We start from the raw sequence: 72,089 nt of genomic DNA, 5'->3' as shown, positions 1-72,089 counted from the left end.
TCTATCACCAGTCCCATCCACAACTGTGTGTTGTTTTTGCTTTGGCTCCATCCCTTCATTATTTCTGGAGGTATTTCTCCACTGATCTTCGGTAACAAATTGGGCAACTACCCACCTGGGGAGTTCATCTTTCAGTGTCTTATCTTTTTGCCTTTTCACACTGTTTATGGGGTTCTCAAGGCAAGAATACTGAAGCGGTTTGCCATTCCCCTCTCCAGTTGACGACATTCTAACCCTAACCCTAACCCACACATCTTAGTTCACTTATCCCTCAAATGTCAATGTTCACTCTTGCTTTCTTCTTCTTGACCACTTCTAATTCACCTGGATTCATAGACCTAACATTCCACGTTCCTATGCAATATTGCTCTTTACAGCATCAGACTTTACTTATACCACCATACACACCCACAACTATTTCCATTTTGACTTAGCCTTTTCATTCCTTCTGGATTTATTTCTTCACTCTTCTCCGGTAGCATATTGGGCATCTACCAACCAGGGGAATTCATCTTTCAGTGTCATATCTTTTTGTCTTTTCATACTGGACAACTGAATGTTAAATGCTATCTGAATTGCCAGGCAGTTAATATTCAGGACGATTCAGGTTTTTGTAGTTGTTCAGTTGCTAAGTCTTGTCTGACTCTTTGTGACCCCATGGACTGCAGCACTCCAGGCCTCGCTGTCCTTGACTATCTCTGGGAGTTTGCTCAAACTCATGTCTGTTGAGTGGGTAAAGCCATCCAACCATCTCATCCTCTGCTGCCCACTTCTCCTCCTGTCCTCAAACTTTCCCAGCATCAAGGTCTTTTCCAATGAGTCAACTCTTTGCATCAGGTGGCCAAAAGATTGGAGCTTCAGTCCTTCCAATGAATATTCAGGGTTGATTTCACAAGAACTTTCTCTTTAACACATACAAATATTTAGTACAAATCAATTAAATTAAAAAACTCAACAAAAAACAATCAGGCAAAGGTCTAAATGCATGTTTCTCTAAAGAGGTCATACAGACGGTGATAAAAGCACATGAAAAGATGCTCAGCATCACTAGTTTTTGAGAAAGGCAAATCAAGTGTACCATGAGGTATCACTTCACATTGGTCAGAATGGCCACATCAAAAACCTACAACAATAAATTCTGCAAAGGGTGTGGAAATAAAGAAACCCTCCTACACTGTTGGTGGGAATGTAAATTGGTACACCCATTAGGTAGAACATTATGGAGGTTCTTTTAAAAACTAAGCACAGAAGTACCCAGTGACCCAGAAATCCAATACCTAGGAGTAGATCCAGAATAAAAAGCAAAATTTTAAAAGACACTGACGCTCCAAAAATCATGGCAGCACTAGGTACAACAGCCAAGACAGGGGAGCAACTTAAGTGTACAAGGACAGACGCATGGATACAGAAAATGAGGTACATATACACAATGCAATATGGCTCAGACATAAAGGATGAAATTATGCCATTTCCAGTTACAGGGAAGAAACTAGAGGTGATCAAAATAAGTGAAATAACTGAGAAAGGGAAAGATAATAGAGAGAATCACTTCTGTGGAATCTAAACATGGATACAAATGAACGTCATTACAAAATGCAAACAGATTCACAGACTCAGAAACTTACCCTTATCAAAATGGAAAGGTGGCAAGGGGTGGGGGGGAGTAATTAGCTGGTCAGATCAATATTTACATGTCAAAACTGGTGTGGTTTTTGTTGTTTAGTTGCTCAGTCATGTCCGACTCTTTGCAACCCCATGGAGTGTAGCCTGGCAGGACAAAGGATGTCCATGGGATTCTCCAGGCAAGAATAGTGGAGTGGCTTGCCATTTCCTTCTTCAGGGAATCTTCCCAACCCAGGGATCGAGCCCAGGTCTCCTGAAAGTCTCCTGCATTGCAGGTGGATTCTTTTACCACCGAGTGAGCAGGGAAGCCATAAAACAGGTGCTGAAGGGCTCTAAATAGTCACAAGTTTGACAGGGCTTTAAATGACATCTGCCCTCAAGAAATGTCCTGGGGTATTTCATCAGAAAAGAATTCCAAACAGGGCCAAGTTTCAAGAGGCCAGTTTCAAGAGATAAATTGTACTCACAAAGTATAAAATAATAAAAGCACATGGATAGATAGTCCACACCAATAATTATTAAATCAATGCCAATCAAAACTACAATAAGGTATCACCTCACGCTGGTCACAGTGGCCATCATTAAAATGATGTACAAAGCATAAAGAATAAATAAATAAATAAAATAAAACATCTGCAAAGGATATACGGAAAATGAAATCCTCCTACAATCTTTTTGGGAATGTAAATGTTGAAGGTGCTATGGAAAACAGCATGGAGCTTCCAAGAAATACAAGACATAGAGGTACCATATGACCCTGCAATCCCACTCATGGGCCTAGGTCCAGAGAATGTGAAGTGAAAGTCACTCAGTCGTGTCCAACACTTTGCAACACTATGGACTATACAGTCCATGGAATCCTCTAGGCCAAAATACTGGAGTGGGTAACCTTTCCCTTCTCCAGGGGATCTTACCAACCCAGGGATCAAGTCCAGGTCTCCCGCATTGCAGGCAGATGGTTTACCAGCTGAGCCAAAAAGGAAGCCCAAGCAAACTGGTGTGGGTAGCCCATCTCGTCTCCAGTGGATCTTCCTGTCCCAGGAATTGAACTGGGATCTCCTGCATTGCAGGCGGATTCTTTACCAACTGAGCTATAAAGGGAAGCACAGGTCCACAGAAAATCACCATTCAAAATGACACGTACACCTTGATTTTCAGGGCAGCACTCCTTCAATAGGCAAGACATGGAATCCACCAAAAGGTCCAGTGGAAGAAAAATGAAGACAAGGCGGTACATCTATAATTGGAACACCACTCAACCGTAAAACAGAGTCAAACAAGGATGCTGTCAGCAGCATGGGTGTGCTAAGAAATCGTCACCCCAAGTGAGGGAACTCAGAGACAGAAAGACACATATCATGAGATATCTCTTACAGGCATAGTCTATAAATTCATACCAATGACTAATATACAAAATGGACTTCACAGTGTGCGAAAATCAAATTATGATTATCAAAAGAAGGAAAGAAGGGATAAAGAGTTTAGGATTTATATACACACTAATATCTAACAAATTGATAACCAAATAGGACCTAGTGAAAAGAACAGGGAACTCTACTAAAGAGACTGTAATAATCTATATGAGGGAAAACATGGAAAAACAATAGATTCACTTCTATAGAGAATCAAATTAAGTTCCTGTACAGCTAAAACTAATAAAACAATGGAAATCAACCTGACTCCAATAGAAAATCAAAATTAAATCACAGAAAATCCATCTAGGGGACCCCAGACAGTGGCGACCCTACAGATTAGGTCTGTGATGCACTATGATGTTAATATGACACCGCCAAAGATTTTCACCCAGCAGAACACAGAGCAGCAACCCATTCAAAGGTGCCTGACCTCACGTGAATGTCCCAAGATGAAGAGAAGAAAGACCACAGGTTAATCAGGGCAACACCCTCAATTCAGTTGTTGGGGATCTCCACGGGGCAAGACACACAGAAGTGAAGAGCAGACACGGGGTGTCTGGACCTGTGTGGATGGGGTGAGACCCACACGGTCCCCAAACCCTGCACCTGGGGTTGCATGAGACTTCGTTAGGACACCAGGTCCCTGATGGCTGGGCCCCAAAGGCGGAAATGAGTGGGTTCCTGGAACCTTCTCTCATCCTTGAGAAGTCCCCCTCTCCTGCCCTTTGGTTCTGTCTGATACTAACTGTTTTGACAGCTGTCACGATAATGTTGAACACACTGCCTTGGTTCCAGTGGGCTCCGTTCTTTATTTTCCCACTGAGTTGTTGAGAAAACACACCAGGCCTGGGGCTAGAAGATGAGGGGCAGGTTTGGTGTCTGCTGAGCGGGAACGGCCGACGGGAAGGTGATCACACTGCAACCTCGCCTCCTTCCCCTTTTTTGCCTGATCCTTGTACCCTGGAATCAATTAGCCAGGTGAACCTGCCTCCCTACTCAAACTGAATGCACTGAAAAACTGGAATAATTACCAAGTAGCCCAACCTGAGGAGTCTCCATGAGCCTCAGGGCAGGTGAGCCTGGCAGGAGGATAGACTAAGAGCCCTACTGCAGCACTGACCCCTGGGAGGGCCATGGAACCCGACTCAGAGGAGGGCACATTACCCAGAGAAGCTCACCTCAGCTCCAGACCCCAGACCTCTGAGCACTGACATTCAGACACAGGCACGGAGTTTTCCAGGACAGAGGCCAGGCCCAGTCCGCACCCAGGTCTCCACGTCCTCGTGCACACAGAACATGGTCAGGTGTCAATATTCTCATTGCAGAAGGCAAGCAGTCTTGTCTAAACATAATCAGTGCAGACAGGATTTAAAGGTCAAAGTATTCATCGTTCAGACATGTCTGACTCTTTGTAACCCCGTGGATTGTAGCCCTCCAGCCTCCTCTGTCCATGGGATTCTGCAGGCAAGAATACTGGATTCAGTTGCCATTCCCTTCTCCAGGGGATCTTCCCAATCCAGAGATGAACTCAGTTCTCCTGAACTGCATGCAGATTCTTTACCATCTAAGCCACGAGGGAAAATCCCAGACAAGACAGAGAGGTCTAAATCTACCATGCAGACAGAACTTGGCCAGGTTTAAACTAGAGTAAAGTTGCTCTCCTGGAGGCACAGGTCATACACATGCATGTTCTCTCATCATTGTACAGCGGCCTCACCCTCAGGTGGGAACTGGCAAGTAAGTTTCTCAAAGAAAAAATCATCACTGGGCCCCACATGTCACCCACATCAGGAAACCGAAAGAATCTTTGCCATTAAACACTTTAACAGGCAAAACAAAACTGTCACCAGTATCTTTGGCCATGTGGTGGTCAGGATCCAGGGAAGATCCAGGGATTTCTTAGAGTTGAGTCCAGTGTCTTGTAAAGACAGACAGAAAGTGCCCTGATTCCTTCTCCCATGCTTCCAACAGGAGGCAGCCACACTGGAAGCCTTCTAGAAAAGGATACTCTTTATCAGAATAAAAATTGTTGAAATGGAAAGCATACTAATTAGTATTTGCCAACCTAAAATATTCTTAAAAGCTTGGCCCCCAGATCTTTGCGGTTCCCAATGGTTCCTTTGTGTTCAGATTGTCAGGAGAGAAACGATCTGTTGTTTCAAATTGGTTTCTTCTAATTATGTTATTTGCTATTATATGAATGAAAGGTCACACTTGAAAAATTCCTAAGAAAATTCTTGCAAGAAAAAATGGAGTCAAGGAGCCCATAAGCTGTATGAACTCTGCCTTCTAACAATTTCAATTTCAAAGACTGAGGGCAGGAGGAGAAGGGGATGACAGAGGACGAGATGGTTGGATAGCATCACCAACATAATGAACAGGACTTTGAGCAAACTCTGGTAGATTGTGAAGGACAGGGAAGCCCAGCATGCTGCAGTCTATGGGGTTGCAAAGAGTTGGACACGACTGAGCAACTGAACCACATCAAGCTTCAATTTTCTGCCTGGAGAAACCTGATAAAATAGGCACCCTGATTTTGTCACTTCTCTGTTGAAACACTCCTAAAATGAAATCGATATTCATATCAACATGTAAGAGTTTCTGAGTTTTGAGATGTCACACCAAGGTAAGAGGTGCTGGTGAGAATAGAACGCTGCTGGTGGGCAAAACGTTCTTCAGATAAAGCTCTGTTTCAAACTGGATTTAAACACAACACTACATGGGTACATGAAGTATGAACCAAGAGCCTAAATATAGCAGGCAATATGTAAAAACAAATTTGATATCCCATATGTGAGGGTAAACGCTACTGGTTTTCGCAGTAGTCATGTACGGATGTGAGAGTAGGACCACAAAGAAGGCAGAGCACTGAAGAACTAATGCTTTTGACCTGTGGTGCTAGAGAAGACTCTTGATAGTCCCTGGGTCTGCGAGGAGATCAAACCAGTCAATCCTAAAGGAAATCAGTCCTGAACATTCATAGGAAGGACTGACGCTGAAACCAAAGCTCCAATTCTTTGGCCCCTTGATGTGAAGAGCCGACCCACTGGAAAAGACCCTGATGCTGGGAAAGACTGAAGGGAAATGGAGAAGGGGATGACAGAGGAAGAGATGGTTGGATGGCATCACTGACTCAACTGTCATGAATTTGAGCAAGCTTCGGGAGTTGGTGATGTGCCGGGCCAGCCGGAAGATTTCAGCGAGCAACACGACGCGTTCCTTTAGGCTAAGAAATAAGGAGACAGAACAGATGGGGTCGAGAGGATCGCTGCAGTCAATGATGATTCTTTATTTCTCAGGGTTACATATATACTAAACCAAGAAGAGAGGCATCCCAAAGTAAATTCTTCCCCATGTACATCATCTTTAAGATAACAATCACCAGAGCTCTCTCATGGCGCCAAAGGCATCCTACTTATCTTAAGGGCAGTCATGCAAAGCCATCTATCTGCACCTTGTGTGCATTCAAGGCTCACTAATGTTCTGTTAGGAGTTAACTTGGATAGTAAATTCCAGAGGGGTGGCGGAACAGAGAGCTATGTCTGCGAACAGACCCTTGATAATCAATCAAGGCAGCTCCCAGAGTCAGCTCTTTCAACCGCTCCCCGCAGCTCCCCCTCTTTTATTTAGTAAAATGGCACGCCTGATTCTTTTGGCGTAAGTAATTACTGTGTAGGACAGCCTTGATGTCCCACAGCTCTTTGACAAATTTCTTTATGATACAAGGAGTAATGCACACAAAAAGCGCTAATACCAGAAGCATGGCCACGACCCCTGAAAAAAGATGCCAAAGTGAGGTTATCGAAGGAAAATTGGAAAACAAACTGTTAACAAACTCTTCAGCATTTTCTGCCAAATCCATACTAGCCCGAGGAGCATTTTCTATATCAAGAATTTCCTGATGAAGTTGTAATAGATCTAAGGAAATGTTTTCATTATGCCAAATACCATCTAAATGTAATTTTATCTTATTCCAAGGAGTTTCAGTATCATTATAAATTTTTGGTGTAACACAAATCCAACGATAGTTAGCATGACATCTAATTTTTGTTCTCAGCTTTAACCCTTGCACTTCTTCTCCCAAAAATCTTACTGCATCATAAAGCGCATTTAGTCTATCCTCTAATTTTCTATCTATATCTTCTTGAATCCCTAAAGCTTTGAAAGTATTTTTTGCCAAATCGTCTACAATGCTAGCAGTATGCACAGATTGAGCTAAAGATACAGAAGCAGTAACAGCAGAAGCAATTAAAGTTATAAGCGTTACTACTCCTAGAATTATTAATCCTATCCCCCTTCGTGGCCTAGCAAGGGCAGTGCGCACTCTTTCCCATAGTTCAAGCCCAGACTCTTCATACCAGGGCTCAGTAAGATTTACAGGCAATATAACAAAAGGCGGTTGTTTAACTATCAAGACTCCAGAATTATTTCTTATTCCTCAAATGCAATTGGTTAGGGTACAATTAAAACAATGAATATAATATTGACTATTATTCTTAGTAAGATTTACAGAACCAGCAATAATCATAAATGGATAAGGTACACAAGCCCGAGGATATCTCTAAGTTGCATTCCAAAAAAATCCACCTTTAACCTTTTCTCCAGTCTGCGTGAAGGATCCGCTTGTTTCAAAAGTGGCCAGCAACTTCCAGACCTCAGTTTGATAAACAAGGGTGCCGCCAAGATTCCAAATTCTCGCTGCAAACTGTCTGTTACTTTCCTTTCCGGAGTTTCTCTCTGAGTCTGGCGACCAGTCCCACAGTGAGTGTGTGCTGTTAGGAATAGAATACACCGTAGCAGTCTTATTCCGGCAGAGTGTCCATGGCTGCGCTCTATGTTTCCCTTCATGCCCCAGGCCACAGAATGGGACATCCTGGGGCCCCGTCCCGCTGCGCCGCTGTGCATGCCCTGTGAGCCTAGTCACAGCAGGAATATCCACACTCCAGCCAGTGCTGTAACCAGAACACCCGACATCTGTAACAGTGAGACAACCTGAAACATTATGATTTCGGAAAAAGCACATTGGCAGTTGTGAAGAAAACCCTGTATAAGAAATACTGGCACTTTGAGGAGAGATGTGCTTATCAGAGAAGCCTCTTAATAAGATTGTGTCATTCACATACACGGGAACAAAACTCATTTCCCATCCAACAGGCTGTAAAAGAGGGGGATCAGGAACATACGCCCAGAAGATACTGGCTTCCATGGAACGTATCTGGTTTAAAAGGAGTAATAATGAAATTAATATACTAGTAGGAGAGGCAGGGAAGGGTTGGAAGCATTCTCACACGCCATCTGTAACAGCGCCTGTATCTGCTGAGCTGTCGGCAGCGGGACCGTCTCCTGGATCGTGAGCTGTCTCATTCGCTCCACCAGGGATCTCCTCCGCCGTGCGTACCAACCTTTCCGGGAGCCAGCGCGGCGCTTCGGCATTCTGCGGGAAAACACAAACGTGACCTCTCCCCCATATTAGAACTGGATCCGGCCCATGCCATCTGCCTTCCAGCGGGTCTTTCCACCTGACTAATGGCCGTGCCTTTTTATTATCATAGTGCCAAAAACGTTGAGCTGCTGATTTTCCATTTTTATCGAGGCTCAGAAAATTTAAAACAAACAAAGCATGACTAAGAAGATTGTTAGGCGTAACAGCATACAAACTCCCCCTTTTTAATTTTTTCAGTTGGTGCTGAAGGGTTTGATGTGCCTGCTCAACAATTCCTTGGCCCTGTGGATTATATGGGATTCCAGTCTTGTGTACGATGTGCAGCTGGACACAAAAGGTTTGAAAATTGCGGCCAACATATCCAGGGCCATTGTCTGTTTTGATGCATTTAGGTAGGCCCATAGCAGAAAAATTCCGTAAGCAATGCTGCTGCAACAAACTTCTGGCACAAGGTGGGGCTATTGGCCATACCCTGTGGCAAAACTTTCCAATGATACCTGCGCATTGGTTGGGAAAAATTAACAGAAGGAATACTAAAAGCAAATCGAGGGCAATCTTGAGGTGCTAGAGGAATAGTATAAAAGCAGTCTTTTAAATCTAGAATTATTTTGTGGGCATCCCTCTGAATAGCCATGGGAGAAGGCAATCCTGGTTGTAATGCTCCCATGACTTCCATAGTTTCATTAACCTTTCGCAGATCCTGCAAAAGCCTCCATTTCCCAGAATTTTTCTTAATAACAAAAATGGGCAAATTCCAAGGTGAATTAGACTGTTCAATATGTCCCAATTCCAACTGTTCCTGCACCAGTTGTTGGGCAGCGTCAATTTTCTCTTTGGAAAGGGGCCACTGATCAACCCACACAGGCTCCTCAGACTTCCAAGTAATAGGATCTGCGTGAATTACAGGAGGATCAGAGGTCCCTTCTAAAAATACCCAAGTCCACTTCTTTTTGGTAACCTTTTTGTCTGAACAGGCGCAACAGTTCCCTGATTATTTCTTCCAAGTCCCGAGGTGGGAAGAAGCCCTTGATCTAAAAGCTGATTGCTAACCTGATCACTGGGGCTGTATAAATATACTCCCATATGAGTCATAACATCTCGTCCCCACAAATTTACAGGGAGGTTTGGGAGGACATAAGGTCTAATGTCTCCTTTGTGACCCTCATGGTCAGTCCAATGTAACAGCTCTGTACTTTGTTCAGGGTTATTAGTTTGACCAATTCCTTGCAATGTTGATATAGCTATCTGTTTAGGCCATTTTCGGGGCCAGTGTCTCTCAGCAATAACAGAAACATCAGCTCCTGTGTCCAGAATGCCTGTAAAGAACTTTCCATTTATTCTTAATGTGAACTCAGGATGATTATTAGTTATTGCCTGGACCCAGTAGGCGTCAGAGGATCCGAAGGTGCCTTCCTCTCTCCTGGAAGCCAATGCTTTTCCAGTCTGCACCGCAGGGACCAATATCAATTGAGCTATACGCTGTCCGCTAGCTATGGTGGTAATGCATCGCGGGGAATGGGCCATAATTTTAATTTCTCCTGTATAATCAGCATCAATTACTCCAGGAGCTATGAGCAGTCATTTTATGGTGGAGCTACTACGTCCAAGCTAAAGTCCGACGGTTCCATCAGGCAAAGGGCCGTATACCCCAGTGGGCAGAGCCTGCATTCCCATTTCGGGAGTCAGTACTGTGTAGGAGGAGGAACAGAGGTCCAAGCCTGCGCTCCCTGAGGTGGCTCTGAACAAGTCTGTGACTCGCCTTCTACCATCTGATTTCCCTGCATTGCCCCATAACATTGTTTCGGGGCCAGGGGCTGGCCCCTCACCCAGTTTCCCGACGGTGAGGGAAGTGGGTTTCCCTGGACATCAATTTTAGATTTACAGTCTTTTGCCCAATGTCTTCCTTTTTTACACCTAGGGCATAAATTAGTTTTAATATTCCCTGAATTGGCTCGTTGGGGGCAAAAGGCGGCACGATGTCCAGGCTGGCCACAAACAAAACAGCCAGCATTTCCTCTACTAGGTAATCCTCATTTATTTTTCATTTGCTGTTGATATAATATTTCTTTTATGCTTTTACCTTGTAAAGCTGCAGCCAGGGTAATACCCTGCATATAGGAAGGTCCGATATCAGCACATATACGAATGTAATCTGATAGACCCCCCTTTTTTCTGTACGGTCTAAGCGCAGCCTGACAGGCAGAATTTGCATTTTCATAGGCTAATTGTTTAGTAAGCACTATTCCAGCCTGCTCATCAGCCATAATCTTACCTACTGCTTCAAGAAGACGAGCCACAAAATCTTGATATGGTTCATCAGGCCCCTGACGAATTTTTGAAAGATCCTCAGTCTTATTACTAGAGCAAGGGAGCTTTTTCCAAGCCTGCCGGGCAGCATTAGAAATTTGAGCATATGCTCCAGGCAAATAGTTCAATTGAGCATTCCCCTACCAACATTTCATATGTAGTATTGATCCCTTGTCGCTGGTTTAGTTCAGCTATATGGCCACATTGTTCTGTAAATTCTGATTTCCATAATAAATAGTCCCCTCCTGATAAGCAAGCTCTTGCAATTTGTTTCCAATCACTAGGTGGCAAATTTTGACCTCCTAGACTCTCTATCATGGTCTGGGTAAAAGGAGCCGTAGGTCCATATTGAGCGCAGGCAATTTTTAATTCCTTTAGTTGTTTGAAAGGTAAAGCTTCATAATACCTTTGGTTTTCATGCTCAAATACCAGGAAAGTAGCGGAGAATCCCTGAACAGTTTCTTCAGCTCTTTGGGCCTGTTGCATAGCCTTTTGCAAGGGGGACAAACTGTGTGATTCACGAGTTATATTCAACAAATTTTCAGATTTGGAAATAGGTGGAGGATCTAATCCAGCATAGTTGAGAGTGCATAAGCAGGAGGCGCAGTAGAGATTGCACCAGCGCCTTCATCCCTACCTTCCCTTTTTATTTCTTCCTTTATTGTTATTAATAATTTCTGCATGAGTGCCTCCAGACCCTTTGTTGGAGGGGCAGCTGCTGCCTGCTCATTCGAATCGTCAGTTACAAGTAATTCGCAATGATCATCCTTATGGTAAGCAGCTGCCTGTTCCTCTAAACTTTTCTCATCCTCTGGAGTCAGCGTTCCCTCATTTTCCTTCAAAGGTTTTGCAGATTCTAATTCAAAGGTTGTGGGTCCTTTCCCTTTAGGAGTAGCATAAACTTTAGGAGTAGCATAAATTGGTTCTTCGGGTGGGAGCATGTGTTTTAATTTACTCCCTTCCTCATGTTCAAAATCAAGGCAGTCTCTTATTAAAGACCATAATGAAAATGTTTCCACAGGAACCTTATTAGGCCCGTGGAGAGTATAATAGGTTTGAATCTGTTTCCCTATCTTTTTCCATATCTCTAAACTCATAGTCCCTTCCTGTGGAAACCAGGGACATACTTCCTCAACAAAACTAAGAAAAGCCTGCAATTTTGTTTTAGTAACCTGCATTCCCCGATCCTTTAACATTATCTGTAACATATGCACAAACAACTGACGACTATTATCTTGTCCCATGGTTTATACTCTCAACAATATTCCTTCCTGCCCCTCAATATACAAGTACACACACTCTGACTTGCCTTAATAGTTTCAACGGGCAGCGGCCGCAAGGAACTTTCGTTGAGCTCCACGCTGTTGGGCGCCACTTGCCGGGCCAGCCAGAAGATTTCAGCGAGCAACATGACGCGTTCCTTTAGGCTAAGAAATAAAGAGACAGAACAGATGGGGTCGAGAGGATCGCTGCAGTCAACGATGATTCTTTATTTCTCAGGGTTACATATATACTAAACCAAGAAGAGAGGCATCCCAAAGAAAATTCTTCCCCATGTACATCATCTTTAAGATAACAATCACCAGAGCTCTCTCAAGGCGCCAAAGGCATCCTACTTATTTTAAGGGCAGTCGTGCAAAGCTATCTATCTGCCCCTTGTGTGCATTCAAGGCTCACTAATGTTCTGTTAGAAGTTAACTTGGATAGTAAATTCCAGAGGGGTGGCGGGACAGAGAGCTATACCTGCGAACAGACCCTTGATAATCAATCAAGGCAGCTCCCAGAGTCAGCTCTTTCAAGAAGCTCCCCGCACTAGAGAAGACTCTTGATAGTCCCTGGGTCTGCGAGGAGATCAAACCAGTCAATCCTAAAGGAAATCAGTCCTGAACATTCATAGGAAGGACTGACGCTGAAACCAAAGCTCCAATCCTTTGGCCCCCTGATGCAAAGAGCCAACCCACTGGAAAAGACCCTGATGCTGGGAAAGACTGAAGGGAAATGGAGAAGGGGATGACAGAGGAAGAGATGGTTGGATGGCATCACTGACTCAACTGTCATGAATTTGAGCAAGCTTCGGGAGTTGGTGATGGGCAGGGATTCCTGGCGTGCTGCAGTCCATGGGGTCACAAAGAGTCAGACACAACTTAGCAACAGAACAGCAACTACAACAACATGAGAATAAATGTTTCTTGTCAGACCTCCAGCTGGTACGCACACATTGGTTTAGAACACTCTCCAACACAGATTGTCTCTAAGCTGATTAAGTCCGTCACAAGTGCATGAACCAAAAGGTAATGGATTCATTCCGGGATGGAACAGAATGTAACTTTGAACAGTCTGTAAAATTTGCAGAGTCTGTAATCCACTCAAGATTTCAAATAATAAAATATTCACCTAAAATTTAAAGCCTCTTGGAAAGTTGCATCCTATCTATGAAAACATTCCATAGATTTCTTTTCATAATCATTTTTCACAGTGATAACACTGAGAGGGTAACAGGCAGGAAGGCCAGGGGTCTCCAAATGGAGGAAAGAGGCTGCAAGTGCCAGACATTTTTATTTCTCTTAAGCAGCAGGAGGAAAAAAACCAGCGATATTTTTCTTCTCTATACAAATTTAAAAGGAGGTTTCTCTGAAAATGCTGTGTTGCCATGACACCTGGTTTCACCTGAAGCTAACTACTCTCAAACCTTGAGTTAACCAATACATTGCTTTTTCTTATGGAAATGTTGTCGTAAGCTATGTTAATGTACCCCAGATTCTATCTCCAAGTTGGTTCTGCCAAATGGCCCAACCTACTTACTCAGGTATTGTTCCCCTAATCTATGTAAACGAAACTATCTGTTGGCATTCTGCCCTTCTACAAGATTCAAGTCAATCATTTTATGGCCAGGGATGAATTATCTGGTACTATTCTAAATTTTATGACACTCCTTTCTTTTCATTAACAGACTGTGAGTGACTATATAACATACAGCTAAAGACAAGGAGGGGTGTACTCTTTTGCCCCCTTCTGATACCTATGGCAGAAGCTATCTCTATCTCCACTATACTTTAATAAAACTTTATTACACAAAAGCTCTGAGCGATCCAGCCTCGTCTCTGGCCCTGGATTGTATTCGTCTCCTCCGGAGGCCAAGAATTCCAGCGTCTTATGGTTCAGCAACAACCTTTCAACACTTTAACTCTTCAGTTGCTGATATTATAACCAAGATAAACTTGTCCTCATGGGTGTGGGAGATGAAGTGGATCCATTGTGATTGCTCTCTGGTCAAATGACTCTTGCAATTTCTAATTATGTTCTATATCCACAATATTTATTTTTACATCCATCGAAGTCTACTTCTCAGATCTTTATGTACACCAAACAATAGATACCTGGTCAGTTCAGATTATATTAAACACTCTTTCCATAACTTTTCCAATGTCAATTGAACCAGAACAAGGTGAAGCAGGGAGAAGTGTTGAAATTTTAAATGATCTCTAAGGACCCAAAAAAAAAAAAAACAGACAGAAATCCTAACCATTACTGGTCTATACAAAAGAATCACAATGTGTCTTTTTCATGAAATTGCAACAGATGACTAAATAGAGTTGCAACAAGTTGGAGTTATGCTTGATTTTATTTGAAACAGTTTGGATGTGGGCATATGAGGATATATAGGATGATACATACTTAAGGAGGTAACAAGTATGAATCCAAAAATTTATAAGCTATACTTTGTAAACAAAGGTGAAACATTTAATTTGTTTTCACTATCTCACCCTTCCAGACTTTGCCATCATCTACTGACCCCCAGTGGACTTGTTGGTTTAGTGCCCTCAGATTAAAACTAGTCACATGAATCTTGCTTAACTGTGTTCTCTTTGTTTGAAATTGTTTATGTTTCTCTCTCCTAGTATGCTCTTATAAATGCCACTATCTGTATCACTTATTTTGTCTATAAGGTGGTCTCCTTCATTGCCCACTATGTAACCATCCTCCGTGTATACAGATATTTACATGTCTATGTATACAGATACCTATGTCTATATGTATCTATAATAGATATTTATATCTGTATATACATAGATAGTTATGTCTATATGTACATATGTATTTATATGTCTATTTGTATAGATATTTATGTCTCTATGAACCTAGGTATTTATACATCTATGTACCTAGAATGTATATTTCTTTTTTTTTTTCCATTTATTTTCATTAGTTGGAGGCTAGTTACTTTACAATATTGTAGTGGGTTTTGTCATACATTGACATGAATCAGCCATGGATTTACATGTGTTCCCCATCCCGATCCCCCTTCCCACCTCCTCTCTACCCGCTCCCTCTGGGTCTTCCCAGTGCACCCGGCCCGAGCACTTGTCTCATGCATCCAACCTGGGCTGGTGATCTCTTTCACCCTAGATAATATACATATTTTGATGCTGTGCTCTCAAAACATCCCACCCTCGCCTTCTCCCACAGAGTCCAAAATTCTGTTCTGTACATCTGTGTCTCTTTTTCTGTTTTCCATAGATAGTTATGTCGATATGTACATATATATTTATATGTCTATGTGTATAGATATTTATGCCTCTATGAACCTTGGTATTTATACATCTATGTACCTAGAATGTATATTTCTATGCATATAGACATTTGTATATCTATAAACATAGACATTTATATCTCTCTCTGGACATTTACATATCTATGTACCTAGATATTTACATTTATGTACACTTATGTATATACAAATAGATGTCTTACCAGTACAACAGGGCCTGTAGAAAAAGGAACGCTCCTACAAAAAGATCTGACTCTGCAACTGGACAACAACAAAAATAGAAAATACATTCGGTTCACCTGCCACCAACAACACGTGATATATCAATGTTACTACAATATGAAATAAAGGTTACTTTAAATAAATAATGCTTAGGGGGACTTCCCTGCAGTCCAGTGGTTAAGATCCTGTGCTTCAAATGCAGGGGGCGAGGGTTTGACACTTGGTCAAGGAACTAAAAATCCCACATGCCACATGGACCTGCCAGTAAATTAAAAAAATTATTACAATAAATAAATAAGAAAGTTCAGAAAGAACACACAAGCTTTTGGGTGTTGCTTCAGGTACATTCCATATTGAATTACAGTCTTGAGTTAAAACTTGAAAGTTTTCACTTTCAAGGTAATCACAACTGGGCATGATAAAGTCCTGACGCCTTGTGGCCATTCCCTGCAATAGCAACCTTAAAATTTATGCTTATAAGAACATTTCACGCAAAGATGGGCTCAGTAAAGGACATAAATGGTATGGACCTAACAGAAGCAGAAGATATTAAAAAGGGGTGGCAAGAAAACACAGAAGAACTGTACAAAAAAGATCTTCATGAACCAGATAATCACGATGGTGTGATCACTCATCTAGAGCAAGACATCCTGGAATGTGAACTCACGTCGCCTTAGGAGACATCACTACAAACAAAGCTAGTAGAGGTGATGGAATTCCACTTGAGCTATTTCAGATCCTAAAAGATGATGCTGTGAAAGTGCTGCAATCAATATGCCAGCAAATTTGGAAAACTCAGAGGTGGCCACAGGACTGGAAAAGGTCAGTTTTCATTCCAATCCCAAAGAAAGGCAATGCCAAAGATTGCTCAAACTACTGCACAATTGCACTCATCTCATACACTAGCAAAATGATACTCAAAATTCTCCAAGCCAGGCTTGAGCAATACATGCACTGTGAACTTCCAGATCTTCAAGCTGGTTTTAGAAAAGGCAGAGAAACCAGAGATCAAATTGCCAACATCCACTGGATCATCGAAAAAGCAAGAGAGTTCCAGAAAAAAATATCTATTTCTGCTTTATTGACTATGCCAAAGCCTTTGACTGTGTGGGTCACAATAAACTGGAAAATTAAAAAAAGATTGGAATATCAGACCACCTGACCTGCCTCTTGAGAAATCTGTATGCAGTTCAAGAAGCAACAGTCAGAACCAGACATGGAACGACTGACTGGTTTCAAATCGGGAAAGGAGCATGTCAAGGCAATATATAGTCACCCCGCTTATTTAACTTCTATGCAGAGTACATCATGAGAAATGATGTAGCACATGGATGAAGCACAAACTAGATTCAAGATTGCCAGGAGAAATATCAGCAATGCAGATGGCACAACCCTTTTGGCAGCAAGTGAAGAAGAACTAAAGAGCGTCCTGATGAAAGTGAAAGCCGAGACTGAAAATGTTGGCTTAAAGCTCAACATTCAGAAAACTAAGATCATGGCATCTGATCCCATCACTTCATGGCAAATAGATGGGGAAACAGTGGCTGACATTATTTCGGGGGGCTCCAAAATCACTGCAGATGGTGACTGTAGCCATGAAATTAAAAGACACTTATTCCTTGGAAGAAAAGTTATTACCAACCTAGACAGTATATTAAAAAGCAGAGATGTTACTTTGCTGACAAAGGTCTCTCTAGTCAAGGCTATGGTTTTTCCAGTGGTCATGTATGGATGGGAGAGTTGGACTATAAAGAAAGCTGACTGCTGAAGAATGGATGCTTTTGAACTGTGGTGTTGGAGAAGACTTGAGAGTCCCTTGGACTGCAAGGGGATCCAACCAGTCCATTCTAAATGAGATTAGACCTGAGTGTTCATTGGAAAGACTCATGTTGAAGCTGAAACTCCAACGCTTTGGCCACCTGATGTGAAGAGTTGACTCATTTGAAAAGACCCTGATGCTGAGAAAGATTGAGGGCAGGACGAGAAGGGGACGACAGAGGATGAGAAGGTTGGATGGCATCACTGAATCAATGGAAACGAGTTTCGGTAAACTCCGGGAGTTACTGATAGACAAGGAGGCCTGGCGTGCTACACTCCATGGGGCTGCAAAGAGTTAGACGTGATTCAGAGACTGAATTGAACTGATAAGGGGAAAGAATATGAAGAAGAATAGATATCTATATCTATATCAAGAATAGATATCTATATGTATACCAGACCAGCTGGAATGTAAGGGATGCTGATGGTGACTGGTTCTGACTCTCAAGACTTCAATCGACTGAAGCTTGGAGTCTCCCACAGCCCAAGACCCTTAATGAACATGCCTGGAAAGTTAAAGTGTTCGTCACTCACTCATGTCTGACTCTTTGCAACCCCATGGACCACCAGCCTCCTCTGTCCATGGGATTCTCCAGGCAAGAATACTGGAGTGGACTGCCCCGCCCTCCTCTTGGGATCTTCCTCACTTAGGGGTTGAACCCGGGTCTTCTGCTATGCACAGATTGTTTACCATCTGAGTCACCACAGAAGACGGAACATGCCTGTACTCATAGATTAAACCTAACCCAACTTTGTGGTTTACAGAGACCCTGCTCTGGAAAGCTCCATGGTGTTCTCCATGGTTCTGCAAGTAATACACTTTTCCTTCCCATGAGCTCTGGCTGGGTTGTACCTTCTGGCTCTACACCCACCAACAGGTAAACTCACTTTTCTGGTAACATTTCTCCATCCAGACTCCCAACCACCACTTGGCACTAATTCTACAGTCAGTCGCTTTGCTTCCAATACATGGAAATCACATTATTTTTCTGTGAGCAAAGCTACCTAAGGGCCAGAAACAGTGTCCCTATTTTATCTTGTGAAGCCAGTAGGTGTTAGGCAAACTCAGCTCAGTGGATCCACAGTCCTCCAGATCGATGCCTCGGCTTACAGAAAACACTTGCAAGGCTTTGAGACTACATTTATACCTCATTTCTGTAGACTTTTCATACCTACATCAAATATACAGATGGCTCATCAGTGCCACTTCCACTTTCAGGTTAAAAATCCTCCAAGTTTTTTCTAACATCATTATTCCATGCGTAGTGTTTAAATCTTTGATCATACGGCATTTATCTTGTGTCTCATCAGAATGTAGTTAATTACACCTTTTCCCTTGAATAATGTGGTACTCACCACATAAGAGTTCTTGCCAAAACTGGATTTGATAAGGTAGGGCACAGGGGGGCCTAGGATAAACTCCGGGACCACGGTTACAGTCTGGTGGAGCCGATATACCAGTTGAGGGCACAGGAAAGAAACATTCAGCCTGAGGACAACCCGCCCACTTGAGGATCCAGGCCTAAGTGGCCATGCCTGAAAACAAAGAAACCAGCCAAGATGCGCCTGCGCGCTGGAGGCCTGACAGACACGCCCACAGAGCAGCCAATCCCCGAGCGGTGGGGCGGGGCCTCCATCACGCTCCCCACCCTCCGGCCGCCTATTGGCCAGACTGCCTCAGTCACAACGCTGATTGGTCGCTTGTGCCTGACAGGGTACAGGCAGGCTGCTGGCCCTTCACTTCACCTCAGCGCGGAAGGACTGGACGTCGCTGAACCTCTAGCGCTCCTGGGGACAGGGTGGGCAGCGTGGCAGGACAGCGGGGAGGCTGACGGGAACGCACCCTGTGCAGACCTCGTAAACCCTTAGCCTGATGGCTTCAAATTCCAGGGTGGGAGGCCCGAAATCCTGTCAACTTTGAGTAACCTGAGTCCTAATCTGAAGGGGGCTTGCATCTCGTCAGCTTCAGGGATTACAAGTCCCTTCACCCACAGAAACACCGAATCCCCTAGTGCTGCGACCCTCAAATACCTAGATTAACCCCAGTTCCCCTCAGCCTGAGGCACCCTAAAAATACCACCCGCAGAGAGACCAAATTTCCTCACCCTAGCAGACCCTGAATCCCTCCAACTGGGAGCTCTTAAAACTCTTCCTCCACAAGACCCTAACTGTCCTGCCTGTCGGAGACCTAAAGTCCCTTAATAAGAAACCCCCGATTTCCTCAGCCTCACAGATTCCAAGTTTTCTCACCCTGCGCATTCTACATCCGCCAAAAGATCCCCAGTCCCCTCTGTCTGAGGACCCCAGTTACTTCAGCCCGTGGGACCCATATCTCCTCAAGCCGAGCGACTTGTCCCTTAGACGTAGAACATACGTTATGCCCAGATTTTTCTGAGTCCCCAGGAGGAGATCCTCAAAACCCTTCTTGGAGAAACATTCCCTCTGCTGCACTGGAACAGAGCCCTGATTTCAGCCTGACCCCAGTCCAGCAGTTAGGGGTTTCCAGGTCTCCTCAAGAATCCCTCCGTCACCCCAGACACATCCCTCCCAGTGCCTTCCCTCAGAGGGGCTGAATTGTAGGGGAACCAAAGAAACCAAATCTAGTTCACATTAGGCTGATCTGTCATATCTAGTCAGTATCCGTCTATCCCACCAGTACCCTCACCCGGACTTTCCCGTAACCTTCCTGCCCTGGACACTCCACCCAAGGAAGACACACCAGGCTCTGGACACTGGTCTGGGCTATCTCAGCACCTTCTTCTTCCACAGGCACCTTGGCCTTGAGCATTCCAATGGCCATGAGGCCGAACAGGTCTCCAGAGGAGAGCACTGAGGGAGATGCCGGGAGAACAGAGCGGAAGCCCACGGTGAGAGGTGGAGGCGGCAAACCTGGGCTCTAAGCCAGCTCTATAGGAAGGACACGGCGCTGGTCCCTGAAGCACCACAGACTGCTTGCCTGGGCAGCTGAGTGAACTTCCCTGTGACCATACACAGGATGGGAATGCCTGGTCCTGTCTGAGATGGGGGGGTGGAGTGGGACAAAACAGGACACTAGCTTCGTCAACTGCTCTGTGTCCAGGGAGAGCTAGGAAAATGCTCAGCATTTGTTCAGTTAAACAGGACACAGTCGGGAAGGAAAGCCTTCATCCCTGTCTCACACAGACCATCCAGTAGCTTCAGGCTACTCCCTGCACAAAAGGTGGAGGAGAAGGCCCAGCTCTAAGGTCTGACTTAGATTAGTAAAGCACTGATGAAATCTCTTATTTTCCTTAGGCCACAGATGCTTTCAAAGACATCTCCGTATACTTCTCCAAGGAACAATGGGAAGAGATGGGAGAATGGGAAAAAATCCGATATAGGAATGTGAAAAGAAACTACGAAGCGCTGATTGCTATAGGTAACAGGAAGTGCTGGGTGCCTGTGAGCCTGGGAAACATGAAACAGGTCTTCACCCTCAGTGTTCACTTGGCCAGCTCTTAGGTGGTTTCATCTGCTCACAGTTCCCTTTTGTGTGGAGACTAAGGAAATGTTTAGAGTTTTGTACCAAAGGGAGGTTGACTCTGCAGTGCAGAGCTCACCTCTTGCCTTATTCTAGATTCCCCCAGCCCATCCTACTGATTCCCTGACTTTGTGACACTTTCCATTGCTTCTATGCATTGTTTCTCCTTCTTAGAACAAATGTTTCGCTTCTCTACAGGTTTCAGAGCCACTCGACCGGATTTCATGCATCACCGCAGGCAGGTCATCAAACCCCAGGTAGATGACCCTGAGGATTCTGATGAAGAATGGACACCAAGGCAGCAAGGTGAGAGGCCAGGAGGATTTGGAGGTGTCTTCCTGAAACCAGCTTGGGCTTAGGTCTCAACTACATCTCAGCCAGTAGTAAGGAAAACATAATTTTCAGCATTCCAAAGTGGTTGTGGCTGAATATTGACATTAGCCTGAATGAAGATGAATGTATAGGTTTTCCAGTGTAATTCTCAAAAATTTTATGGTTAAAATTTATCATTCTTTTTACAAAGAATTATTTTTGCTAAACATTCTTAGTGAAAGGCAGTTAAAGAAACCTTAGAAATAAATTCATGAAACAGATTTAATACTAATCTCATTGGTTATTGGATTAAATCTCTTCAAAGAGGAAATGATTAACATATTATGTCAAGATATATTATTTATGTTATGTATATAAAACAAATCCCATGATCTTCTTACCCTAAGGTTAAACTAATTCTATATTTTGATTCTGGGAAAGGGTTGGAGAGAACTATTTATTCTCCATGATCTTTCCCACATTTCACTGACCAGAGATGGCATCAGGTAAATAAAATGAAGTACACTTATTATAAAAATAGAAGTGAGCAGCTCACTTCCTCTTCTGCTGCTCAAAGAGTTTAGAAGAGTTAATCTGCCTAGACTGGAGAAAACAATTTAGATAGTTCTATGATTCTCCATCCATGGATTTCTGTTCTCCCAGATTTTTAAAAATTATTTATTTAGTTTTGGCTGCACTGGGTCTTCGTTGCTGTCCATGGGCTTTCTCTGGTTGAGGTGAGTGTCTTCTCATTGCAGAGCACATGCAGGCTCTGTAGTTTGTGACACACAGGCTTAGTTGCCCCGCAGAAAGTGGAATCTTCCTGGACCAGCCATCAAACCTGTGTCCTCTGCATTGGCAGGCAGATTCTCATCCACTGTGCACCAGGGAAGTCCCTCTGTTCCCTGAGGTTATTAAAACTAGTGAAAGGGACATGAAAAGCAAACATTTGGTTGTCTGCAAAGGTTTTGACATAAGGAGAGATTGTTCATACGGAATACATACGCCTCGGTTCACCATACACCTGCACGTCTTTATTTACCTTTTTAACAATTTCTGAGTGTATGGCACACTGTTGCTAACTATGTACACGTTAGTGTTAGTGGCCATAGTGCTAATGGCTCAGTCATGTCTGACTCTGCGTACCCATAGACTGTAGCCCACCAGGCTCCTCTGTCCGTGGGATTCTCTAGGCAAGAATCCTGGAGTGGGTTGCCATCTCCTGCTCCAGGTGATCTTCCCAACCCAGGGATTGGGCCTGCATCTGTTGCATCTCCTGCATTGCAGGTGGATTTTTTACCGCTGAGCCACCGGGGATATACATACACATGGTTGTACAACAAATCTGTAGAAATGTTACATCTTGCGTGACTGAAGCCCTAACCCACTGAGTAACAATTCTCCAATCCTTCCTCCTCACAGCCCTTGGCAACCACGATTATATTTTCTGTTTCCATGGATTTGATTAATTTAGATACCTCATAGAACTGGAATTAGGCAATATTTGTCTTTTTTGATTGGTTCATTTCACTTAGTATAATATCATCAAGGCCCATCCATGAGGTAGCATATGACAGAATTCTATTTTAAGGCTTCAAAACATTCCGTTGTGTGCATGTGGATATAAGAGCTATAACATATATCTTATATATAATCTTTATCTTTTATCCACCAATGAATATTTAGGTTGCTTACACATCTTGCCCATTGGGAATAATGCGGCAGTGACCATACATGTGCCCACTATTTATTCAATATCTTGCTTTCAATTCTTTATGGAAACACACTCTTGAGAGGGATTGCTAGATCATACAGCAGTTCTATTTTCTGTGGAAACTCCAGACTGTTTTCTAGAAAGCTTGCAACATTTTACATTGCCAACAGTAGTGTATAAGGGTTCCAAATTCTCCATATCCTTACCAAGCTTGCTATTGTCTTCTTATACATATTGCCCATCACAGAAGGTTTCACTTTGTATTTCCCTATTGATTAGTAATATTGAGCATCTTTTCATATGTTTGTTGGCCATTTGTGTATTTTCTCTGGAGAAATGTCTATTCAATTCCTTCTCTCACTGTTAGTCAGCTCAGACTGCCATAACAAAGCAGACTGCATTCCTTAAACCACAGAAATTTCTTTTCTTACAATGCTGGAGCATGGAAATTTGATAGCAAGGTGCCATCGTGGTCAAACAGGTTCTCTTCCTGGCTTGTAGGTAGCCTTCATACTGGTGTATGCTTAGTAACCCCTTATCAGATGCATAGTTTACAAATATTTTCTACCATCCTATAGGTGGCCTTTTCAACTCTGTTCAGTGTCCTTTGATGCACAAGGTTTTAAGATTAATCTCATTTGTCTATTTGTACTTTGTTACTAATACTTGTGCACTTGGTACCATATCTAAGAAATCATTGCTGATTCAATGTCCTGAAGCTTCACCCTTGTTGTCTTCTAAGAGTGTTATCAAGTCTTGCATTTAGGTCGTTCATCCATTCTGAGTTGATTTTTCTTCAAGATGTAAGATGTTCACTATTTTGCATATGGATATTTTGTTTCCCCAGCACCATTCATTACAGGGATTAAACTTTCCCCACTATCTTGACACCCTAGATGAAGATCATTAGACCATGTATCCAAGAGTTTATTTCTGGCTGTCTATTCTGTTCCATTGTTTGACATATCAGTCTTTATGCCAGCCAGCTTCCTCAGTGGCTCAGCAGGTGAAGAATCTGCCTTTCAGTGCAGGAGACACAGGAGATGCGGGTTCAATCTATGGGTTAAGAAGATCCCCTGGAGAAGGAAATGGCAACCCTGTCCAGTGTTCTTGCCTGAGAAATCCCCTGGACAGAGGAGCTTGGTGGGCTACAGTCCAAAAGGTCACAAAAACTCAAGAAGACTGAGCGACTAAGCATACATTTTTTGCCAAATCCACACTCTTTTGCTTCCTGTACCTTTGTAGTATGTTCTGAAATCAGAGGCCTCCAGCTTTGCTGTTCTTTCTAAGATTGCTTTGCCTATTTGGGGTGCTCTGAGATTCCGTGTTAACTGTTGGATGGATTTTCTATATCTGAAAAAAAATTAATTGGGATTTTAATAGGAATTGCATTGAATCTTTAAATTGCTTTGGGTAGTATGAACAGCTTAATAATATTAAGCCTCCAAATCCATAAACATGAGACACCTATTTATTTATTTATGTCAGATTCCTTTCAGCAATATTTTGTAGTTTTCAACATATAATTCTTTCATCTCCTTAAGTATATTCCTAATTACTTCATTCTTTTCAATGCTATTATAAATAAGATTATTTGTCCAGTGGCTAAGACTCCACACTCCCAATGCAGAGAACTTGGGTTCAGTCCCTATTCAGGGAACTAGATCCCACATGCTGCAACAAAGACCTGGCACAAACAAATAAATAATAATAAATATATATATTTTTAATTTAGCTCTTGATGGTGGCTTTAAAAAAATAAAAAATAAATAGGATTGTTTTCTTATTTTCCTTTGTGGAATGGTCATTCTTCATGCACGGAAAGACATCTGAATGTTGATTTTGTACCATGCGACTTTCTGTGCAGGAATTGTGTGTGTGGATTTAAAGATTTTTCTGCACATAAAACCATGCCCCCGTGAACAGACATAATTTTACTTCTTTCTTTCCAAATGGAAGCCTTTTGTTTCCATTTCTAACCTAAAGCCCTGGCTAAGACTTCTAATATTATGGTGAACAGAAATGTTGATAACAGGCATCCTTGCCTTTTTTTCTTGATCTTTTTCACTGATGACTATGATGTTAGAGGTAGACTTTCAATATATGACCTTTATTATATTGCAGTCACTTCCTCCTATTTCTACAGTGTTGAGTACTTTTGTCATGAAAGACTAGGAAATTTATTAGATACTTTATGAACATCAGATGAGGAACAGATGAAGTTTCATATTTTTATTTTAATTTTAAAAATTATGTAACGCTCCCAGTGGAACCATAGGAGTTGATGATACAGAAATTATTTTCCATTCCTCCTTTGGTAATCATTGTCTTTGTCACTTTCTGGCTTAGAATTATGTGTCCTTAATTAGAATACCCAGAGTTTGGAAACATTTTCCAACCAAAACACTGATTCTTATCATTCTTTAGGTAAACCTTCTTCAATGCCCTTCAGAGTGGAGCACAGTAAACACCAGAAGGTGAGTATTTCCCAAATCCTGTTGCCAAAATATCCTCCTCATGGATCCAGTCACAGGTGAGAATAGGAGAAAACACAGAGATCCTGGAGACGGCTGCCTTCCTTCCCTGAATCTTTAGCACACTGTCTGATATCATCACCACCTTTACAGTTAGTAAGAACAACAACAGTAGTAGGCGGTTCTGTTGTTCCATTATTTTCATAATATTTCAGACTTTAAGCATTTTATGTGAATAAACTTACCTAAACCTTAAATCAATCCTACAGTACCTATAAGTAGGTATATAGCTATCACCATTATAGATCCCAAAAATGAGGTAAAAAACACTTGATTATATGTCTGAGATCACAGTATCCCTGGTAGTGCAATCTAAACCAATGCATGTTCTCTAAACCCCTTACAAACTGATTAAAACTTCCATAGTTCTATGAAGCTTATTCATACATCTTTATATCATTCATCTGAGAGATGTTTTCAACCTCAGTTCTTTTGTGCTGTGCTAGGGAGGGATATGCTAAGACATCTGACTAAGAGAAGCTTAAGGATATGCTGGGCAGTTTGTAGAGTGGACAGTCCAAGATGAAGAAGGAGACAGGATCCCTACCTCAGAGCCTCCCACTCCAATAAGAGGAAGCAACTCGCAACCCTGAGAAGCCTCAGGTTTATGACTGAAAAGCAACAAATAAGAAAATAACTTAAGGACTTCACATAGATTACCCACTTTTGAGTAGAAACTCATCATCTGGGCATCATTTCAAATGCTCCTTCTTGCAGGAGGAGTAACAACCCCTCCTCTGAGCTCTAATAGGCAACTCTCCTGTTTGGAGTCATTTGTTTAGCCTGCCCCTGTGTTGTGAGCTTTGAGATCCTAGCCCACACCCATTCATTCTCAAAAGTCCAGGCCCAGCTCAAAGCCCCTGAGGGACCCCTGAATGTTTTGTGAGTGATTGACTCCACATTTAAGCATTCATCTAGAAGTAGAAAGGTCAAAGAATGCTGAAGATAGTGTCTGTGAGCTAGACTTCAAATATAGATGCAGTTTAGGGAATAAATTGATACCAGGGATGTACGCTTACATTCTTACTGTATAAAATAGTTCACACAACAATTTGTTGAAGGTTATTAAATTTCATGTGCACTATAATATTAAGAATTAGCCTGTATACCAATTCATGGATCAGCAAACTGAGCAGAACCAGCTAGTCATACAGCCTTGTTCAAGGAGAACTGATGAGACCAGCTACTTTAATTCCAAACATTGTCTCTAGAACATGGCAACTTGCAACTTTCATCTCATTTTCTTTACTGTCTAAAAGTGTGTCTGCAAATCATCTTTTCTCCTCTTAATCTCACTGATTTCTCACCTTATTTTCCAGATGTGTTTTGTCCCCTTTGTAATTTTTCATACTTCCTTGTCCATCAGAGGGCCACTAATTAATATACACCCCCAGGATATCTCTACCAGCCCTTACCCTCCTCTTTCCATGAACTCCAGCTATTCTCCCTGCCTTGCTCTCACTTTTATGCTGAAAGTTGTAGGGGAAGAACCTTAAGATATGAATTCTAGTTTTGATTCACTATCCATCTAGGTCCTTTTGTTACACTCCAATGTTCAGACCACCCCCCCTCAAATCAGCTATTTCCAAGAACTGTCAAAGTATTAACTAAAGTCATGCATGTGAAAACACTTCATAAAGTCCTAAAGAACTAAAGAAATGCCTGTTGTCTTTTACTCACATGGAAGAGAATGTCCAGGGCACCATTAAGTAAGGAATCTAGTTTGAAGGAATTGTCCAGAGTAGCAAAATTGCTGAAGACAAGTGGCTCCAAGCAGGCTCAGAAACCAGTGCCCCATCACAGAAAAGCAAGGACCCCTGGACAGCACCCCAGACAAAAATGCGGTAAGAGAAATTTGGGGAGTTCCTCTAATTACTTCCTCTAATCCCTGTAGAAAAACTAATAAGTATGGCCTAGGTGTGTGGCATGGACTTTGGGTAGGCATGGGTTTAAGATGGACTGATCTGAGACATGAAGTTAGCACTGGGGCCTTGGGAAAATCTTATACATTTTCTGATGTCCTGATTGCTATGTGTAAAGTGAAGATAAGGATACATAACTCATACAGTGCTTGAAAGTCTTACATTAAATGCAAAAGTCTGACACCTACAATTAGTTCAATATCCAGCTGTGATGATGGGAACCGTGCTTTGTTAGTGTTTATGCCCAGACCTCTGCTCAGTGCCTTACATATCATGTGCCCTTAACATATATTTTCTGAGTAGATGTGTCAGTGAACTATTTCCTAAGTAAGAAGGTTGGGAAGTTAAACCTACTAACAGGAAGTGCAGGAAGCTATCACTGAACTGGGCATCTGTGGTCAGTGGAGCCTCAGTCTCCTGAACCTGTAGTTAAAGGGACAAGAAGCAAAGTATAGAGAATGGACTTCCTGGTGGTGAAGTGGTTAAGGCTCCACACTTCCACTGCAGGAAGTGTGGGTTCCATTCCTAGTCAGGGAACTAAGATCCCACAAGTCATGCAGCATGGAGAAGAAATAAATAATGTATCATTAAAAAATAAAATTACAAAAGTAAAAGTTTGAAAACTACATGTAAGAAATTTTTAACAAAGTGTATAGTTGGACAGGTAGGAGATCTCACACTTTCTGATAAAACAGGGACTAACTCCCCAGACCCCACCAGCCTTGCTTAGCTTCTGTTCTCCATCTTAGAACTCAGAAGAAAGGAGACTGGAGTGCAGAGGTATAGTCTACGGGAAAGAAAGGGCCACGTGTACCAAGAGGTCAGCGAGCCCCAGGATGATGACTACCTCTGTGAGTGACCCCGCTGGCCCACTCACGGAGAAGGGGGTACCAGGCCTTGGTCCACTAACCTCACCTCACCATTTGGCCCCCCGGCCATCCCCTTTCTCTATGACTTGGGGTGCAGGATCGAGGCCAAATGCCATGAATGCCCCAGTTCTTTCTGAATGTCGTTACGACCAGCAACATCACTATACCTCCTCTCATCCCTGTTCTCACCTCCAGATTGTGAGGAGTGTCAGAACTTCTTCATCGACAGCTGTGCTGCCCATGGGCCCCCAACCTTTGTAAAGGACTGTGCAGTAGAAAAGGGGCATGCCAATCGTTCAATCCTCACGCTGCCCCCTGGGTTAAGCATCAGACTGTCGGGCATCCCTGACGCTGGGCTTGGAGTGTGGAACGAGGCGTCCGATCTGCCGCTGGGCCTGCACTTTGGCCCCTACGAGGGCCAGATCACAGACGATGAAGAGGCCGCCAACAGTGGATACGCCTGGATGGTGAGAAGCACCCGTTTCCCTGTCTTCTGGCCACTAACCGCTTGTGTGTGGTGGGGGGTACTTCATGTCTACATGCGAGGACGCAGATGGTGATAACACGGTTGGCAATGACACAGTCAGCCCTGGGTACTGTGTGCCCTGGACATGAAAACAGGACTTCCCTCTAAAAGTCAGAGGAGAGGTGGGACCACAGTATACAGACACTCAGGACCTCTATCTAAAGGTCAGAGGAGAGGTGGGACCACAGTGTACAGACACTCAGGACCTCTTTCTAAAGGTCAGAGGAGAGGTGGGACCACAGTGTACACACACACAGGATCTCTATCTAAAGGTCAGAGGAGAGGTGGGACCACAGTGTACAGACACTCAGGACCTCTATCTAAGGTCAGAGGAGAGGTGGGAACACAGTGTACAGACGCACAGAAGTGACTCCTCCCTTGTGGAGCCCTTGCCTTCAATGAACCAAGAGACTCAGACTTGGAATGATGAGTAAGGGGTTTACCGTGTGGTCCGACTGGCAGGTGAATCCATGCAGGCTGAAAAGCACCAATGTCTACAGAGGGAAATAACTCTTTTATTGCTTCTTACCAAAAAACAAATAAAAGAAAGAGGAAAGCTTGTAACTCTTTCTCTGACACTCAGATCACCAAAGGGAGGAACTGCTACGAGTATGTGGATGGAAAGGACACGTCTTGGGCCAACTGGATGAGGTGAGTGCAGTGAGGCTGCAGTGTGGAGACATTGAGACTCCCTCCATCCCACGCCCCTTTCCGTCTCAACCCGGCTCCCTCCACAGCTTTCACATCTTCTTTCCTCTTTTCCCTCCATATCATGCTCTTTCATTTCAAAAGACACTAGAAAGAAGGAAATGAAAATATGGCATGTGCCGTCAAGACACAAGTCTATATGCTGAACAAAACTGGTGGACTTGAAAACGACTTGAGGAGTCTAGATTCACCAGGGACACTTTAACTCACTTAATGGACACTTACCACACACTTTATGTTTCGGTTTAGACAGTGAACTTCGTTACTGAAGCAGATCACACAACCCATGTCCTTTTGGAGAACATACTGCAGACAGACATTAGCCAATTGATTTTAGGAACAGTAACCTTATTTTTTTTCTCTTTGAGTAACTGCACAGTGCCAGGAAAACCTAATACAGGAGACCTTGACTCTATGTGGGCAACAACCTCCTCAGGCTTGGTTCCAGTGAGAAGTGGGCCCTGAGGCCTCAGAAGGAATGGGAGGCAGGATGGCCCTAGGCGGGGCCATTTTCTGAGGTCCTCCCTTTCATCAGGGCAGGCAGACAGTGAACAAACAATTACTGTTCCGTGTCTCAAGCTATATCAGCGCTCTCTCCAAGTTTCCGTGGGAGGGGGTGGGCAAGCGAATAGAACCCTGGATACACGTGAGGAGATGGGAGATAGCCTGGGGAGAGAAGGCAGGCTGGGGTGAGTGCTGAGGGCTGCGTGTTAGCCAAGGAGTACCAAGTCCTGTGGATGGAAGAGAACTTAATTCAGAGTTTAGAGGAGCTGGAGGTCACCAGCCTCACGGACAGTCCAGGTGGAAACGAGACTGGAATTGGGCTTTGGAAAATGGCTCATTAGGTAAGGAGAGAAAAGCATGGGAATTCACATGGCCTGGTCGAAGGTGTGAACAGAAGGTCCACATGAGGGGCAGCCTCAGAGGCGGAAGGCAAGGAGCTGCGCATGGTCGGAGAGTGGAGGGCACTCATCACCTGAGGTTTCTTTCCCTTTCCCGGCCTCGACCCCAGGTATGTGAACTGTGCCCGGGACGACGAGGAGCAGAACCTGGTGGCCTTCCAGTATCACGGGCAGATCTTCTACCGAACCTGCCAGGTGGTCAGGCCGGGCTGTGAGCTGCTGGTCTGGTACGGGGACGAGTATGGTCAGGACCTTGGCATCAAGCGGGACAGCAGGGGGAAGAGTGAGCTCGCGGCCGGGAGAGGTGAGTGTCAGCCCTCTTCCAGCACCCCACCCCATCCTGGGAGCCTCCGTGGTCCGATTTCGAAGCAGAGGACAATCCAGTCCAAAGTCAGTAGAGTTGCAATTAAAATGCCTCAGAATTTGATTCTTTTCTTATGATTGTTAGGAGAAATTTTTATATTAAAAATGCTAGTTCTAATTTTTAATATTTCATGCAGAAAAATGTGTAACATCACCTTCTGCTGAAAGGCTGAGAAGCAAAAAGCAACATTTCTAATACCTACCAGCACTCTGCCCTTTACCTGTTTCTTCCTCATTTCCTCCCATTTCTAAGCGACACATGTGCAGTGATGTGCATTCAGTTACTGTTCCAGTTTGTTGTCATGTGAGTTCACACTCTGTGCCAGACGGGGCTCCACGCACCGAAACAGACAGAACCACTGCCCTGGGGCAGCAGGGGCTTCATACCAGACAGGGGCTGGTGCTCTGAGGAAAACCAGCGCAGGGAACGTGCCTCGGGTCAGCGTGAGCAGAGGGTGGGGTGTGGTGCAGGATGGTGGGGCAGGGTCTCTGCAGAGATAACACCCGTGGGGAAGGATTCCAGGCAGGGGAGCAGCCAGTGCCTCAGACCCAGGGCCGGGAAGAGAGGCCATGCCAGGGGTCGCGGGAGGAAGCACAGAGGGAGAGAAGGAGGCTGGATGGGACAGGGAAGCCTCAGGGCCTGGGTCCAAGTGCAGGCCCCAGGGGTCCTCCTGGGTAACACAGAACAACCGCGCAGCTTTCTGCTGCAAGCGGCATGTTCTCTGTGCTAAGACGATGCTTTGGTTCACTTTTGGGAAGAGACAGCAGTGGGGAGTCCCCTCAGAGGTCAGTTCATTGCCAGACATGAGGGGAGAGTGGGCTGTCTGAAGATGCTTTCGAGTGAGGATGTGAAGAGTCTGACTGGAGATGTATTTTTAAATAGGGCTTCCTAGTGCACGTTAAATGGACTAAGCCTGAATGAAATAAATGAGGTATGAGTACTGGTGAGGCTGGAGAAAGGATATGCCTTTATTTTATGATATATGGGAAGCAGAGAGAGGAGCAATTTGTGAAACTGTTTGGGCAGCAGGGGCCAGAGACCTGTAGTCAGTGGGACCTGGGCCGCTCGGTCTCATCCAGTCTCAAACCCACTTCCTGCAGAGATCGGCACAAAGGCTGCTCTTTGAACAAGGAGCCACAAAGTCAGATTTACCCACACCTGCTGTAACCACCCCTGTGCTGCCTCCCACATGCAGAGAACTCCAGGCCAGGCGTCCCTAACTTAATAGACCCTTTCCCCTCACAGGGAGCCACTCAGAAGATTTCACCTAAGTCATCAAGTCTTATCCCTCAGTAGGGTAAATACCTGTGGCCACTGTGACGTGACATTTCAGACACTTACACGCAGGGAAAGTCCCTACAGATCCACCTCTATCAGGAGAGATGTTGCCTCTGATGCTGCTGGAAGGTCCCTATCTGGGTGATATGTAGAAAAGGCCCCTGACACCAATTTCCTGGATTTCTGTAGATGTAGAGAATAAGAGTGGAGTGGAAATGTGGACTATAAAGACACACTCGATGGGAGACAAATCGTGCACTGCCAACACTTAGATAATTAGTGAGGCAGGCCTGACCACGGCAAACCAGCTACCTGACCAAAAGCTTCCTCTTTCAGCAGAACCAAAGCCCAAGATCCACCCATGTGCCTTCTGCTCTCTGGCCTTCTCCAGTCAGAAATTCCTCAGCCAACACACCCAACGCAGTCACCCCTCTCAGACCCTCCTGAGACCATCCGAAAGAGATCTCCTCCAACCAGAGGATCCCTGCCCAGGCAATCAAAATCAGCGATATTCAGATCCACACAGCCTAAGCGACAAACCTGAGGATCAGGAGGCCAAGGACAGGCCCCAACCTTTGCTGAAAAGCGTAAGGCTGAAGAGGATTTCAAGGGCCTCTTCCTACTCACCCGGAGGACAAATGGGGGGTTCAGGGGTGCATGAGAGAATGAAAGACGAGCCCAGCACAAGCCAGAAACTGAATCCAGAGGACACAGGCACATTGCTCACGGGGGAAGAGGTCTCGGGAATTATGAGAGTCACATACGGAGAGTGTGGGCAAGGCTCCAAGGACAGGTCAAGTCTCACCATACACGAGAGGACACACCCAGGGGAGAAGCCCTATGTTTGCGAGGAGTGTGGGCGAAGCTTCAGTCAGAAGTCAGTCCTCATCAGACACCAGAGGACACACACAGGGGAGAAGCCCTATGTTTGCGGGGAGTGTGGGCGTAGCTTCCATCACGGGTCAAATCTCATCTCACACAAGAGGACACACACAGGGGAGAAGCCCTATGTTTGCGGGGAGTGTGGGCGAAGCTTCAGTCGGAAGTCCGTCCTCATCACCCACCAGAGGACACACACAGGGGAGAAGCCCTATGTTTGCGGGGAGTGTGGGCGTAGCTTCCATCACGGGTCAAATCTCATCAGACACCAGAGGACACACACAGGGGAGAAGCCCTATGTTTGCGGGGAGTGTGGGCGAAGCTTCAGTCAGAAGTCCCATCTCATCACCCACCAGAGGATACACACAGGGGAGAAGCCCTATGTTTGCGGCGAGTGTGGGCGAAGGTTCAGTCAGAAGCCCGTCCTCATCAGACACCAGAGGACACACACAGGGGAGAAGCCCTATGTTTGCGGGGAGTGTGGGCAAACCTTCAGTAGGAAGTCCGTCCTCATCAGACACCAGAGGACACACACAGGGGAGTAGCCCTATGTTTGTAGGGAGTGTGAGTGAGTTATGACCAACAAACCACACCTTATCCACAGGAGGATTACTGCAGCCACCCCATGCCTCAGCTCTAAGGGGGCCTCAGAGAACGTCTGAGACCCGTTACTGTCCACAAGAGCAAGAGAAGAAACTTCCCATGTGGTCCAGGGGTCAAGAGTCCAATGCAGAGACCCACGTTCAAAACCTGATTGGGGAACTAGCTCCCACAGCCTGCAACTAAGACACAGCACAGCCGAATAAATAAAAATATAATAAATATTTTAAAGAAAGAGTGCGATAAGCACAGAGTTACTTGTTAAATAGACCTTCCACCTTCATGACAGGAAAGGAGGTAGATAAACCGCAGAGGGTTTCTTAGGTCTTCTGGAGATGTTCATGCCAGTTGCCTTTGTGGTTTTTTAGGTCTCCTCTTCTAATAAATTTTGTCTCCAAAAAATGTGAATCCCAGGCTATGTACTCATTCCCCCCTTATCACTGACAGCAGTGGAGTCCAGTCGTAGCTGAACCCCTGGGAAGGCATCATTCTGGAGCCAAGTCAGTTAGGTCACTGGACAGTCAGTTCCTGGGTCCAGGGAGAAGAATCTAGGGTTTGAGACAGACTCACCAGGAAAGGGATTCCCTGGCCTCCTGCGAAGTGGGGCCCCTCCTCCTTATAGACCCTGACTCTCCTTTGGCCTCTCCTGGTGGCCCTCTGGTTCCCTCTGACTTCTGTAGCCGCAAAGGTGAAGGCCACGTGCACGTGTGTGTGTGCGCGCGCCTGTCTCAGCATGGGCCATCTGGTCTCTGCCGCTCCCTCAGGGTCATCACAGCATCTGGACTCCAGATTCGACCACAGGGGTCCAGTTCTCAGCCCTGCCCCAGCAGCTGTATGAGCTGGGGCAAGATGCTCAACCTCTCTGTGTCTCTATTCTCATCCGTGATATGGGGTGGGAGCACCAGCATTTTGGTCTGATGCGTAAGCACAGGTGGAATCTGGCAGAGGCTGGCTGAGAATGCAAGCCCCACCTTTGCTGTCCTTTGTGTTTTTTTATTCAATCTTTTTTATTTTTTAATGGAAGGATAATTGCTTTACAGAATTTATTTTCTGCATGTCCTCCAGCCCCCACACCTTCCAGGTCTTCAGAGCTAGACTAGGAAGGGGCCGTTTAGGCACTGGGCTGCCCTGATTGAGGGGGTGTGAGGTCAGGGGTGCGAAGGGAGGCCGACCTCCCTTCGCACCCCTGCCGTTCCTGCTGAGCTGGGCAGCCCCAGGGCCCCTCCACAGACAGGCAGTGCCCACAGTCGTCACCCCTGCTGAGAACAGAGCCTGGAGCCGCGTTTGCGGGAAATCCCTGACCGTCCCCCATCCCACCCCCACACGGAGCGTCCTTGAAGCCCACACCGCAGCTTCTCTCTGCATGGGCCTCGTACCTGTGCCCGGGTGCTGTGGTCAACGCTGTCGTGCCTTGAAATTCTTAACCTTGGAATAGTTCGTCCTTACACTTCCCTTTCATGAGTGAAGTCTGATGCGCCCCGGGGTGCGCTGTGAGCAGGGCAGATGCACACACAGCACGGGTCCCGGGGTGACCAGGCTGCACGAGGGGACAAGGTGGACACAAAGCCCCCCCACCCTGGGTGAGTGAGGGTGGGACAGCACCAGGAAGCCACGCTTGCTCAGGCCCAGAACTGAGCTCCGACACAGAGTGGGGGCAATGGGGTTCTTAAGGTCGACCACACCCTCCCCTCTGTGAGTGACCTCTGTCCTGGCCTGATCCTTTCAGAAGGTGCTCAGGAGGCTGAAGTCCGCCCAGCCACCAGAAGACACCAAGGGGTGAATGGGCCATGGGGAGGGGGGCGGAGGATGCGAACTCCAGGACTCGGGGCAACGGCCCTCAGTTCCCTCCATGTGCCAGGCTTGTGAAGCGTCTCTACATGAACCGTGTCAGTAATAACCACCCACTATTATTTTCCTGTTTCTGTCATGCTTTCTTAAAGGAACGTGTTTGTCTGTGGCTTGACTTCCCTACAGGAAGGGAAGACAGGTTAACTCCCCATCTTCTGTGGCTTCAGGCTGGGGCCATGGGAGGGAGAGTTAGGGGTGGTGCAGGCAGAGGGGCCTCAGCTGAAAAACGGTGGGGACCCAGAAACCTGCAGGGGCTTTTCACCTGCACCTCCCACCAGAGCTGGGCCTGGAATCCCCTGGAAGGCTGAGCAGGTCAAAGCTTCTCCCTCCCCTCCCCTCAAAAAGCTGGCTCCTGGGGCCAGACCAGAAGACCCACAAATCCCCCATCACTCACAAACCCACACAGGCCCTCCCTCACAGAAGTGGGATGACCTAGGTGGTGGCACAGATGGTGTGTGACCCCAGAGCTGGGGGTCTCAGCTGACCCGGAGCAACGGGGTTGGTGCTTTACACAGCCTCCCAGCCCAGGGAGCTGCCAGCAGCCACAAGCCAGGATCTGAAGTGGAGCTGGGAGATGGGGAGTGGGGATGCGAGCTCTCTGAGGTCCCATCCTGTCCCCAGGACAGCGGCCAGGCCCCACCTGACACCGTGACTGCCCTGCACAGTCACACAGGACACCAGCAGTCACGGAACGGACAGCCAGCTGCCTCCGCCGCACGCTTCACCCTGACCACGGCAGCCCCGTGGCTGTAGCAGCCCCGCCTGCGCGCGGCTCTGCTTGGCTGCCAGGGCTCGGGGACCCTGGGTGAGTCGGTGAGGGTACAGCTCGCTTGTTGGACCTGGAAAGTGTTTCCATAGAGAATCTGCCTGGATCTTGGCCTCGGTTGGTACAGATGTAACAGGCAGTACGTTCAGGGCTCAGGGGAGTTAGTTCTGAAGCTCTCTGGGTTTAGGGCTACAGCACCTCCTCACCTCCACCCCTTCCACGGTCATGGAGCCTTCTCTTCCAGGGGAAGGTGTTTGGCAACATCAGCCACAAAGACACTAAAGAGGAGCAAGGCCACGGCAGGCGGGGCGGGGTGTTCTTGGGGGAGCAAAGGGGCCTTGGACACTGCATGCTGGACCCCTGCCCCACCGGCTTCTCCTCCTTCTCGCTGGGCATGCAGCTTTCACCTGCTGGGTGCCCGCCAGTGGGGGGCCCCAAGACACCAAGCTGGGCTTGGCGATGGGGGAGCTGGATGCCAGGGAGCCCGAGACCCTGCAGCAGGTCAGTGCACTGTGGACGAGGGCCGGCCACACTGACCGGTTAGGCCTGTGCATTCAGGACACGCTCTCTGGACCCCAGGTGGAGGGCTGTTGCCCCTGGTACCCACCTGGGTCTCAGGAGGTGGAAGAGAGACCGGGTTGTCCTTCCCACCTCCTGCCCAGAGAATGACACAGGCCAGTTCCCAAAAGTCAGAGCAGGGTGGGCAGAGTGAGTCTTGGGTCTCACAGGGTCCCTGAGAAGAGGGGTTCACTGCTCCCTTGATCCCTCTTGACCGGTTCCCCTTCTGTGCTGTCTTCACACCAAATCTCACAAGGACGAGGCAGTCCAGGTGCCCACAGCATCACTCACCCAGGTGCCGACAATCCTCCTTATTTATTATGGGCAGGGAGACAGGGTGGCTGGTGTGATGCTCCCCTGGACCACAGAGGAGACCCCCCAGGGTGTGTCCCTGCAACCTTCTGAGACCCAGGTGGGCATTGGGGGCAGAGCACTTCCAGCTGGGGTCTGGAGAGGGTGTCCTGAATAGACAGGGCCTAAATGTCCAGTGTGGCTTCAGGGGGTACGGGCAAGAGGGGCACTAACCCCTTTCTAAATATTTCAGACAACCACTGAGTTCCTTTTGGATTTTGGTTTCAGATCTTTTTATATGGTCCATTTTCAGAGTCTTTATTGAATTTGTAACAATTTCGCTTCCATTTTTTGTTTTGATTTTTTTATTGCAAGGCATGTGGGATTGTTACCAAGTCCAAGCTCGCTCTGCATGCCTCACAACAGGCCGATTAATCAGAGCTGAGGTGCTGAGGCAAGGAATATGACTTTACTTGGAAAGCCAGAGACTGAGAAGATAGCAGACTAATATCTCCAAGAAACCATCTTGTCAGGGTCTGGATGCCAGTGTCTTTTATAGAACACAGAGCTGGGAGGTGAGGAAATACAGTAAAAAGGCCATTTATCTGGCAAATATCTCATGCAATGGCCAGTCTCAGGAGGAGATGTGTTACTTTCTCCCTGCTGAAGCCATCCACAGGTGGACAGGTCCTGGACAGAGGCAGAGGGGCGGGGTTTCCTGAGGCAGGTCATTATGTATGGACAGGATCCCTGTAGCAAACAGACCAACAGGAAGGAAAGGTTAAACTAAAAGATTCAACATGGAGTCAGATTTTGTTCTTCCCCGTAACAATTCCCAGTGTCAGCGTCCATTCCACAATCTTATGGGAAAAGGGGTGATGAGTGTTCTAATTGCCCCACTAGTTGCATCTTTTGGGGAGTCCCCACCACTGGTGCCAGTGTGCTGAATGTTGAGATTTGTCTTTGTTGTTCTTTGGAAAGTCTCTACTTCATATGTATAGACATAATAATATTATAATACAGGTGTTGACAGTTGTTTTATTCAGTACATATCTTTTAGGACTTCAAAACCAGGGGGAAGCATCTAAAGTTAAGGAACTTAGCACTTTTCTATGTGTGGGAAGATGCACCAGCCATCTCACTGAAATCATCCCCTTTGATACACACCTTACCACCTGGGACCAGCATCCTGACTTCTCCTTCCTGAGTTTCCCCAGGGATCACAGTGGAGAGTGGCTGCAGTCTGATGGCTGCTGGAATGCAGGTATTCTTCTCTTTCCTGAGGTTCCTCAGAGCTCATCATGCGAAGTGGCTTCTGTTTGATAGCTTCTAGAGAGTAGGAGGGGGAACCTGGGTCCCCATTGAGATCATCTCAGCAGAGAGAGCAAGCACGCCCTGTGACGCCAGACAACCTTCCAACGTTCAGGGCTCAGCGTTCAGCCTGCAGGATCCATAGCCGTCAGCTCAGCCACCATGCTCTGCACTAGGTTGCTATTTAGCCTTGAAACCTACAGTACAGGAGGCCCTTTAATGTGCCGTCCTGTCCAGCAAACTCTCAGTCACACCCTCCAAGCCTGACCCAGGCCCAGCTTTGCTGAGAGGGTCTCACTGGGACCCAGGTTCCCCCTCCTGCTCTCCCACATTCCATACCTGAGTGGGGAGAAGGCAGGGGCTGGGGGCACAGTGCCTCCAAGCAGGTAGGGCGGACGTTCTCCCATCACCCCTTGCGGTCCATCCGTGGGAGCACAGTCTAATGTCAGCTTTAGCAGCAGAGGACATGTGTCCCCAGATATGGCCCACTCTCTAGGGGATGTGAGCTGTGAGCACTAACACAGGAAACCCCGAGTGACCTGCTTAGGCTGGAAGACTAGTTCCTGGGATGTGAGCTGAAGTCTGAAAGTAGCTTCTCATTGGGATTAGCCTTCTCCAGATGTAGCTTGGGGGCAGCAAGAGTGCAATAAGTGGCCCCCAGCTGGGGCAGCCACACAGTGCCTCTCGACAGCCCTGTGGAAACTGTGCACCAGAGTGACCAGGAGCCCATATTCACCCTGCAGATGGCTTCTGAGAGGTCCGTGACAGACTAAAGCAACCATGAGCCTGTACTCACAGCAGACAGCCTCTGAGAGGTCTGTGACAGACCAGAGTGACCACAATCGTGCATTCACCCAGCGGACAGCTTCTGATAGGTCTGTGACAGACCATAGTGACCACGAGCCTGCACTCACCCAGTGGATGGCCTCTGAGAGGTCTGAGACAGGTTAGAGTGACCACAAGCCTGCACTGACCCAGCAATGAATTCTTGCCTGGAGAGTCCCATGGACAGAAGAGCCTGGTGGGCTACAGTCCATGTGGTCACAAAGAGTCAGACACAACTGAACACCTGAGCACACACACATGAAAGAGAAATGGACTCGGGGACAGAGGGGACAGACTGGCGCTCTCCGAGGAAGAGGCGGTGGAGGGCCAGAGTGGGAGGCTGGGGTCAGCAGATGTAGCTTTTGTAAGTAGAATGGTTAAAGAAGGCCTTGCTGCATAGCAGAGAAAAATATTCAGTATCCAATGATAAACTATAAAAGAATACTTTTAAAAAGAATGTATATGTGTGTATAAGTGTATCTCTGAGCTATGAGCAGAAATTAAGAGATTGTAAACCAGCTATACTTCAAAAAAAAAAAAATACGGATAAAAAAAAAAAAAGAACAGACCCTAGCCAATTACAATAGACACTCAACCCAGGAGCACCAAGTCCCGAGCAGTCAGAACATGGACCAACCAGTCAGAAGAGGGGCCGACAGGAGACGGGGTCCCACGGTGGCCCACAGGCTGGATGGGAGCCCTGGGTGCCGTAAGCCACAAGTGTCGCTGGAGGAAATGAGAACTCTACCCACACGACTCCCCTTCCAGCTCAAAACAAAGCGGTTCTGCTTCCCCTGACCCCTTAACTGAGGGGCCCTGGGACGCCCTGGCTTGGTGCTGGGACCAGGAATGTACTGGTCAGACCCCAATGCAGGGGAGGTCTGTGAGGGCAGCTCTGGAGCAGGTGGGCCAGGATGAGCGCAGCAGCTCTGCCCATTCCTCAAAGGTCGGACAAAACAGAGCCCAGGAGGCTGGAAAGTGTCCTCATGGAGGGCAGGTCCAACGTGGGAGCCTCCGCTCTCCAGCTGGGGCCCAGCGCTGACCCCCTGTGCCGGTCTGCAGCGTGTTCTGCACACGCCCTGACAGCTCAGCCGCTGAGCCCCAAGGAGAAGGCTTGTGATGGCAGCCATGCCCACAGGCACCAGCAGTACTGACCATCTGGCTCCCGGCCAAACAGCGAGGCCCAGCTGAGACCAGTGGGCACCTTGTCAGCGGTGCTCCAGGGTGGGGCCCGAGTCACCAGTAAATGGCAGTGTCGCGATGCAGGCCAGCAGGACTCAGCCTGGCAGATTCCTAGAATCAGCGGGGACACACCGACCCATGAACGCTCCCGGTCCTGGGTCAGGCAGAGACCCGAACAGGCAGACAACTGCAGAGAGCAGAGCCCACGGCACAGACAAGGAGCACCCGTCCCCGGGCAGGGAAGGGGCCCCATCTCAGGGGGCGCTCTTAGGATCCCCCAGCTTAAGCATAAAGAGGCTTCAAGCACAGGTGGGAGGAGCAGACTTGGAGCTGCTTTTAAGTCATGCAGGGCAGGATACGCAGGTGAGTGAAGGCCAGAGGGAATGTACCATAGAAAGCAGAGTGTCTGGGGAACAGATGGGCTTGGGTGGAGCTGAGCCCAAGGGGGCTGGGAGTCCGGACTCAGAAACCCTGTATGCCTCTCTCCCAGCTCGGCCTCCTAATCTACTTAATCCCCACTGTGCAGCCTGACGCCGCCTGTCCTGTGCATCTCCACACTCTGACCGTCCACTCATTCACAGATATTTGCTTAGCACCTACCTCTGGCCAGGTCGTGTTCCAGGCATGGGACAGCCGTGAGGAGACAGACAATAACCCCAGGACTTGGGGAGCAGAAACTCTACCTGAGGACAGATACACCGCTTCTGTGACTGAGCCCCGGCCTTGCGCTCCTCACCCACCGGCTGGCCCAATGGAGCTCCAGACCCAGATGCAGTTCAGTCTGAGCATCCCCCCTCCTCCACGAAGGCGCCTCTCTGGACTCGCCGCCTGTCAGGCCCTGCCTCCCCAAGTCCTGTGTCCTTCTCAGCACAGACCACCATCTGAAACGGCCTCCCCGCCACCTGCGTGACCTCAGTGTACCTGGCGATCTCACGTCCTCGGTGAAGGAAGGTCCCGGCTGCCCTCACACCCTTTCTGCTGAGTTCCCACCACAGATTCCCATCATGGTAGCCTGGAAGGACTCTCCACATGGGTGTGGGGCAGGGGCTTGGTGGGGCCCGAGAGGGTGGGCCCCCTGGGCTGCTCCAGTGGTCAGGGTAGACAGGGACCTCCCAGCAGTGGCTCGGACCGGCCAGCAGGCCGATCAGCTTCCTTCTCCCAGGGACCACGAGGGGGCGAGGCTCTCATCGCTGCTCAGGGTCGTGGCTGCCCAGAAAGGGCTCTCAGTTCCACAGTCCTGAGCACCCTGTGAGCTGTTACACGTTTTACCTGTGTGATCTCAGCTCCCTCAGGCAGAACGCTCTGGGCTACACACTTAGAAGAATCTACTGGAGTGGTTTCAGTTCACTTCAGTTGCTCAGTCGTGTCCGACTCTTCGCGACCCCATGGACTGCAGCACACCAGGCCTCCCTGTCCATCACCAACTCCCGGAGTTTACTCAAACCCATGTCCATTGAGTCACTGAGGCCATGCGACCATCTCATCCTCTGTCGTCCCCTTCTCCTCCCGTCTTCAGTCTTTCCCATCATGTCAGACATGACTGAGCAACTGAACTGAACTGATGTGACTGTGAATAAATGCAAGAGGAAGAATTCAAAGTCCTATGCCCTTTGTTTATCATACTGCCTCCTGACTGTCAGCCCTTCCTTCTATGAGCCCCTAGACTCCTCAAGGGGGGCAGGCACAGGTCTTGAGGCATCAGCCTGCTTGTTCCCCTCTCTGCTGGCTGAGAATTGAAGCCAACTTTCTATTTCCTCCAGACTCAGTCTCTAACTTCTTTTATTCAGCTTCAGCAGGCAGAGAAGGCCAAGATTTTGGTCAGCAACAATACCACTAACCTGATCACCAGTTCAATCTGAATTAACACCACCACGCATAGTCTACTAATTAGACTCACAAGCCTACTCCTCCTTAATCAATGATAACAGCCTCAGTTTCTCATTAGTTTTCTCCCACTCCCTATGGACACCACCACTGATTTTAACTACATGGTTATGACCCTTTATACTAACCATCAACACCACTTATTAAAAGAATCTCTACCAGAAAAAAAATATTATCACTGCTAGTCATACTATAATTACTTTAATTATAACATTTACTGCCATAAAATTAATTCTTTTATATATTCTATTTGGAGCAACACTAGTTTCAACACTCATTATCATTACCCAAAGAGGAAATCAAGCAGAACACGTTAAGGCAGGTCTCTATTTTATACCCTAGTAAGTTCTCTCCCCCTCTTAGGAATACTTGTCTACATTCAAAATACAGTATGACCTTTCAATATTCTAATGCTGAGCCCAATCAGTATCCAACTCTTGATCCAATGGTTTCATATGGTTAGTATGCATAATTGCCTTTATAGTAAAAATACCATTTTATGGCCTCCACCTTTGACTACCTAATGCACATGAAGAGGCCCCTGTTGCAGGCTTCATAGTTCTGGCTATGCTGCCAGCACTACTAAACTTTGGATGCTATGGTATACTACGAATTACAATAATTTGAAACCCACTAACAGACTTCATAGGGTATCCACTCATTCTATTGTCCTTATGAGGCATAATTATAACCAGCTCAATTTGCTTATGCCAGACAGACCTAAAATCACCCACTGCATACTCTTCTGTCAGCCACATAGCATTTTGCCATCCTTACCCGCACACCTTGAATTGGTATAGGAGCCACAGCCCTAATAATTGCCCACAGTCTTACATCCTCTGTTTTGTTCTGCCTGGCAAATTCAAATTACCAGGTCCATCGGCAAACAATATTCTTAGCCTAAAGCCTACAAATGTCCCTCCTACTAATAGCAACCTGATGATTACCATCAAGTTAAACAAACCTAGCTCTACCCCCAACTATTAACTTGATTGGAGAGCTATTTGTAGTAATATCCTTCTCGTGATCAAACATTGCAATTATTTTAATAGGAATTCATATAGTAATTGCTGCCCTATACTCTTTATATATAGTCATTACAACACAGTGAGGCAAATACACACACCACATAAACAGTCTCTCTCCATCTTTTACATGAGAAAATGCTCTGATATCTTTACCCATCCTACCTCTTCTACTCTTATCCTTAAACCCAAAAATCATTCTAGGCCCCTATACTGTATATATAGTTTAGAAGAAAACACTTGATCGTGAATCTAGTAAGAGAAGACAATACCTTCTTATTTACCACAGAAGTAGATAAGAATTGCTGATTCTATACTCCCATGACTAACAGCATGGCTTTTTCACACTTTTATCCATTGGTGTTAGAACCAAATAATTGGTGCAACTCCAAATAAAAGTAATAAATTAAATTTCCTCTTTCACTCTAGCCTCACTATTTATATCATCTATCATAATAACAAACACTATCATTTATAAAACCACCACATACCCTCTATATGTAAGATTATCTCATATGCCTTCACCATTAGCTTAGCTCCAACAATAATATTCATGTATACAGGCCAAGAGATAATTATCTCAAACTGGCACTGAATCACACTACAAACCCTTAAGCTATCATTCAGTTCTAAAACAGATTATTTCTCAATAATGTGTGCTGGTGGCCCTATTTGTCATATGATCAACGATAGACTTCTCAATATGATTCATTCACTCAGACCCCATCATTAACTGATTCTTCAAGCACTCCTTTTCCTTGTTACAATACTAATTCTTGTTACCACTAATAATCTCTTCCAATGACTTACTGGCTGAGAAGGAGCCGGGATTATATCCTTCCTGCTCACTGGATGATGGTGTGGACGGCAGATGCAAACACAGCGGCACCACAGGCAATTTTGTATAACTCCTCAGTCGCTCAGCTGTGTCCGACTCTTTGCGACCCCATGGACTGTAGCCCACCAGGCCCCTCAGTCCATGGGATGTTCCAGGCAAGAATCCTTGAGTGGGTTGCCATTTCCTTCCCCAGAGGCGAATCACCTCAGGGAAGCCCAAAGACTGGCTGGAAAGAGGAGGCAGACTGCTGGCTTGCACTGTGTGGATGTGGGGATGCAGGGCACGGGGGGGTGGATGTGAGAAAGCGGGGCCAGGGGGGCATGGATCTGTTCTGTATAACTCTGTGCTGCTGCTGCTGCTGCTAAATCACTTCAGTCGTGTCTGACTCTGTGCAACCCCATAGACGGCAGACCACCAGGCTCCTCCGTCCCTGGAATTCTTCGGGAACAACACTGGAGTGGATTACCATTTCCTTCTCCAATGCATGAAAGAGAAAAGTGAAAGTGAAGTCACTCTGCCGTGTCTGATTCTTCGCGACCCCATGGACCACAGCCTACCAGGCTCCTCCATTCATGGGATTTTCCAGGCAAGAGTCCTAGAGTGGGGTGCCATTGCCTTCTCCAAACCCTATGCTGATACAGGTTTTATTAAAACAACAGCATGATTCTTACTTAACTTCAATGCATGACACAACAAGTTTTTATCCTCAGCTCAGTTCAGTTGCTCAGTCGTGTCCAACTTTTTGTGACCCCATGAACGTCAGCACAGCAGGCCTCCTTGTCCATCACCAACTCCCGGAGTTTACCCAAACTCATGTCCATTGAGTTGGTGATGCCATCCAACCATCTCATCCTTTGCCGTCCCCTTCTCATCCTGCCCCCAATCCCTCCCAGCATCAGGGTCTTTTCCAATGAGTCAGCTCTTTGCATCAGGTGCCCAAAGTATTGGAGTTTCAGCTTCAACATCAGTCCTTCCAATGAACATCCAGGACTGATCTCCTTTAAGATGGACTGGTTGGATCTCCTTGCAGTCCAAGTGACTCTTCAAGAGTCTTCTCCAACACCACAGTTCAAAAGGATCAATTCTTCAGTGCTCAGCTTTCTTTATAGTCCAACTCACACATCCATACATGACTACTGAAAAAAACATAGCCTTGACTAGACGGAATTTTGTTGGCAACGTAATGTCTCTGCTTTGTAATATGCTGTCTTGGTTGTGCATAACTTTCCTTCCAAGGAGCAAGCGTCTTTTAATTTCATGGCTGCAATCACCATCTGCAGCGATTTGGGAGCCCTGTTTCCACTCTTTCCCCAACTATTTGCCATGAAGTGATAGGACCAGATGCCGGGCTCTTGGTCTCCTGAATGTTGAGTTTTAAGCCAACTTGTTCACTCTCCTCTTTCACATTCATCAAGAGGCTCTTTAGTTCTACTTCACTTTCTGCCATAAGGGTGGTGTCATCTGCATATCTGAGGTTATTGATATTTCTCCCGGTAATCTTGTTTCCAGTTTGTACTTCCTCCACCCCAACATTTCTCATGATGTACTCTGCATATAAGTTAAATAACGAGGATGAAAATATACAGCCTTGATATACTTCTTTTCCTATTTGGAACCAGTCTGTTGTTCCATATCCAGTTCTAACAGTTGCTTCCTGACCTGCATACAGGTTTCTCAAGAGGCAGGTCAGGTGGTCTGGTATTCCCATCTCTTTCAGAATTTTGCACAGTTTATTGTGATCCACAGAGTCAAAGGCTTTGGTATAGTCAATAAAGCAGGAATAGATGTTTTTCTGGAACTCTCTTGCTCAATTCAACTTTACCTATTAATTCAAATTTACCTATATTAGGTTTAGTATTAGCTGCAATAGGAAAATTTGCCAATTTGGGCTACACCCATAATTACCCTCAGCAATAGAGGGCCCACATCAGTCCCTGCCCTAATCCACTCAAGCACAATAGTAGTGGCAGATATGTTCGTACTCATTCACCTCTAGCCTCTGACAGAAAGCTATAAATGTACCCCATCAGTTACATTATGCCTAGGGGCTATAACAACATTTATAGCAATATGTGCCATTACCCAGAATGATATCAAAATAAATCATTGCTTTCTCCACCTCCAACCAATTAGGCCTCATGATAGTAACAATTGGCATCAACCAACTCTACCCAGCATTCCTCTTTGCAAAAAAATGCTTTTGCCTTGTTCAAAGCCATTCTGTTTCTGTAATCCAGATTGTTCACAACCTAAATGATGAACAAGATATTCAGAAAATAGGAGGTCTGTTTAGAGCTATGACTTTTACTATAACCGCCCATATCATTGGCAGCTTAGCATTGACAGGAATGCCTTTCCTCACTGGGTTCTACTCTAAAGACCTAAATATTGAAACTGAATATGCCTTATACCAATGCCTGATCCCCTGCACAAACTGCCACCTCACTCACAGCCGTCTACAGCATCCTCACTCTCTTCTTCATGCTACTAGGACGGCCTCAATGTTCTACTCTGATTGTCATTGACAAGAACAACCCCCTCCTAATTAATTAAATGCCTACTAGTTAGAAGTATTTTTGCTGGCTTTATTATCTCCAACAATATTCCCCAACAGCAGTTCCACAAATAACCATATATTTACTACCTCAGAATAACTGCCCTGGCCCTAAATATTCTAGGCTTCATCTTGGCACTCAAAACTAGCAGTAACACAAAACCTGAAGTACAACTATTCAAATGTATTCAAGGATACTTTTCCACTATCATACACTGCCTTACCCCTTATTTAAATTTAAGCAGCCAAAAGTCAGCATCCCCCTTCTAGACTGAATCTGATGAGAGGATATTTTGCCAAAAACCACCTCCATCAATCAAATAAAAATGTCTATATTAGTATCAGATCAAAAGGGGCTAATCACACTGTATTTCTTCTTTCCTTATCACCTTACTCATCAGTACAATTTAAATTTGCACAAGTAATTTCTGTAATAATTAATTATGACCAACTAGTAACATGGTTGGTTCCCCTTCTCTACAAGCTCATTTATTGCAGCACTTACTATAGTCCACTTACTATCTCTCCATGAAACAGGATCAAATAACTCAGTAGGAATTTCATCTGATATAGACAAGATCCCATTCCATCTATATTATACATTTAAAGACATCTTGGGTGCCTTGCTACTAGTTCTGGGGTTAAAAATACTAGTCCTATTTTCACCTGACCTACTAGGAGACCCAGATAGCTACATCCCGGCAAACCTCTCAACACACCTTCACACATCAAGCCAGAATGATACTTCTTATTCACATATGCAGTCCTACGATCAAGCCCTAGCAAACTAGGCAGAATTTTAGCCCGAATCTTTTCTATCCTAACCTAAGTATTAATGCCATTACTTCATACATGCAAACAACAAAGCATGACATTCTGACTATTCAGCCAGTGCCTATTCTAAATTCTAGTAGTGAACCTCTTAACACTCGCCTGAATTGGAGGACAACCAGTAGAACATCCCTTTATCATCACTGGACAATTAGTAACTATTAAATGTTTTTCCTTATCCCGCTATCAATGCCAGTAACTAGCATTACCTAAAATAATCTAAAATGAAGCAAAGCCTTTTCTAAATCCAGCTTGAACATCTGGAATTTCATGGTTCATGCTCCATTGAAGCCCGGCTTGGGGAATTTTGAGCATTACTTTGCCAGCATGTGAGATGAGTGCAGTTGTACCGTAGTTTGAGCATTCTTTGGCATTGTCTTTCTTTGGGATTGGAATGAAAACTGAACTTTCCAGTCCTGTGGCCACTCCTAAGTTTTATAAATTGGCTGGAACATTGAGTGCAGCACTTTCACAGCATCATCTTTAAAGATTTGAAATACCTCAACTGGAATTTCATCACCTTCACTAGCTTTGCTCATAGTGATGCTTCCTAAGGCCCACTTGATTTCACATTCCAGGATGTCTGGCTCTAGGTGAGTGATCACACCATCTTGATTATCTGGGTCGGGAAGATCTTTTTTGTACAGCTCTGCTGTGTATTCTTGCCATCTCTTCTTACTATCTTCAGCTTCTGTTAGGTCCCTACCATTCCTGTCCTTTATTGTGCCCATCTTTGCATGAAATGTTCCCTTGGTATCTCTAATTTTCTTGAAGAGATCTCTAATCTTTCCCATTCTATTGTTTTCCTCTATTTCTTTGCACTGATCACTGAGAAAGGCTTTCTTATCTCTCCTGGCTCTTCTTTGGAACTCTGCATTCAAATGGGTATATCTTTCTTTTTCTCCTTTGCCTTTCACTTCTCTTCTTTTCAGAGCTATTTGTAAGGCCTCTTCAGACATCCATTTTGCCTTTTTGCATTTCTTTTTCTTGGGGATGGTCTTGATCACTGCCTCCTGTTCAATGTCACAAAGTTCCATCCATAGTTATTCAGGCACTCTGTCTAGCAGATATAATCCCTTGAATCTACCTGTCACTTCCACTATATAGTCATAAGGGTTTTGATTTAGGTCATACCTGAATGGTCTAGTGGTTTTTCCTATTTTCTTCTATTTAAGTCTGAATTTGGCAATAAGGAGTTCATGGTCTGAGCCACAGTCAGCTCCCAGTCTTCATTTTGCTGACTGTATAGAGCTTCCCCATCTTTGGCTGCAAAGAATATAATCAACATGATTTCAGGATTCACCATCTGGTGATGTCCATGTGTAGAGTCTTCTCTTGTGTTGTTGGAAGAGGGTGTTTCCTATGATGAATGCATTCTTTTGGCAAAACTCTATTAGGGTTTGCCCTGCTTCATTCTGTACTCCAAGGCCAAATTTGCCCGTTACTCCAGGTATTTCTTGATTTCCTACTTTTGCATTCCAGTCCACTTTAATGAAAAAGACACCTTTTTTTGCGTGTTAGTTCTTGAAGGTCTTGTAGGTCTTCATAGAACCATTCAATTTGAGCTTCTTCAGCCTTATTGGTCGGGGCATAGACTTGGATTACTGTGATATTGAATGTTTCACCTTGGAAATGCAGAGAGATCATTCTGTCGTTTTTGAGATTGTATCCAAGTACTGCATCGGACTCTTTTGTTGATTATCAGGGCTACGCCTTTTCTTCTAAGGAATTCTTGCCCAAAATACATAATGGTCACCTGAATTATATTCACCCATTCTAGTTCATTTTATTTCGCTGATTCCTGAAATATCAATATTCACTCTTGCCATCTCCTGTTTGACCATCTCCTGTTTGACCACTTCGAATTTGCCTTGATTCATGGACCTAACATTCCAGGTTCCTATGCAATATTGCTCTTTACAGCATCAGACTTTACTTCCATCACCAGTCACATCCACAACTGGGTGTTGCTTTTGCTTTGGCTCTGTCTCTTCATTCTTTCTGAAGTTAGTTCGCCACTGATCTCTAGAAGCATATTGGGCACCTACTGACCTGGGGAGCTTATCTTTCATTGTCCTATCTTTTTGCCTTTTCATACTGCTCATGGGGTTCTCAAAGTAGGAATACTGAAGTAGTTTGCCATTTCCGTCTCCAGTGGCCCATGTTTTGGCAGAAATCTCCACCATGACCCGTTCGTCTTGACTGGCTCTACACAGCACGGTTCATAGTTTCATTGAGTTAGACAAGGCTGTGGTCCATGTGATCAGATTGGTTAGTTTTCTGTGATTGTGGTTTTCAGTCTGTCTCCCTCTGATGGAAATCCAATTTCCTGTTGAAGGGCGAGGTTGTGTTCCCTCTCTGTTTTTTGACCTGAGGCCAAACTATGGTGGAGGTGATGAATATATCGGCGACCTCCTTCAAAAGATGCCATGCAGGCCCTGCTACAGTCAGGGCCCCCAACCCTGCAGCAGGCCACCACCAACCCACGCCTCCAGCAGAGACTCCTGGACACTCACGGGCACGTCTTGGTCAGTCTCCTGTAGGCCACTGCTCCTTTCTCCTGGGCCTGGTGTGCACTAGGTTCTGTTGTGCCCTCCAAGAGTCTGTTTCCCCAGTCCTGTGGACGTCCTGGCAGCTCTGTGGTGTGTTAATGGTGACTTTCTCCAAGAGGGCTTATGCCATACCCAGGTCTACTTCACCCAGAGTCCCTGTTCCTGCGGCAGTCCACTGCTGACCCGTATCTCCTCAGGACACACCCAGACACAGTTCTGTCTCAGTCTCCATGTGGCTGAGGTCCTGCTGTTCACAGGGTGTGATTGAGCCCTCTGAGTGTCTCTGGCAGGTGTGGGTTTGATTCTGAATGTGACTGTGCCCCTCGTACCATCTTAGTCAGTCAGTTCAGTCGCTCAGTCGTGTCCGACTCTTTGCGACCCCATGTATTCTAGCACACCAGGCCTCCCTGTCCATTACCAACTCCCGGAGTTTACTCAAATTCATGTCCACTGAGTCAGTGATGCCATCCAACCATCTCATCCTCTGTCGTCCCCTTCTGCTCCTGCCTCCAGTCTTTCCCACCATCAGGGTCTTTTCCAGTGAGTCAGTTCTTCACATCAGGTGGCCAAAGTATTGGAGTTTCAGCTTCAACATCAGTCCTTCCAATGAATATTCAGGACTGATTATGTTTAGGATGGATTGGTTGGATCTCCATGCAGTCCAAGGGACTCTCAAGAGTCTTCTCCAACACCACAGTTCAAAAGCATCAATTCTTCGGTACTCAGCTTTCTTTATAGTCCAACTCTCACATCTATGCAGGATTACTGGAAAAACAATACCCTTGACTAGATGGATCTTTGTTGGCAAAGTAATGTCTCTCCTGTTTAACATGCTGTCTAGGTTGGTCATAACTTTTCTTAAAAGCAGTAAGCGTCATTTAATTTCTTGGCTGCAATCACCATCTGCAGTGATTTTGGAGTCAAGAAAATAAAGTCAGCCACTGTTTCCACTGTTTCTCCATCTATTTGCCATGAAGTGATGGGACCAGATGCCATGATCTTAGGTTTCTGAATGTTGCTGCTACTGCTATGTCGCGTCAGTCGTGTCCGACTCTGTGCAACTGAGTACCTCGTAGACGGAAGCCCACCAGGCTCCCCCATCCCTGGGATTCTCCAGGCAAGAACACTGGAGTGGGTTGCCATTTCCTTCTCCAATGAATGAAAGTGAAAAGTGAAAGTGAAGTTGCTCAGTCGTGTCCGACTCGTCACAACCCCATGGACTGCAGCCTACCAGGCTCCTCCAACCATGGGATTTTCAGGGAAGAGTACTGGAGTGGGGTGCCATTACCTTCTCCTCTAAATATTGAGCTTTAAGCAAACTTTTTCACTCTCCTCTTTCAGTTTCATCAAGAGGCTCTTTAGTTCTTCTTCACTTTCTGCCATAAGGTGGTGTCATCCACATCTCTGAGGTTATTGACAATGCTCACAGCAATCTTAATTCCAGCTTGTGCTTCCTCCAGCCCAGCATTTCTCATGATGTACTCTGCATATAAGTTAAATAAGCAGGCTGACAATATGCAGCCTTGACATACTCCTTTCGAATTTGGAACCAGTCTGTTGTTCCATGTCCAGTTCTAACAGTTGCTTCCTGACCTGCATACAGGTTTCTCAAGAGGCAGGTCAGGTGGTCTGGCTTTCCCATCTCTTTAAGAAATTTCCACAAATTATTGTGATCCTCAGGCAAAGGCTTTGGCATAGTCTATACAGCAGAAATAGATATTTTTCTGGAACTCTCTTGCTTTTTCAATGATCCAGTGGATGTTGGAAATCTGATCTCTGGTTCCTCTGCCTTTTCTAAAACCAGCTTGAACATCTCAATGTTCACAGTTCACGTATTTTTGAAACTATTATATCTACTACTGTGGGCAGGAATCCCTCAGAAGAAATGGAGTAGCCATCATAGTCAACAAGAGAGTCTGAAATGCAGTACTTGGATGCAGTCTCAAAAACGACAGAAGGATTTCTGTTCATTTCCAAGGCAAACCATTCAATATCACAGTAATCCAAGGCTATGCCCTGACCAGTAGTGCTGAAGAAGCTGAAGTTGAACAGTTCTATGAAGACCTGTAAGACTGGAATGCAAAAGAAGGAAGTCAAGAAACACCTGGGGTATCAGGCAAATTTGGCCTTGGAGTACAGAATGAAGCAAGGCAAAGGCTAATAGAGTTATGCCAAGTGAATGCACTGGTAAAAGCAAAGACCCTCTTTGGAAAAAAGTGTACTTAAAACTCAACAATCAGAAAACTAAGGTCATGGCATCTAGTCCCATCACATCATGGCAAATAGATGGAAAAACAATGGAAACAGTGACAGAATTTATTTGGGCATTGGGGGGGGGGGGGCGCTCCGCCAGGCTTCAGCAATACATAAACTGTAAACTTCCAGATGTTCAAGCTGGTTTTAGAGAAGACAGAGGAACCAGAGATCAAATTGCCAACATCCGCTGGATCATCAAAAAAGCAAGAGAGTTCCAGAAAAAGATCTACTTTTGTTTTATTGACTATGCCAAAGCCTTTGACTGTGTGGATCACAATAAACTATGGAAAATTCTGAAAGACATGGGAATACCAGACCACTTGTCCTGCCTCCTGAGAAACCTGTATGCAGGTCAGGAAGCAACACTTAGAGCTGGACATAGAACAACAGACTGGTTCCAAACATGAAATAGCGTACGTCAAGGCTGTATATTATCACCCTGCTTATTTAACTTATATGCAGAGTACATCATGAGAAACCCTGGGCTGGAGGAAGCAAACGATGGAATCAAGATTGCCAGGAGCAATAACAATAACCTCAGATATGAAGATGACACCACCCTTATGGCAGAAGGTGAAGTAGAACTAAAGAGCCTCTTGATGAAAGTGAAAGAGGAGAGTGAACAAGTTGGCTTAAAACTCAACATTCAGAAAACCAAGATTATGGCATCTGGTCCCATCACTTCATGGCAAATAGATGGGGAAACATTGGAAACAGTGACAGGCTATTTTGGGGGGCTCCAAAATCACTACAGATGGTGACTGCAGCCATGAAATTAAAAGATGCTTACTATTTGGAAAACAAAAAACTATGACACACCTAGACAGCATATTAAAAAGCAGTGACATTACTTTGCCAGGAAAGGTCTGTCTAGTCAAAGCTATGGTTTCTCCAGTAGTCACGTATGGAAGTGAGAGTTGGACTATAAAGAAAACTGAGCCCCGAAGAATGGATGCTTTTGAACTGTGGTGTTGGAGAAGACTCTTGAAGAGTCCCTTGGACTGCAAGGAGATCCAACCAGTCCATCTTAAAGGAGATCAGCCCTGAATGTTCATTGGAAGGACTGTTGCTAAAGCTGAAATTTCAATACTTTGGCCACCTGATGCGTAGAGCTGACTTATTTGGAAAGACCCTGATGCTGGGTCAGATTGAAGGCGAGAGAAGGGGACAACAGAAGATGAGATGATGAGATGGCATCATCGACTCAATGAACATGGGTATGGGTCGACTCCAGGAGTTGGTGATGGACAGGGAGGCCTGGAATGCTGCAGTCCATGGGGTCACAAAGAGTCGGACGGGACCGAGCAACTGAACTGAACCAAGTCACTGTTATTAACAGTCTCCTTCCTATCAATTTGAGCATTAGACCCCTGATTCCAATGTGACCAATGAATACATTTACTCTCAAATATTTTCTATCCCTAACACTAAGCCCTATGCATATGACACATATCCTTATCCATCCTATTATCAAGTACTCTTCCACAAGCATAAGAAATGGGTCTGACTAGACTTACTTTGAGAGAGTAAATAATAGAGATTTAAATCCTCTTATATCTAGAATTCTAGGAATTGAACATACCCCTAAGAATCCAAAGTTCTTTGTGCCACCAAATTACACCACATTCTATAAGTAACGTCAACTAATTAAACTATTGGGCCTGTACCCCGGTCCACAAACCCTGCATCTAGGGCCACATGACTCTTGGTTAGGACACCAGGTCCCTGATAGCTGGGCCCCAAAGGCAGAAACTACTGGGTTCCTGCAGCCTCCTGGGTTCCTGAAAACTTCTCTCATCCCAGAGAAGTCCCCCTCTCCTGCCCTTTGGTTCTGTCTGATACTAACTGTTTTGACAGCTGTCACGATAATGCTGAACACACTGCCTTGGTTCCAGCGGGCTCCATTCCTTGTTTTCCCACTGAGGTGTTGAGAAAACACACCAGGCGCGGGGCTAGAAGACGAGGGGCAGGTCTGGTGTCGGCTGAGCAGGGACAGCCAACGGGAAGGCGATCACATAGCAACCTCACCTGCTGCCCGTTGGTTTTTTGCCTGATCCTTGTACCCTGGAATCAATTAGCCAGGTGAACCTGCCTCCCTACTCAAACTGAATGCGCTGAAACACTGGAATAATTACCAAGTAGCCCACCTGAGGAGTCTCCATGAGCCTCAGGGCAGGTGAGCTTGGCAGGAGGAAAGACTAAGAGCCCTACTGCAGCACTGACCCCTGGGAGGGCCATGGAACCCCACTCAGAGGAGGGCACATTACCCAGAGAAGCCCACCTCAGCTCCAGACCCCAGACCTCTGAGCACTGACATTCAGACACAGGCACAGAGTTTTCCAGGACGGAGGCCAGGCCCAGTCCGCACCCAGGTCTCCACGTCCTCGTGCACACAGAACATGGTCAGGTGTCAATATTCTCATTGCAGAAAGCAAGCAGTCTTGTGTAAACATAATCAGTGCAGACAGGATTGAAAAGTCAAAGTATTCATCGTTCAGACATGTCTGACTCTTTGTGACCACATGGATTGTAGAGAGCTCCAGCCTCCTCTGTCCATGGGATTCTGCAGGCAAGAATACTGGATTCAGTCGTCATTCCCTTCTCCGGGGGATCTTCCAGATCCAGAGATGAACCCAATTCTCCTGCACTGCATGCAGATTCTTTACCATCTAAGCCACCAGGGAAAATCCCAGACAAGACAGAGAGGTCTAAATCTACTATGCAGACAGAACTTGGTCAGGTTTAAAGTAGCGTAAAGTTGCTCTCCCTGGAGGCACAGGTCTCTCATCATTGGACAGGGGCCTCACCCTCAGGTGGGAACTAGCAAGTAAGTTTCTCAAAGAAAAAATCATCACTGGGCCCCACATGTCACCCACATCAGGAAACCGAAAGAATCTTTGCCATTAAACACTTTAACAGGCAAAACAAAACTGTTACCAGTATCTTTGGCCATGTGGTGGTTAGGATCCAGGGAAGATCCAGGGATTTCTTAGAGTTGAGACCAGTGTCTTGTAAAGACAGACAGACAGTGCCCTGATTCCTTCTCCCATGCTTCCAGCAGGAGGCAGCCACACTGGAAGCCTTCTAGAAAAGGATACTCTTTATCAGAATTAAAATTGTTGAAATGGAAAGCATACTAGTTAGTCTTTGCCAACCTAAAATATTCTTAAAAGCTTGGCCCCCAGATCTTTGCAGTTCCCACTTGTTCCTTTGTGTTCAGATTGTCAGGGTAGAAACAATCCATTGTTTCAAATTGCTTCCTTCTAATTCTGTTATTTGCTACTATATGAATGAAAGGTCACACTTGAAAAAATACATAAGAAAATTCTTGCAAAAAAAATTGAGTTGAGGAGCCCATAAGCTGTATGAACTCTGCCTTATAACAATTTCAATTTCAAGACTGAGGGCAGGAGGTGAAGGGGATGACAGAGGACGAGATGGCTGGATAGCATCACCAACATAATGAACAGGACTTTGAGCAAACTCTGGTAGATGGTGAAGGACAGGGAAGCCCAGCATGCTGCAAGTCTATGGGGTTGCAAAGAGTTGGACACGACTGAGCAACTGAACAACATCAAGCTTCAATTTTCTGCCTGGAGAAACCTGATAAAATAGGCACCCTGACTTTGTCACTTCTCTGTTTAAACTGTGCTAAGATGAAATTGATACTCATATCACATGTAAGAGTTTCTGAGTTTTGAGATGTCACACCAAGGTAAGAGGTGCTGGTGAGAATAGAACGCTGCTGGTGGGCAAAACGTTCTTCAAATAAAGCTCTGTTTCAAACTGGATTTAAATACAACACTACATGGGTACATGAAGTATGAACCAATAGCCTAAATATAGCAGGCAATATGTAAAAACAAATTTGATATCCCATATGTGAGAGTAAAAGCTACTGGTTTTTGCAGTAGTCATGTACGGACATGAGAGTAGGACCACAAAGAAGACAGAGCACTGAAGAACTAATGCTTTTGAACTGTGGTGCTAGAGAAGACTCTTGAGAGTCCCTGGGTCTGCGAGGAGATCAAACCAGTCAATCCTAAAGGAACTCAGTCCTGAACATTCATAGGAAGGACTGACGCTGAAACCAAAGCTCCAATCCTTTGGCCCCCTGATGTGAAGAGCCGACCCACTGGAAAAGACCCTGATGCTGGGAAAGACTGAAGGCAAATGGAGAAGGGGATGACAGAGGAAGAGATGGTTGGATGGCATCACTGACTCAACGGCCAGAGTTTGAGCAAGCTTCAGGAGTTGGTGATGGGCAGGGATTCCTGGCATGCTGCAGTCCATGGGGTCACAAAGAGTCAGACACAACTTAGCAACTGAGCAGCCACTACAACAAATGAGAGTGAATGTTTCTTGTCAGACCTGCAGCTGGTACGCACAAACTGGTTCAGAACACTCTCCAACACAAATTGTCTCTAAACTCATGAAGTGTGTCACAAGTGCATGAACCAAAAGTTAATGGATTCATTCCGGGATGGAACAGAATGTAACTTTGAACAGTCTATAAAACTTACAGAGTCTGTAATCCACTCAAGATTTCAAATAATAAAACATTCACCTGAAATTTAAAGCCTCTTGGAAAGTTGCATCCTATGTATGAAAACATTCCAAAGATTTGTTTTCATAATCATTTTTCACAGTGATAACACTTTAACTCTTCAGCTGCTGATATTATTACCAAGATGAACTTGTCCTCATGGGTGTAGGAGATGAAGTGGATCCATTGTGATTGCTCTCTGGTCAAATGACTCTCGCAATTTCTAATTACGTTCTATATCCACAATATTAATTTTTACATCCATCGAAGTCTACTTCTCAGATCTTTATGTACACCAAACAATAGATACCTGGTCAGTTCAGATTATATTAAACACTCTTTCCATAACTTTTCCAATGTCAATTGAATCAGAACAAGGTGAAGCAGAGAGAAGTGTTGAAATTTTAAATGATCTCTAAGGACCCTAAAAAAAAAAAAAATAGAAATCCTAACCATTACTGGTCTATACAAAAGAATCCCAATGTGTCTTTTTCATGAAATTGCAACAGTTTTCATGAAATTGCAATAGAGTTGCAACAAGTTTTGGAGTTATGCTTGATTTGAGTTGAAACAGTTTGGATGTGGGCATATGAGGATATATAGGATGATACATACTTTAGGAGGTAACGAGTATGAATCCAAAAATTTATAAGCTATACTTTGTAAACAAAGATGAAACATTTAACTTGTTTTCACTATCTCACCCTTCCAGACTTTGCCATCATCTACTGACCCCCTGTGGACTTGTTGGTTTAGTGCCCTCAGATTAAAACTAGTCACATGCATCTTGCTTAGCTGTGTTTTCTTTGTTTGAAATTGTTTATGTTTCTCTCTCCTAGTTTGCTCTTATAAATGCCACTATCTGTATCACTTATTTTGTCTATAAGGTGGTCTCCTTCATTGTCCACTGTGTAACCATCCTCCGTGTATACAGATATTTACATGTCTATGTATATAGATATCTATGCCTATATGTATCTATAATAGATATTTATATCTGTATATACATAGATAGTTATGTCTATATGTACATATGTATTTATATGTCTATGTGTATAGATATTTATGTCTCTATGAATGTAGGTATTTATACATCTATGTACCTAGAATGTACATTTCTATGCATATAGACATTTGTATATCTACATACGTAGACATTTATATCTCTATCTGGACATTTACATATCTATGTACCTAGATATTTACATTTATGTACACTTATGTATATACAAATAGATGTCTTACCAGTATAACAGGGCCTGTAGAAAAGGGAACGCTCCTACAAAAAGACCTGACTCTGCAACTGGACAACAACAAAATAGAAAATACATTCGGTTCACCTGCCACCAACAACACATGGTATATCAATGTTACTACAATATGAAATAAAGGTTACTTTAAAAAAATAATGCCTAGGGGGACTTCCCTGCAGTCCAGTGGTTAAGATTCTGTGCTTCTAATGCAGGGGGCGAGGGTTCAACACTTGGTCGGGGAACTAAAATTCCCACATGCCACATGGCACTGCCAGTAAATTTTAAAAAACATTAAAATAAATAAATAAGAATGTTCAGAAAGAACACATAAGTTTTTGGGTGTTGCTTCAGCTACATTCCATATTGAACTACAGTCTGGAATTAAAACTTGAATGTTTTCACTTTAAAGGGAATCACAACTGGGCATGAAAAAGTCCTGACGCCTTGTGGCCATTCCCTGCAATAGCAACCTTAAAACTTATGCTTATGAGAACATTTCATGCAAAGATGGGCTCAGTAAAGGACATCAATGGTATGGACCTAACAGAAGCAGAAGATACTAAGAAGGGGTGGCAAAAAAACACAGAAGAACTGTACAAAAACGATCTTCATGAACAAAACAGTCATGATGGTGTGATCACTCATCTAGAGCCGGACATCCTGGAATGTGAAGTCAAGTGGGCCTTAGGAGACATCGCTGCAAACAAAGCTAGTAGAGGAGATGGAATTCTAGTTGAGCTATTTCAGATCCTAAAAGATGATGCTGTGAAAGTGCTGCACTCAATATACCAACAAATTTGGAAAACTCAGCAGTGGCCACAGGACTGGAAAAGGTCAGTTTTCATTCCAATCCCAAAGAAAGGCAATGCCAAAGAATGCTCAAACGACTGCACAATTGCACTCATCTCATACACTAGCAAAATAATGCTCAAAATTCTCCAAGCCAGGCTTGAGCAAGACATGCACTGTGAACTTCCAGATCTTCAAGGTGGTTTTAGAAAAGGCAGAGAAACCAGATATCAAATTGCCAACATCCACTGGATCATTGAAAAAGCAAGAGAGTTCCAGAAAAAAATCTATCTCTGCTTTATAGACTATGCCAAAGCCTTTGACTGTGTGGGTTCACAATAAACTGTGGAAAATTCCCAAAAGATGGGAATACCAGACCACCTGACCCGCCTCTTGAGAAATCTGTATGCAGGTCAAGAAGCAACAGTCAGAACCAGACATGGAACAGCAGACTGGTTCCAAATCGGGAAAGGAGCGTATCAAAGCTATATATTGTCACCCCGCTTATTTAACTTCTATGCAGAGTACATCATGAGAAATACCGCGCTGGATGAAGCACAAGCTAAATTCAAGATTGCCAAGAGAAATATCAGCAATGCAGATGGCACAACCCTTATGGCAGAAAGTGAAGAAGAACTAAAGAGCCTCCTGATGAAAGTGAAAGACGAGAGTGAAAATGTTGGCTTAAAACATTCAGAAAACTAAGATCGTGGCATCTGGACCCGTCACTTCATGGCAAATAGATGGGGAAACAGTGGCTGACTTTATTTCAGGGGGGCTCCAAAATCACTGCAGATGGTGACTGCAGCCATGAAATTTAAAGACACTCCTTGGAAGAAAAGTTATTACCAACCTAGACAGTATTTTAAAAAGCTGAGATGTTACTTTGCTAACAAAGGTCTGTCTAGTCAAGGCTATGGTTTTTCCAGTGGTCATGTATGGATGGGAGAGTTGGACTGTGAAGAAAGCTGAGTGCTGAAGAATGGATGCTTTTGAACTGTGGTGTTGGAGAAGACTCGAGAGTTCCCTGGACTGCAAGGGGATCCAATCAGTCCATTCTAAATGAGATCAGAGCTGAGTGTTCATTGGAAAGACTGATGTTGAAGCTGAAACTCCAATGCTTTGGCCACCTGATATGAAGAACTACCTCATTTGAAAAGACCCTGATGCTGAGAAAGATTAAGGGCAGGAGGAGAAGGGGATGACAGAGGATGAGAAGGTTGGATGGCATCGCCGACTCAGTGGACACGAGTTTGGGTAAACTCCGGGAGTTACCGATAGACAGGGAGGCCTGGCGTGCTACAGTCCATGGGGATGCAAAGAGTGAGACATGACTGAGTGACTGAAATCAACTGATAAGGCGAAAGAACATGAAGAAGAATAGATATCTATATCTATATCAAGAATAGATAGCTATATGTATACCAGACCAGCTGGAATGTAAGGCATGCTGATGGTGACTGGTTCTGACTCTCAAGACTTCAATCAACTGAAGCTTGGAGTCTCCCACAGGCCAAGACCCTTAATGAACATACCTGTAAAGTTAAAGTGTTAGTCACTCACTCATGTCTGGCTCTTTGCAACCCCATGGACCACCAGCCTCTTCTGTCCATGGGATTCTCCAGGCAAGAATACTGGAGTGGTCTGCTCCGCCCTCCTCTTGGGATCTTCCTCACTTAGGGGTTGAACCCAGGTCTTCTGCTGTGCAGAGATTGTTTACCATCTGAATCACCACAGAAGCCAGAACATGCCTGTACTCATAGATTAAAGCTTACCCAACTCTGTGGTTTACAGAGACCCTGCTCTGGAAAGCTCCATGGTGTTCTCCATAGTTCTGCAAGTAATACACTTTTCCTTTCCATGAGCTTTGGCTGGGTTGTACCTTCTGGTTCTACACCCACCAAGAGGTAAACTCACTTTTCTGGTAACATTTCTCCATCCAGACTCCCAACCACCACTCGATACTAATTCTACAGCCAGTCGCTTTGCTTCCAATACATGGAAATCACATTATTTTTCTGTGAGCAAAGCTACCTAAGGGCCAGGAACAGTGTCCCTATTTTATCTTGTGAAGCCAGTAGGTGTCAGGCAAACTCAGCTCAGTGGATCCACAGTCCTCCAGATCGATGCCTCGGCTTACAGAAAACACTTGCAGGGCTTTGAGGTTTTACTATACCTCATTTCTGAAGGTACATTAAATACACAGATGGCTCATCAGTGCCACTTCCACTTTCAGGTTAAAAATCCTCCAAGTTTTTTCTAACATCTTTATTCCGCGCGTTGTGTTTAAATCTTTGACCACACGGTGTTTATCTTGTGTCTCATCAGAATGCAGTTAATTACACCGTTTCCCTTGAATAATGCAGTACTCACCACATAAGAGTTCTTGCCAAAACTGGATTTGATAAGGTAGGGCACAGGTGGGCCTAGGATACACTCCGGGAGCATGGTTACAGTCTGGTGGAGCCGATATACCAGTTGAGGGCACTGGAAAGAAACATTCAGCCTGAGGACAACCCGCCCACTTGAGGATCCAGGCCTAAGAGGCCATGCCTGAAAACTAAGAAACCAGCCACGATGCGCATGCGCGCTGGAGGCTTGACAGACACGCCCACAGAGCAGCCAATCCCCGAGCGGTGGGGCGGGGCGTAAATCACGCTCCCACGCTCCAGGCGCCTATTAGCCAGACTGCCTCAGTCACAACGCCAATTGGTCACTTGTGCCTGACAGGGTACAGGCAGGCTGCTGGCCCTTCACTTCACCTCAGCGCCAAAAGACTGGACGTCGCTGAACCTCTAGCTCTCCCGGGGACAGGGTGGGCAGCGCGGCAGGACAGCGGGGAGGCTGACGGGAACGCGCCCTGCCCAGCCCTCATAAACCCTTAGCCTGATAGCTTCAAATTCCAGGGTGGGAGGCCCGAAGTCCTGTCAACTTTGAGTAACCTGAGTCCTAATCTGAAGGGGGCTTGTGTCTCGTCAGCTTCAGGGATTACAAGTCCCTTCACCCACAGAAACACTGAATCCCCTAGTGCTGTGACCCTCAAATACCTAGATTAACCCTAGTTCCCCTCAGCCTGAGGCACCCTAAAAATACCACCCTCAGAGAGACCAAATTTCCTCAACCTCGGAGACCCTGAATCCCTCCGCCTGCGAGCTCTTAAAACTCTTCCTCCTCAAGACCCTAACTGTCCTGCCTGTCAGAGACTTAAAGTCCCTTAATAAGAAACCCCCGATTTCCTCAGCCTAACAGATCCCAAGTTTTCTCACCCTGCGCATTCTACATCAGCCAAAAGATCCCCAGTCCCGTCTGTCTGAGGACCCCAGTTACTTCAGCCACTGGGACCCAGATCTCCTCAAGCCGGGCGACTTGTCCCTTAGACGTAGAACCTAAGCTATGCCCAGATTTTTCTGAGTCCCCAGGAGGAGATCCTCAAAACCCTTCTTGGAGAAACATGCCCTCTGCTGCATTGGAACAGAGCCCTGATTTCAGCCTGACCCCAGTCCAGCAGTTAGGGGTTTCCGGGTCTCCTCAAGAATCCCTCCGTCACCCACAGACACATCTCTCCCAGTGCCTTCCCTCAGAGGGGCTGAATTGTAGGGAATCAAAGAAACCAAATCTAGTTCACATTAGGCTGATCTGTCATATCTAGTCAGGATCCATCCATCCCACCAATACCCTCACCCCGACTTTCCCCTCACCTTCCTGCCCTGGACACTCCACCCAAGGAAGACACACCAGGCTCTGGACACTGGTCTGGGCTATCTCAGCACCTTCTTCTTCCACAGGCACCTTGGCCTTGAGCACTCCAATGGCCATGAGGCTGAACAGGTCTCCAGAGGAGAGCACTGAGGGAGATGCCAGGAGAACAGAGTGGAAGCCCACGGTGAGAGGTGGAGGCAGCAAAGCTGGGCTCTAAGCCAGCTCTATAGGAAGGACATGGTGCTGGTCCCTGAAGCACCACAGACTGCTTGCCTGGGCAACTGACTGAACTTCCCTGTGACCATACACAGGATGGGAATGCCTGGTCCTGTCTGAGATGGGGGGGGTGGAGTGGGACAAAACAGGACACTAGCTTCATCAACTGCCCTGTGTCCAGGGAGAGTTAGGAAAATGCTCAGTGTTTGTTCAGTTAGGCAGGACACAGTCGGGAAGGAAAGCCTTCATCCCGGGTCTCACAACGACCATCCAGTAGCTTCAGGCTACTCCCTGCACAAAAGGTGGAGGAGAAAGCTCAGCTCTAAGGTCTGACTTAGATTAGTAAATCACTGATGAAATCTATTATTTTCCTTAGGACAAAGATGCTTTCAAAGACATCTCCGTATACTTCTCCAAGGAAGAATGGGAAGAGATGGGAGAATGGGAAAAAATCCGATATAGGAATGTGAAAAGAAACTACGAAGCGCTGATTGCTATAGGTAACAGGAAGTCCTGGGCGCCTGTGAGCCTGGGAAACATGAAACAGGTCTTCACCCTCAGTGTTCACTTGCCGGCTCTTAGGTGGCTTCATCTGCTCACAGTTCCCTTTTGTGTGGAGACTAACCTGGAGAAAATGTTGACAGTTTTGTACCAAAGGGAGGTTGACCTTGCAGTGCAGAGCTCACCTCTTGCCTTGTTCTAGATTCCCCCAGCCCATCCCACTGATTCCCTGACTTTGTGACACTTCCCATTGCTTCTATGCTTTGTTTCTCCTTCTTAGGACAAATATTTTGCTTCTTTCCAGGTTTCAAAACCACTCGACCGGATTTCATGCATCACCGCAGGCAGGTCATCAAACCCCAGGTAGATGACACTGAGGATTCTGATGAAGAATGGACACCAAGGCAGCAAGGTGAGAGGCCAGGAGGATTTGGAGGTGTCTTCCTGAAACCAGCCTGGGCTTAGGTCTCACTACATCTCAGCCATTAGCAAAGAAAACATAATTTTCAGCATTCCGAAGTGGTTGTGGCTGAATATTTACATAAGTCTGAATGAAGATGAATGGATAGGTTTTCCAGTGTAATTCTCAAAAGTTTTATGGTTAAAATTTATCATTCTTTTTAAAAAGAATTATTTTTGCTAAACATTCTTAGTGAAAGGCAATTAAAGAAACCTTAGAAATAAATTCACCGAACAGATTTAATACTAATCTCATTGGTTATTGGATTAAATCTCTTCGATGAGGAAATGATTATCATATCATGTCAAGATTATTTATGTATGTATATAAAACAAAACCCATGATCTTCTTACCCTAAGGTTAAACTAATTCTTTATTTTGATTCTGGGAAAGTGTTTGAGAGAACTATTTATTCTCCATGATATTTCCCACATTTCACTGACCAGAGATGGCATCAGGTAAATAAAATGAAGTACACTTCTTTTATAAAGTGGAAGTGAGCAGCTCACTTCCTCTTCTGCTGCTCAGTTTAGAAGAGTTAATCTGCCTAGACTGCAGAAAACAAATTAGATAGTTCTATGATTCTCCATCTATGGATTTCTGTTCTCCCAGATTTTTAAAAATTATTTATTTAGTTTTGGCTGCACTGGGTCTTCATTGCTGTCCATGGGCTTTCTCTGGTTATGGTGAGTGTCTTCTCGTTGCAGAGCATGTGCAGGCTCTGTAGCTTGTGACACACAGGCTTAGCTGCCCCGCAGAAAGTGGAATCTTCCTGGACCAGCCATCAAACCTGTGTCCTCTGCATTGGCAGGCAGATTCTCATCCACTGTGCACCAGGGAAGTCCCTCTGTTCCATTAGGTTATTAAAACTAGTGAAAGGGACATGAAAACCAAACATTTGGTTGTCTGCAAAGGCTTTGACATAAGGAGAGATTCTTCATAGGGAATACATACGCCTCGGTTCACCATACACCTGCACGTCTTTATTTACCTTTTTAACAATTTCTGAGTGTATGGCACACTGTTGCTAACTATGTGCACGTTAGTGTTAGTGGCCATAGTGCTAATGGCTCAGTCATGTCTGACTCTGCCTACCCATAGACTGTAGCCCACCAGGCTCCTCTGTCCGTGGGATTCTCTAGGCCAGAATCCTGGAGTGGGTTGCCATCTCCTGCTCCAGGTGATCTTCCCAACCCAGGAACTGGGCCTGCATCTGTTGCATCTCCTACATTGCAGGTGGATTTTTTACCGCTGAGCCACTGGGGATATATACACACTGCTGTACAACAAATCTGTAGAAATGTTACATCTTGCGTGACTGAAGCCCTAACCCACTGAGGAACAATTCTCCAATCCTTCCTCCTCACAGCCCTTGGCAACCACGATTTTATTTTCTGTTTCCATGGATTTGATTAATTTAGATACCTCATAGACGTGGAATCAGGCAATATTTGTCTTTTTTGATTGGTTCATTTCACTTAGTATAATATCATCAAGGCCCATCCATGACGGAGCATATGACAGAAATCTTTTTTAAGGCTTCAAAACATTCCGTTGTGTGCATGTGGATATAAGAGCTATAACATATATCTTATATATAATCTTTATCTTTTATCCACCAATGAACATTTAGGTTGCTTACACATCTTGCCCATTGGGAATAATGCGGCAGTGACTGTACATGTGCCCACTATTTATTCAATGTCTTGCTTTCAATTCTTTATGGAAATACACTTTTGAGTGGGATTGCTAGATCATACAGCAGTTCTAATTTTCTGTGGAAACTCCATACTGTTTTCTAGAAAGCTTGCAACATTTTACATTGCCAACAATAGTGTATAAGGGTTCCAATTTCTCCATATCCTTACCAAGCTTGCTATTGTCTTCTTATAGATATTGCCCATCACAGAAGGTTTCAATTTGTATTTCCCTTTTGATTAGTAATATTGAGCATCTTTTCATATGTTTGTTGGCCATTTGTATATTTTCTCTGGAGAAATGTCTATTCAATTCCTTCTCTCACTGTTAGTCAGCTCAGACTGCCATAACAAAGCAGACTGCATTCCTTAAACCACAGAAATTTGTTTTCTTACAATGCTGGAGTGTGGAAATTTGATATCAAGGTGCCATCATGGTCAATCAGTTTCTCTTCCTGGCTTATAGGTAGCCTTCATACTGGTGTATGATTAGTAACTCCTTACCAGGTGCATATTTTACAAATATTTTCTACCATCCTGTAGGTGGCCTTTTCAACTCTGTTCAGTGTCCTTTTCTGCACAGAGGTTTTAAGATTAATCTCATTTGTCTATTTTTACTTTGTTACTAATACTTGTGCACTTGGCACCATATCTAAGAAATCATTGCTGATTCAGTGTCGTGAAGCTTCACCCTTGTTGTCTTCTAAGATTCTTATCAAGTCTTGCATTTAGGTCTTCAATCCATTCTGAATTGATTTTTCTTCAAGATGTAAGATGTTCATTATTTTGCATATGGTTATTTTGTTTCCCCAGCACCATTCATTACAGGGATTAAACTTTCCCCATTATCCTGACACCCTAGATGAAGATCATTAGACCATGTGTCCAAGAGTTTATTTCTGGCTGTCTATACTGTTCCATTGATTGACATATCTGTCTTTATGCCAGCCAGCTTCCTCAGTGGCTCAGCAGGTGAAGAATCTGCCTTCAGTGCAGGAGACACAGGAGATGCGGGTTCACTCCATGGGTTAAGAAGATCCCCTGGAGAAGGAAATGGCAACCCTGTCCAGTGTTCTTGCCTGAGAAATCCCCTGGACAGAGGAGCCTGGTGGGCTACAGTCCAAAAGGTCACAAAAAGTCAAGAAGACTCAGCGGCTAAGGATACATTTTTTGCCAAATCTACACTCTTTTGGTTCCTGTACCTTTGTAGTATATTCGGAAATCAGAGGCTTCCAGCTTTGCTGTTCTTTCTAAGATTGCTTTGCCTATTTGGGGTGCTCTGAGATTCCGTGTTAACTGTTGGATGGATTTTCTATATCTGAAAAAAATTCCATTGGGATTTTAATAGGAATTGCATTGAATCTTTAAATTGCTTTGGGTAGTATGAACAGCTTAATAATATTAAGCCTCCAAATCCATAAACATGAGACACCTATCTATTTATTTATGTCAGATTCCTTTCAGCAATATTTTGTAGTTTTCAACATATAATTCTTTCATCTCCTTAAGTTTACTCCTAATTACTTCATTCTTTTCAATGCTATTATAAATAAGATTATTTGTCCAGTGGCTAAGACTCCACACTCCCAATGCAGAGAACATGGGTTCAGTCCCTAGTCAGGGAACTAGATCCCACATGCCGCAACAAAGACCTGGCACAAACAAATAAATAAAAATAAATATATTGTTTTTTAATTTAGCTGTTCAGTATAGCTTTAAAAAAATAAAAAATAAATAGGATTGTTTTCTTACTTTCCTTTCTGGAATGGTCATTCTTCATGCATGGAAAGATATTTGAATGCTGATTTTGTACCGTGCAACTTTCTGTGCAGGATTTTTGTGTTTGTGGATTTAAAGATATTTCTGCACATAAAACCATGCCCCTGTGAACAGACATAATTTTACTTCTTTCTTTCCAAATGGAAGTCTTTTGTTTCCATTTCTAACCTAAAGCCCTGGCTAGGAGTTCTAATATTATGGTGAACAGAAATGTTGATAATGGGCATCCTTGCCTTTTTTTCTTGATCGTAGAAGTTTTCAGCTTTTCACTGATGACTAGGATGTTAGAGGTAGACTTTCAATATATGACCTTTATTATATTGCAGTAACTTCCTCGTATTTCTACATTGATGAGTACTTTTGTCATGAAAGGCTACTAAATTTATTAGATACTTTATGAACATCAGATGAGGCACAGATGAAGTTTCATTTTTTTTTTTTAATTTTAAGAAAATTATGTAATGCTCCCAGTGGAAGCATAGAAGTTGATGATACAGAAATCATCTTCCATTCCTCCTTTGCTAATCATTGTCTTTGTCACTCTCTGGCTTAGATTTATGTCTCCTTAGTTAGAATACCCAGAGTTTGGAAATATTTACCAACCAAAACACTGATTCTCACCATTTTTTAGGTAAACCTTCTTCGATGCCCTTCAGAGTGGAGCACAGTAAACACCAGAAGGTGAGTATTTCCCAAATCCTGTTGCCAAAATGTCCTCCTCATGGATCCAGTCACAGGTGAAAATAGGAGAAAACACAGAGATCCTGGAGACGGCTGCCTTCCTGCCCTGGATCTTTAACACACTGTCTGATATCATCACCACCTTTACAGTTAGTAAGAACAACAGCAGTAGTAGGCAGTTCTGTTGTTACACTATTTTCATAATATTTCAGACTTTAAGCATTTTATGTGAATAAACTTACTTAAACCTTAAATCAATCCTACAGTACCTATAAGTAGGTATATAGCTATCACCATTATAGATCCAAAAAATGAGGTAAAAAACATTTGATTATATGTCTGAGATCACAGTATCACTGGTAGTGCAATCTAAACCAAAGCACTTTCTCTAAACCCCTTACAAATGTAAGGGGTTTAGAGATTAAAACTTCCATAGTTCTATGAAGCTTATTCATACATCTTTATATCATTCATCTGAGAGATGTTTTCAACCTCAGTTCTTTTGTGCTGTGCTAGGGAGGGATATGCTAAGACATCTGACTAAGGGAAGCTAAGGACATGCTGGGCAGTTTGTAGAGTGGATGGGCCAAGATGAAGAAGGAGACAGGATCCCTACCTCAGAGCCTCCCACTCCAATAAGAGGAAGCAACTCGCCACCCTGAGAAGCCTCAGGTTTATGACTGAAAAGCAACAAATAAGAAAATAACTGAAGGACTTCACATAGATTACCCACTTTTGAGTAGAAACTCATCATCTGGGCATCATTTCAAATGCTCCTTCTTGCAGGAGGAGTAACAGCTCCTCCTCTGAGCTCTAATAGGCAACTCTCCTGTTTGGAATCATTTGTTTAGCCTGCCCCTGTGTTGTGAGCTTTGGGAGGCTAGCCCACACCCATTCATTCTCAGAAGTCCAGGCCCAGCTCAAAGCCCCTGAGGGCCCCCTGAATGTTTTGTGAATGAGTGACTCCACATTTAAGCATTCATCTAGGAGTAGAAAGGTCAAAGAATGCTGAAGATAGTATCTGTGAGCTAGACTTCAAATATAGATGGAGTTTAGGGAATACATTGATACCAGGGATGTACGCTCACGTTCTTAGTGTATTAAATAGCTCACACAACAATTTGTTGAAGGTTATTAAATTTCATGTCCACTATAACATTAAGAATTAGCCTGAATACCAATTCATGGATCAGGAAACTGAGGAAAATCAGCTAGTCATACAGCCTTGTTCAAGAAGAACTGATGTGACCAGCTACTTTAATTCCAAACATTGTCTCTAGGACATGGCAACCTGCAACTTTCATCTCATTTTCTTTATTGTCTAAATGTGTTTCTGCCGATCGTCTTTTCTCTTCTTAATCTCACTGCTTTGTCACCTTATTTTCCAGATGTGTTTTGTCCCCTCTGTAATTTTCCATACTTCCTCATCCATCATAGGGCCACTAATTAATACAACCCCCCCGGATCTCTCTACGAGCACTTACCCTCTTCTTTCCCTGACCTCCAGCTATTCTCCCTGCCTTGCTCTCATTTTTATGCAGAAAGTTGAAGGGGAAGAACCTTAAGATATGAATTCTAGTTTTGATTCACTATCCACCTAGGTCCTTTTGTTACATTCCAGTGTTCAGCCCCCCTCCCCCGCCCCCAAATCAGGTATTTCCAAGAATTGTCAAAGTATTAACTAAAGTCATGCATGTGAAAACACTTCATAAAGTCCTAAAGAACTAAAGAAATGCCTGTTGTCTTTTACTCACATGGAAGAGAATGGCCAGGGCACCATTAAGTAAGGAATCTAGTTTGAAGGAATTGCCTGGAGTAGCAAAATTGCTGAAAACAAGTGGCTCCAAGCAGGCTCAGAAACCAGTGCCCCATCACAGAAAAGCAAGGACCCCTGGACAGCACCCCAGACAAAAAGTCGGTAAGAGAAATTTGGGGAGTTCCTCTAATTAGTTGCTCTAATCCCTGTAGAAAAACTAATAAGTATGGCCTAGGTGTGTGGCATGGACTTTCGGTAGGCATGGGTTTAAGATGGACTGATCTGAGACATGAAGTTAGCACTGGTGCCTTGGGAAAATCTTATACATTTTCTGGTGTCCTGATTGCTATGTGTAAAGTGAAGATAAGGATACATAACTCATACAGTGCTTGAAATCCTTACATTAAATGCAAAAGTCTGACACCTACAAGTAGTTCGATAAACCCAGCTGTGATAATGGGAACCGAGCTTTGTTACTGTTTATGACCAGACCTCTGCTCAATGCCTTACATGTCATGTGCCCTTAACATATATTTTCTGAGTAGATGTGTCAGTGAACTATTTCCTAAGTGAGAAGGTTGGGAAGTTAAACCTACTAACAGTAAGTGCAGGGAGCTATCACTGAACTGGGCATCTGTGGTCAGTGGAGCCTCAGTCTCCTGAACCTGTAGTTAAAGGGACAAGAAGCAAAGTATAGAGAAGGGACTTCCTGGTGGTGAAGTGGTTAAGGCTCCACACTTCCACTGCAGGAGGTGTGGGTTCCATTCCTAGTCAAGGAACTAAGATCCCACAAGCCATGCAGCGTGGAGAAGAAATAAATAATGTATCATTAAAAAATAAAATTACAAAAGTAAAAGTTTGAAAAATACATGTAAGAAAGTTTTAACAAAGTGTATAGATGGACAGGTAGGAGATCTCACACTTTCTGATAAAACAGGGACTAACTCCCCAGACCCCACCGGCCTTGCTTAGCTTCTGTTCTCCATCTTAGAACTCAGAAGAAAAGAGACTGGAGTGAAGAGGTACAGTTTACGAGAAAGAAAGGGCCACATATACCAAGAGGTCAGCGAGCCCCAGGATGACGACTACCTCTGTGAGTGACCCCGGTGGCCCACTCACGGAGAAGGGGCTACGGGGCCTTGGTCCACTAACCTCACCTCACCATTTGGTCCCCCAGCCATCCCCTTCCTCTATGACTTGGGGTGCAGGATCAAGGCCAAATGCCATGAATGCCCCAGTTCTTTCTGAAGGGCATTACGACCAGCAACATCACGATACCTCCTCTCATCCCTGTTCTCACCTCCAGATTGTGAGGAGTGTCAGAACTTCTTCATCGACAGCTGTGCTGCCCATGGGCCCCCAACCTTTGTAAAGGACTGTGCAGTGGAAAGGGGGCATGCCAATCGCTCAGCCCTCACTCTGCCCCCTGGGTTAAGCATCAGACTGTCGGGCATCCCTGACGCTGGGCTTGGAGTGTGGAACGAGGCGTCTGATCTGCCGCTGGGCCTGCACTTTGGCCCCTACGAGGGCCAGATCACAGACGATGAAGAGGCCGCCAAGAGTGGATACGCCTGGCAGGTGAGAAGCACCCGTTTCCCTGTCCTCTGGCCTCTAATCACTTGTACGTGGTGGGGGGGTACTTCATGTCTACATGCGAGGACGCAGATGGTGATAACATGGTCGGCAATGACACAGTCAGCCCTGTGTACTGTGTGCCCTGGGCGTGAACACAGGACTTCCCTCTAAAGGTCAGAGGAGAGGTGGGAGCACAGTGTACAGACACTCAGGACCTATATCTAAAGGTCAGAGGAGAGGTGGGATCACAGTGAACAGACACTCAGGACTTCCCTCTAAAGGTCAGAAGAGAGATGGGAACAGCTTGGTACACACTCACAGGACTTCCCTCTAAAGGTCAGAGGAGAGGTGGGACCACAGTGTACAGACACTCAGGACCTGTATCTAAAGGACAGAGGAGAGGTGGGACCACAGTGTACAGACACTCAGGACCTGTATCTAAAGGACAGAGGAGAGGTGGGACCACAGTGTACAGACACTCAGGACCTCTATCTAAAGGTTAGAGGAGAGGTGGGAACACAGTGTACAGACACACAGAAGTGACTCCTCCCTTGTGGAGCCCTTGCCTTCAATGAACCAAGAGACTCAGACTTGGAATGATGAATAAGGAGCTTACCGTGGGGTCCGGCTGGCAGGTGAATCCATGCAGGCTGAAAAGCACCAATGACTACAGAGGGAAATAGCTCTTCTATTGCTTCCTACCAGAAAAAGAAAAAGAAAAGAAAGAGGAAAGCTTGTAAAAAAAAATAAATAAATAAAGAGGAAAGCTTGTAACTCTTTCTCTGACACTCAGATAACCAAAGGGAGGAACTGCTACGAGTATGTGGATGGAAAGGACACGTCTTGGGCCAACTGGATGAGGTGAGTGCAGTGAGGCTGCAGTGTGTAGACATTGAGACTCCCTCCATCCCATGCCCCTTTCCTTCTCAACC

General features: G+C 45.0%; 1 protein-coding gene and 1 pseudogene across 1 annotated transcript; both read left to right on the top strand.

Annotated features, from left to right (window-relative positions):
* Positions 1-20,175: 20,175 nt before the first annotated feature.
* Positions 20,176-33,524, top strand: LOC122448953 (histone-lysine N-methyltransferase PRDM9-like). Its single transcript, XM_043480607.1, has 11 exons — positions 20,176-20,251; positions 20,658-20,774; positions 21,075-21,182; positions 25,330-25,379; positions 27,124-27,280; positions 28,108-28,209; positions 28,423-28,694; positions 29,337-29,404; positions 30,474-30,667; positions 32,345-32,592; positions 33,489-33,524. The coding sequence occupies exons 1-11, from the start codon at positions 20,176-20,178 to the stop codon at positions 33,522-33,524; spliced, it is 1,428 nt and encodes a 475-aa protein (XP_043336542.1).
* A 29,083-nt stretch (positions 33,525-62,607) lies between these two features.
* Positions 62,608-72,089, top strand: part of LOC122448952 — a 14,330-nt pseudogene continuing 4,848 nt past the window's right edge.

This window comes from Cervus canadensis, chromosome 10 (genome assembly GCF_019320065.1).
Source record: "Cervus canadensis isolate Bull #8, Minnesota chromosome 10, ASM1932006v1, whole genome shotgun sequence".
NCBI classification, from domain to species: Eukaryota; Metazoa; Chordata; class Mammalia; order Artiodactyla; family Cervidae; genus Cervus; species Cervus canadensis.
The sequence above is the reverse complement of the archived record's forward strand: the minus strand, read 5'-3'. Positions and strand labels throughout refer to the sequence as shown.

What these genes read in the sequence shown, in the direction of transcription:
- LOC122448953 (XM_043480607.1), top strand. Translation starts at nt 20,176, where the DNA reads ATGAGGCCGAACAGGTCTCCAGAGGAGAGCACTGAGGGAGATGCCGGG. An exon ending in GCGGAAGCCCACGGTGAGAG is followed by an intron (nt 20,252 to 20,657) that starts GTGGAGGCGGCA and finishes CTTAGGCCACAG; the next exon opens with ATGCTTTCAAAGACATCTCC. An exon ending in CGAAGCGCTGATTGCTATAG is followed by an intron (nt 20,775 to 21,074) that starts GTAACAGGAAGT and finishes GCTTCTCTACAG; the next exon opens with GTTTCAGAGCCACTCGACCG.